Source organism: Phodopus roborovskii, unplaced genomic scaffold (genome assembly GCF_943737965.1).
Source record: "Phodopus roborovskii unplaced genomic scaffold, PHOROB, whole genome shotgun sequence".
Lineage (NCBI taxonomy): Eukaryota > Metazoa > Chordata > Mammalia > Rodentia > Cricetidae > Phodopus > Phodopus roborovskii.
The window spans coordinates 5,455,535-5,508,124 of NW_026126638.1; the positions used below are offsets into that span (position 1 = coordinate 5,455,535).

Sequence of the window (52,590 nt, forward strand, 5' to 3'; positions counted from 1 at the left end):
ACAGGAATACCGAGAGAATTTTCAATCAGATAGAGCGATGCTAGCGGCTACTACAATTTCAGAAACTCACTAGAATTTAGGGTGGGAGACATGAGTGTGGAGGTTACCATGACATTGCAGGTTAGTGTCTTCCAAGAGCTCAAACTCTGCTTGTCAAATCCACAGATAGGAATTGCATGCATGCTTTCTGTAGAAGATGTTAAAAAGACCCTCCAGTTTTATGCAAGACACCAGATGACCAGAAGTAGTTCTTCTTTGGCTCTCAATCCTAGATGCCCTGGACAGGATTCATAAATGGAGAATCTGAAACACAGTTTCAACCCAGTGCCCTTGCCTATGCTAGAGAGTTTTAGGTAAGGGAGAAACAAGTTTGTTGGTGTGTGTGTGTGTGTGTGTGTGTGCGTGCGTGCGTGCGTGCGTGCGTGTGCGTGTGTGTGTGTGTGTGAAAATGCTGTCCTTTTTCCTCCCAATGAATTTGACACACCGCCCTTGAATTTAAGGAGCACAGGAAGCCACTATCAAAATAATTTCGGCACAACTGGCTACACAGGAGTGGTGTGCAGAGCAAACCACTGGCAGCAGGAGTTTGGATCCCACACACTCATGTTAAAAGCTGGACACGCTGGCATTCAACTTTAACCCCAGTGTCTAGCCAATCCAGCCAAAATGGAGAGTGGTAGGTTCACAGATAGACCTTGTATCAAAAAATACAGTTGGAGCAATAGAGAAAGACACCTGGACGTCACTCTCCAGGAAAAGTCTCTCTGTCTCTCTCTCTTTTACACACACACACATTTACACACACACACATACACACACACACACACACACACACACACACCACACCATGCTCATCTCCACACCCCTCCCGCACACTTAAGGAAAACCTAACCAGCTCTTTGGTAAGTCGCAGAGTGGCTTAGGCAGGTCCCTTGCTATGTATCTGCAACTGCTCCACGGCACAGGAACCTTCCGTCAGCCCATGCTATGGCGGGGGATGAAATTTCTTCCCAGACACCTTCAAAGCATCATATCCTTTTTGCTTTAGTAGAAATGTTTTGTTGAACTTCCAAAGAACCAGATAAGGCTTTTAGTCGTGTAGAATAAGCCGGGCTTACTATAACATTGAACTGAGCATGCTCAGAAGCAGCGGTGCCCACCCACTCCTTTTTCTTAATCCGTTCCTTTGTTCTATCACGACTTCCTCCCTTCATTCCTTTCTTCCTTCCTCCTTTCTTTTCTTTTTGAGACAGGGTATCACTATGTATGCCTGAGTAGCCTCAAACTCCATTCTCTCTTCTTAAGCATGAAGACATTCTCCCAAGATATAGAAGTCGGATTCTGAAAGTTTCTGGGAGAAGGTGCCCCAGTGCTCAGCCTTGCTACCATGGCTGTGGCCAAAGAAGCCCCATCAATACCTGCCCATCCCCAGGTAAACCAAACAGACCTAAACCAGAAACAAATACTCCCTCTTAGTCAAAGAGCGCCTCCACACACCTCTGGCCTAGTTTTCTAGGCAAATTACTAAAATGACAGTGGGGGAAATCCCAAATGGGACTTTCTGGAATGATTTCTACCCACTTCCTTCTGAACAGCTATCTTTGAATACTGACCTGGCCAATATCTAGTGTCACAGAACTGCTAACACTGAACAAGGAACCTAAGGCCACTTGGTGTGCATGGTCCAGGGGAGGGCTCAGCTGGTCTGAGGATTCCTGGAGAGACGGATCCACAGCATCCCCAGATGCATGACAGGAAATATTTCTTTCTACACTTGACTTACAGGCAGCAAAGGATTATAGCTTGTGTCCTCTTAGAGCACACACATACTTTATGTGCAGAGAAGACTTACATGTTTTATTCATGAGTTTTTTGAACTGATATTTTGTCTTAAAGACACACAGAATTCCATTCTATAACAAATCCTCTCTTCATACTACAATCTTGGTTCAAAGTCTTTGTATGGAATCAAGTCCAGCTATATAGATGCACCATATTTGTCCTGAGGCTTGCATTCTTTATTAGCTGTCTGTTGACTACACTGGGTGCTGGGGATCCCAGTGTAATCCCAAAGCTTCCTCAGGGTGAGCTTTTAAACACAAAATCCATGTCCTGGGATCATTTCAGTTAACAAATGGTTAACCAGACACAGAAGCCAAAAAGCCAGGTTAGTAGATTTAGAGACTTTCCCAGAGCCCAGGACTTTCAGGAATTAGGTCTTTGTTTTCATTTTGGCAGGTGGTGCTGTCTACATGCTGAGTTTTATGGCAGAGATGGCATTTCCACTATGGAGTTGGTTTGTTAAGGTCTGGGGGCTTGTTACAGAAAGAGCTTAACGTCTGTACACTTCAAATATCTAGGTAAAACAGAAAACAAATCCTAAATAATAAAAGACAAAAATAAGAATCAAAAAAAGGTCCTAAAACTGAAAATGAGAAAATATAAACACAGTACAAAATACAATGAAATTAACAGTTGTTTTTCCAAATAAGTTGACAAATTTTGACAAGACTAAAGAAAGCCAGACAAGAAAAGGGAAACAAAAATTTCCAATTAATGCCACAGAAATAAAAATCATGGGAGATAATTTTGAAGTCTTGTCAACAGATAGGAGAGCAGGAAACATTTTTTTAATTTATTTTTTTAGAAGCATATAAACAGGATTGGAGTTATAACTCGGTAACAAAGGCCCTGGGTAAGAGCAGTCTGGGGCACACAACCAACACAAGCTGTTTCTCACCAAGCTGTGGGAAGAGCCTCTTTCTGACTATCCAGCTATGAGATGCACTTGCCCTGCCTGATAGCCAGTGTGATGGACCTGAAGAAATTCATCATTGTCACAAGCTTTTGTAGCCCTGACCGAATCTGGACCATTATCAAGATGTCAAACCTGCCTGAACTCATGTACAAAGGACTGTAGCAGAAAGTACTTGGATGTGAGATTAAACATCAATTGCAAACAATGCCCGTACATACCTTGTCATTTCCTACATTGTCACACACACCCTGACCATCACTACCCCCATGCCACCATGCACCAAGTTGACTACTAGGTGGCTGTGAGTGCAGATCAGGTCCCATTGTCTAGAGCAGTTGTGATGTGATCTGCAGATAGTGAGGAGTTAAGCCGGGCTCCTCCTCAGACCTTGTTCCACAGGTCACATTCACCCCTGGCTCCACCCCCAATGGGTGTGGTCAGTGCTATAGAAGCAGACAAAGTGAGTATCTCACTACAATTCCCCTTTTAGTCTAAAGAAAAGATTTAGGCTTGATACAAAACTATATACAAAACGATGGATAACAAGTGTGCTCTAAGAAAAGGAAAATCAAGAACAAAATGACCTACATATCTAGTCCTACCGTGAAGGCATAACAGAGGAGCTTCACCAACCAGGTGTAGTAGCATACACCTGTACTCCCAGCCCTGAAAGGCTGAAGCCAGAGGCTTGTGAATTTTAGCTCAACCTGTATGACATAGTGAGACCCTGTTCCAAAACATCCCAAAATAGTGAATCCTGGTGACATTTACCTAACAGGCTGAGAAAGGAAGATCATAAATTCCAGGACATCCTATGTTGCAGCATGAGTTCGAGGCCAGTTTGGGTAACTTAGAAAAACTCTGGGTCAAAATAAGAATAAATAAATAAGTGACTAGGTCTGGGGGAGGCTCAGTGGATAAAATCCTTGCTGTGAAAGCATGAGGACTGGAATTCAGATCCTCAGAACCCACATAGAACAGTGCAGAAGCCACCTGTATTTCCAGCACTCAGGAGACAGAGCTGGGATCTCCAAGGCAGAATGGCTAACAAAACCAGACAGAATTGTTGAGCTGTGGGTTGAGCAAGAGACTGCCACGGTAAATAAACTGGAAAGTGATCAAGAAAAGACACTTGACACATAACTTCAGGCCTGAAAAAATACCTGCACACACATGTGATAAGAAGGAAGAGGAGGAGAAGGAGGAGAGGAGGAGGAGGAAAGGAAGTAAAGAAGGAAGGAAGGAAGAAAGTAAATGCCGAGAATATCTCTGTAGTAGAGCACTTGCTTAGCATGTATTAGTCCCTGAAATCAAACCCAGTTCCAGAGGTGGGGAGAGAGTTATTTTTCCCCTTCAGCCCCTGTCAATGTGCCTTCTGCTGAGAACTGCCAGTGGCAACAGGAGAGGACTGGGTAGGAGGTGCAGCTCATATCATCACCACTTGATCAGTGACTTACTGCTTATCCATTATCCTAGGAGTACCAATGGCTCATGTTAGCATTAACCATGCAGACAACCCAGCCCAAAACTGCCTAAGTTGTCTTCCCTGGTGGGTACCCCAGAGCATTTTCTTTTTCTTCTTTTTCTTTTATTATTTTATTTTATATAACAAAGTCCAATTAAATGAAAACAAACATTTATACACAATATTTGGGAATTTGGGCGTCGTTCTTTCCAAACTACTTCCTGCTGGTAAGGGGCGCTGTCATGGGGGATTCGAAGAAGATTCAGAAATCCTGGCTGTAGTCTGTAGGGCTGCTTTGTCCAGCTGTTTTGAATGTAGGATCACCTTGTACTCTATTTCAGGTGGTCTGGCTTGATCAAACCACATTAGTCTGGAAGGAACCCACATCTTTTCATTTTCTGTGGAAACAAAAATAGAAATCCTTTTCCCCAGTAACTTGTCCTTCAACTTAAATTTTGGAGTCAAAGCATTTTTTTTTTAAATTTAATTTATTATTTTACATGTCGATCCCAGTTCCCTCTCCCTCCCTCCCTCCTTCCCTCCCTTTTACCCTCTCTGCCCTCTCACATGCACTCTAACCACCCTCCCCTCCCATCCCCCCCCAGAGCATTTTCTTAAGTGTTTATCATGAAGCTCTTTTCTTTGAATGCGTTTCCTGAATCAAGATGACCTCTAAGTTCCTTCTCTGATCCGCCTTGTTATTAGACGTCTATGTATTTGTAAACGTTTGCATTTTCCTTCTACTTCATAGATGCACAGAAATCAGTCTTCTCAGATTTGTTAAGACTTGTTTCATGACTTAGCACGTCACTTGTCTCTTTGGGTCGCTATTTGTATGGAATACATCTTTCAATTTCTCACTTTCCAAACTTGGTGTGGACATTAATCTAAACTTGTTTCATCTTATTTTTTGTAGCCATCTTATGTAAGAACATTTTTTTCATTAATGTATTCAGTCGTTCAATACATGTTTCATAGTGAATGTAATATACTCATAGCCAATTTAATTATTAATAAAAATTTCATGTCAGATAAACAAACATAGAAGAGTGAAACTTTAAGAAATAAAATTTGGGAATAGTATGTATTTAATTCTTTTTTTTTATAACTCTGAGGGGTTGTTGACCTGACACAAACACTTGATTTGACATCCAAATGTATTTTGCTTCTTGCTTCTTGCTGCCTTCCATGGGCCCTGCACTTCCCTTTAGCTATATGCTTATGAACTGCCATTTGATTTTATAATCTAAAGTTCAGATGGTTACAGTGTTGCTTGCCTTGAGCATCAGAAAATTGGTATTTTTGTTAAGTTCAAAAACTAGAAACAATTGAAGATTCACAAGTAGATACGAAATACAAGGGAAAATATCCCATTTCTATATGTTCTGTGCTCCAGGAACAATGACCAAAAATCATTAGTCCATGTGAGAAACTCACAAACAAATCAAGATTATAATAGACATTAAGAAGAAACATAAAAAATAAGGATAAACAGACAATGGTACATGGCATAATTAGGGGGTAAGCTCACAAATTTTGCTAAAGTTAAAAGGACCATAAAAGAAGTTGGAGAGATGGCTCGGAAATTATGAACATCTGTTGCTTTTGCAGAGGACCCAGATTCAGTTCCCAGAACCCATATGGCGACCATCTGTAAAACTTCAGTTCCAGGGCTCCAACAGCACTGAAGATCCAGTGGGAAGGTTTGGCCTCCAATGGCACTGCATGAATGTGGTGTATAGACACACATGCAGACAAAATCAATATGCATAAAATAAAAATAAAATAAATAATAAATGGACCCAATAAAATCTCATCTCCCAAACTCAGGCAAATATGATCTACATCTCAATTTACTTACTTAAAACATTAGTGTGATAATGATACCTGCTTTGTAAGTTTTTCAAGTTAGGAAAATAATTGAGTAACTATAAAAACACAATACTTGGTGTGTATAAACCAGGCAGGCTATGAAGAGTTAATCACAAAATATCATCATTCTCAATGTTAGGCATGAGGACTGAAATGAGGCTATAACTTCCAGTCATTCAAAACAATTCTGGGTAAAAGCATAATACTTGGAAGGAAGGTCTGTAATTAAGGAATTATAGTGAAGGACATATCCTCATAATGGAAAATGGAATTAAAGTTTGAGACTTATGAATTATTGGATAATGGAAAGGAGTGTGCCAGTTGTTGACTGGAGAAAGCTTCAGGCTCAAGGTCACTGCTAAAGGCCAAGATCTAAGCTGGAAGAAGCAAAGGATGAAGGAAGAAATTGATGCTGGGAAAATTGTAGCATGGTCTATTGAGTGTGTCAAGTCAGAGTGTGCCTTCATTTTTATTGGCAGTTTTAAAATGTAAGGCATCATCATTATAAAAATTTAAACAATATAGGACAATAAAAAGTTCAATATATAATTTTCCATGAAATAAATACACTCATAACAAGATAATGAAAGAATGAGAGAAGCTAGCTGGACAGACAAACAGAGAAATAGGTGTATGAGTGGACAGATGGAAATAATTTTTTCTTTCTTTTTTTCTTTTTTAGGGATCAATGTCACTCCCTGATCAGATAGTCTATTGAAACTAGCAAGTTTGGTAAGAGATCCTATCTCAGAAAATAAGATGAAGAGTTGGAGAGATAGCTCAGTGATTAAGTGAAGAGTTGGAGATAGCTCAATGATTAAGAACATGTACTGCTCTTGCAGAGGACCCCAGTAAAGTTCCAGTTCCTAGCACCCATGTTGCATTGTTCATAACCACCTGTAAGTCCAGCTTGAGGGAATCAAATGCTTCTGACTTCTGTATGCAACTACATTCTCCCCCTATTGCCTCTCATGTGTATATACACACACTTGAAATCAAAGCATAAATCTTCAGAATATAAGGTAGAGGGTAATTGAAGAAGACACCCACCCAATACCTCCAAACATGCACACACAGACACATTTATGTGCACACACTCACATGTGCACAGACACATATGTGCAAGCACATGTACACACATATATTCAAGCATATGTACACACTCATATGTGCACAAAACACATGTGCACTTGCACACACATGCATACATATGTGCACACTCACACTTTGCACACACATACTCACATGTACACTCATGTTCACATGTGAACACACGCTCACATGTGCACACACACAAGAAACCAAGGTGAAGGGAAGTCCACTCTGAAGTAGCACTTTCAGAATTTTCTCACTATTCTTGAGAGCTTGTTGGGAGGCTCCAGCAGGGAAACACAGCTACTGAATACCCTTGACTAAAGACTTGTCCTCCTCTATTCATGAAAGGAAGGTCATCCTCTGTCCTTTTTGGCCAAGCACACAGCTTTGGGAGAGACACACATGCAGTGGTGATCAAGGAAGGAGACACAGGCTTAGCCAGCCAGATTAGCGGAATCAAACCTAGCAATCAATGGGGTGACAAATATTGCAGCCAGATTGCCTTCACTGGAAAGAATATTTTCATATAGAAGTAAGATAATGGTAGTACTCTTGTCCATCAGTGCTAACTGATCTCTATGCAGCAACCACTTTGAAGCCATAATTCCAGAATTCTGAAATCAGGGCTGATCATTGACTAATGAGGGACTATTAGACTTTTTCCATAAAACTCATGAATCTGCCTCTTGCCTGTCTAACTCAGAAAGGCTAGTGTAGTAGTGTAGTTTCTGTTCCATGGAATAAGAAGTCCATGGCTACCAATCTTATTCTCTCACACAGTCACTAAAGCAGCTGGTATGAAGTTTTACATTACACTCGACAGTCAGCCAACTGCTGAATGATTACTGTAGAAGCGATAGCTGAACTGATTGAAATGACTCCCATCAACAAGGTCAGCATTGGAACAGCAATGAATCAATGAAATGCATGCATTTTGCTACATTTCTAACCACCATCATCTTAACCAATCATTATTGTTTATCAACAAGTTGTCCTACTGTATAGGGCTGGTACAGGAATTAGTTTTGCTATCAGGAAGAGATGGCTCAAAATTTAAGAGTGCTTGCTGCTTTTCCAAAAGACATGAGTTTAGTTTTCATATTAGGCAGCTCACAACAACCAGGTCTGAGAGGCCTTTAATTCCCAGAGACTTTTTACAACTCTCAAGAACAAATTCTGAAGAGTAAATGCAAATGTAAACCAAGTTCTTTTATATGTAAGAGTGAATTTTATATAAACATAATAAATAAATTAAATACTTTAAAACTTTAAAGTTAAATATATAAAGGCCAAATGAATTAGTACCTGCATATAATAAACAGAACAAATCTTGTTGCATGTTAAGTGTATTATTATGTATTATATATATACATATTATGTATTATAATGTATTATAATCCACTTATCTGCTTATCTATGATATCTGTCTATCTATCATCTGTCTCTATCTATTATCTAGTTATACCTATCATCTGTCTACCCACTCATCTCTGTGACATTTATCCCTTATAGATCAGTCTCTTTATTGTTTTATCATCTATTGAATGCTTTATATGGAATATAAGCATGAAAGAAAGAAGAACAGAAGGAAAAATCCACGGTGGAAGTTAAATGAAAGAAAAAATGTGATGTATTCTAAAACGGAAGCAAGTTTAAAACTGTATATTTAAGGGTACATATTATAGATATCATAGAGAGGACATATCATCTTTCTTAGGAGAAAGTGCCAAAGAGAGAGCACATTTTCTTTAGAGGGAAGAAGGGCATAATGGCATGATAAACAATAAAGATACCTATCAGGTGGGTCTATACATGAAACTGTTCCATACATCATTTTAATGGAGAACTCAAATTCATTATTTGAAGTATCATTAATTTTAATACATTTATTTATACTCTTCCAAGATGTTAAAAATATTAAAACATTTAAAAAATGAATTAAAATTGGGTAATATATTTCAATAATTCTATGGAATTATTTTTGTAGAGCCAACAAAATGTCCTCCTTTTGTTAATTGATAGTTGCACCTTTCAGAAGGACTCAAACAAGATTGTTCTTTGTTCTGTATCACTAAGGATGACAGGTGTACTTAATTGTAACCTACTCTTTCCAAACTGAATGCCTTTAGTTTACTCAATGACTCTTACAAGAAATTGTTTTCCAATCCAGTCAGTATTCTGATTATTTTGTGTTAAGATTTGATAATACATCAAATTCATGATCTCAAATCTGAGTAAATATTGTCTTTGAAATCTTTACACATTGGGTTTGCTCTTTTTATTGGCAAATATTCATCATTTTTTCCAAGCCAAGGAAGATAACTTATCCTAGGTTTTCCTGACATATGTTTCTTCTTGTAGTTATGTTTTTGTTTTGCTTTTAGAATCTGTTTTCCTTATGATTTTCTTGGATCATTCTATAGGAAATTATCTTGAAGTCACTGCCATGGTTGAAAGTCAGAGCAGTGGTGGATCCTGTAATAAAACAGAGAAGCACAGTTCTAGGTGTAATATTAAACATGGAAGACAATTAGTAACACTTAGAATTAGTAAATGAGCAGAATAAGCCATTGTTTCAAAGAGCCTGAAGAAATTATTGGTTTCCTTTGAAGAACACTACCGGCTCCTTAATCTAATCCAGACAGTCTGGCCGAGGCTCAGGTAACAAATTAGATATGGGTGGGAAGTGCCCAACCCAAGGTCTTCAAGGTGCCATTGTTTCCTTTGGTCTTATAAAGGCTGTGCTGAAGTTCCCCCAGCTTCAAGGGAAAGAGACACCATGGCTGCCTCCAGGTTGCTTCTGGTTCTGCTCTCTATGGCCCTGCTGGCCCTGACCTCAGCTCAGAGGGCCAATGAAGGTAAGAGGTAAAACAGGGCTGAAATTCATGGAAAAGAGTACAGTTGGGCTGCTTCTTACATTAATTTCTGTACCATTTTCACAGATGGCAAAGATACAGGTCTGAAAATCTGGCTGTATATTCTAAGACAGGATCTTTATAACGTTTACTATTTGAACATACATAGATTTTACACACACTCTCTCTGTGTGAATATCGTGAAGATGTAATTTACCTGGATATTTTGTTTTCTTTCCGACAAACACCTAAACATTTATAAATCTTGAGAATTTTATTAAATCTTCATGTTTAATGAAAGTTTCATTATTTGGGTCCTGCTGCTCCCAAATTCACTTGCTTCCCTTTCAAAGCATTGCAGTCCAGTAAAGTATAGGGCTCTGCCACACCATCTCCGGTGGAGCCTGTGTGACATGGTGAAAACCATGTTTTTGGACCAGAGACAAGTTCCGTGGAACTTAGTCTCCCGGAGGTTCCTGGCATCCTGCCCCTACACTTTGTTGCAGTGCACTGATCAAGTTCTGTGGATTTGGGTTCTGTACCTTCTCTTTCTTGACTTCTATGGCTTTAATTAATACAACCGGTCCTTGCCAAGTCTTGGTGGAGAGTGGATAGTGAAAGGATAAAAGTTCAGAGACTAATAGGGAAAAGACCCAGGGAGTTCACCAGGAGCAAGGAAGAACAGTCAAGGGATTCCTACTACTATGATTTGTGGTAGAAGGCATTACCTACTCAGAGGATGATGGTGGGTGCCTCCAGTAAACAGGGAAACTCCACAAAAATTCAGGACTACAACCCCTCCTATGCTGTATAGAGGAGTATATGATGATCAGGGAAATAGATGGGTAAATATAGATGGAGAGAAAGTGTATTACACACATAACATTATGGAGAGATTAGCTAGAGCAAGGCCTCTTTGGTGCTTATTGACAAAAGGAACCCAATTAGTTTTAACAAGACAATTGCAAAAATATATATGCTCACCTCCCCCAAAAGTTGGATAGAGAGGGCTTCAAAAACAGCCAAATTGGTCTGACTCGCGATAAACATATATTAAGCTTTGCAAACATCTGCATTTTTACATAGAAGTCAACTCAGCAGAATTCTAAGAATAAAATCGACCTCAGGTCTGAGACTATTAACACTGTCTGGAGGCCAGATGGTACTCAGAGGGTACTTCCTGCTCTGTTCTTTTAGTTTCAAGACAAGTTGTCAACAAGTAACCACTCATCAGATGCAACTATATATAACCTGGCATGGGGTCAAATCTTAGTTCCTAAATCATGTGTATATATCTGATGCTCTCACTGAAGTAAACTTGCAGCAGATTCAAACCGCATCTCTTTGTATTGTGTCTGTCACTTGTGGAATCCTTACCAACCTGATCACTGGAGCCCTCATTCTCCCATGGAGGAGACCCCAAACTGAGTCAGTCTGTGGCAGAGCTCCAATTAGAACATTTGTTTACCGAAATCTGAGGAACTCAGAGTGAAAATATATATTAGAAGCTTTAGCAAAATTTGGCTACCTCATGATACCATCACAACAATCTGTTGGTGAACAAAAATGAGTTTCCTGTTAATGTGATGAAAGGAAGTGTCACTTTTCATTAATTCCTAGGTAAAAGCAAGAGGCAAATTTGGAATATTAAAAAAAAGTAAAGCTCTGAGGTCTGCTTGGATGAATGAAGTCTTTGTTAATATTGGGTAAATATATGTAATTTATGATATGATGGAGGATCTATGAGAGAAGTAATGGATAATAAACAATTATGGCTTCAGAGAGTTGGACAGACTTGTGTTTGATAAAAAGGGTTTTGGATGATTTCCTGAAATAAGCAATCCTTGTTTGAAAAGTTTGTCGTGGGTAGTAAAGTCTTGCTAATGTAGAATGAGTCACTTGGCCATAGATGGTTTGATTCTCATGTTGTATCTGTTCAGGAAATCACATCATTAAGCATGTGGTGCACTGTGAAGGGAGGAATTCATTTGGTTGCATGATTTCCTCTTTACTCCTTGTTCAGTCCCTGATGGGGACTAGGGTTCTCCTTTGGGAATGATGGCTTATTGCATTGAAACCACATATACATGTGTTTTATGTATTATCTATCTACCTACCTACCTACCTATCTATCTATCTATCTATCTATCTATCTATCTATCTATCTATCTATCTTTCCCTAGCAATGTCTTAGGCATATTCTTTTTATATCTATATTTTCTTGACTTATAAAAGTGCACAGTTGGAATTCATTAACTCAAATCTAAAATTTATTATATTTTTCTTTTAACATTCTAGATGATGAAGATTCTCTTCAAGAGCAACGTAAGTCTCTAAGACTACACTTCATTTTCTCTTAGAATATGTCATACTTTGATGTTTGCTTACATTTTTGTCATTTAGAAGTTCTAGAACTGTTTTAGGAAGTCTCAAAGAGAGTAGAAACTCCCCAATGTTTTAGTAGTCCTCAGTTACAATGTTAAACATAAGCCAGCATTTCACATCATGTCTCTTGTGTCAGTGAGATCGTGTCTGAATATCAGCAGAACATACACACCATTTATTTGCAAAGGGTTTTCTCTAAGTAGTCTTGTAGACCATGACTACCAGTGAAGAACACAAATCTCTTCCATTTACAAGAGTTTTGACACCATTGATATATGTCCTAGTTTCTACTGCTGTGATAAAATACTTTGACCAAGTCAAAGTATTGAGAGGAAAGGATTTGTTTCCAGGTAACAGTTCATCACAGAGGGAAGTTAGGGCAGGAATTCTAGCAGGGCAAGAACTTAGGAACATGAGGCAATGAGGAGGCCAAAGAGGACCATGGTTTACTGGCTTGCTCCTTAAGGCTTGCTCAGCCTGCTTTCTTATAGCATGTCCAATGGTGTATTTACTCATAATAGCATGGCTCCTCCCCCATTAATCACAATTAGGAAAATACTCTGCAGGCTTGCCTGCCTATAGCTGGATCTTATGGAGGCATATTTTCAATTGTGGTTCTTTCCTCTCAGAGGACTCCAACTTGTATCAAGTTGACATAACACCAGATAGCACAACATATAACTCGTTTGAACAGCGACTATATTAGGTAATTTACTTAAAAATTATGGCTATTCAATCAGTAAATGTCCCAATAAAGAAATGGTAGAATCAGATAAAATGAATTAATGAACAAATTTGTTCTTTAAAAAAGAGTTCTTAGAGCTGGACCTGATCGCACAGGCTTTTATTCCTTACTGAAGAGACTGAAGAGGATGGTTTATAGGTCTAATGTCTAAATGGGCTACACAGTGAATTCAAGTCTAGCCAAGACAATTCAGCAATTTTAATTTGAAAGGTAAAGGAAATTTGGGTCAGTAGTGGAGCACTTGCCTATCATTTGAGTCTCTAGCCTCAATCCCATGACATCAAACAAGATGTCATATAGCCATTTGTCTTAAGAATGCTTCCTGACTTGTTAATAATCTCTCTACTCGCAATTACATTTTAAATTTCATTGTGTGTGTGTGTGTGTGTGTGTGTGTGTGTGTGTGTGTGTGCGTGCGTTTGTGTCCTGTTCTTCCTTCACAGAATCCCATGAAGACTCCCATGGATCAGGTGAGATAGTTCAGCTTCAATTAAGTTAATGAAAATTATTTTGAATTATGTCTAGCAACTTCTGGATTCCTGGTATTATAATTTTTTGTCATAATTATACTTTATTTATTTACCTATTTTTACTTAAATTAAAAACAATCTTATTTTACATATCAATCCCAGTTCCCACCCCCTCCCATTTTCTAATTCCCCCTACCATACCCCCATCCCACCCACATCCACTCCTCAGGAAGGGTAAGGCCTCCCATGGGGGAATCATCAAAGACTGCCACATTATTTGGGGCAAGACATAGACCTAGCCCTCCCCTGTGTATCTAGGCTGAGAGAGTATCCCTCTCTAGGGAATGGGCTCCCAAATTCCACTCATGCACTAGGGATAAATACTGCCAGAGGCCCCATAGACTGCCCAAGCCCTCCGACTGACACCCACATTCAGGGGGCCTGGTTCAGTCTTATGCTGGTTCCCCAGCTCTCAGTCTGGGGTCTGTGAGCTGACTTCCTAGAACCCAGTTATAGAGAGGGAGGAGTGATGAGCAAAGGGGTCAAGACCATGCTGGGGAAACCCACAAAACAACTAGCTCATTTAGTATAAAATTTGTCTAACTTTTTAGGGCAAAAAGGTTATGCTTAACCTTTAAATTTATTATCTCTCCATTTTTCTATTTAGTTTTTAGTTCCACATTGTAAAAGGTTCAAACAACTGAAAAAGGGCAAAATAACAATAATAATATCAACAAAATGAGAAAGACGAGGAAAAAGAGGACGAAAAACAGTGTTTGCTATGGAGCCTCCTTTGTGATATTCAATGTGAGGTTATTGTTTTCCTCTGCCTTTCTTTCCTTGCCTTGGATGCCCTTATGATTGCATAGCTATTTATCATTTCCCGAAATAAACATTTTGATAAGTTATAGTATCTAATCTAATTCACTAACAAACCACATCTACAATCACCATGGCATACCCCTTTTGCCACCTCTGAGGGTGCAATGGCTAAATGGGGCATGGTTGCTCTCCTTGTGGAACCTAGAATCTAATAGATGGGGATGCTTGGGCACAATGAGGATCACTGTCAGGAAAGTGGGCACAGAAAATTATAGTTCTCACAGTACAGGAGGAAAAAAAGACCTCATACAAGCGATGGCAGAACCACAGCTACATCTATGCTTGCGTTATAGCTATACATATATTCACTAGTCCTAGGAGATTAGAAAGCCATATAGTTGAAGTAATATGAGGAGCTGAAAGTGTGAGTTAGCATCAGAGCATGAAATGTATTATGAATAGCACATTGATTTTCTACCCATCCTTTAAGCAACAGACACGTGTAACAACTGCTTTATATCATGATTTCTCCCAGGCACTCAGAAATATGATGGAATGTGGGTGATTTCATGTGTAATATACCAAGTTCAAGTTCTGAATAGATGGCACTATATAATAATGGCAGGGGTATAAATTGGGACAGAGAAGCAGAATGTTCCTGATTAAGTAATTATACACGAGTAGGCAAGATCGCTCTGACCCTTTTCTTCTAGGTACTGGACCTGCTCATTACCTAATACCATCTACCCCAGTCAAACAATTTCTCACTAAATCAAGTCAATGATAGATTCTGCGATTATCTTGTTAAGTTCATGGTGATCCTTTCTCTATTTTTGATCTTTTTTCTGGATATGTGTTCTCTATCCCAAAAAAGTTAGTCATTTCTATGCAGGGCTAAAGGAAATAAAGGACCACATTAAAGAACAAATAAGTGAGCACGGCAAGATGGCTGAGAACTTCATCAAAGGGAACGAGAAGCGCAACAAAGGGAAAGGCAGAGGTGGTAACCGAGGCTCTGATGGTGAAAGCTTGAGAGGTCAGGATCGCCAGAGTGGAAATCAGCAAGGAAGAGGTGGCCAAGGAGGCCGTGGCCGCGGTGGCCAGAAAGGCGAGAAAGGCCAGAATGCAAAAGGTGGCCAGAAAACACAACGTGGGAAAGGTGGCAAGAGAAACCAGAGGGGTCAGTACTACAGCAGTCCTGGTGTCCAGTGCAAAGGGGAACCAGCTAAAGATGGCCTCCTACGGTTCCCTGGGGACTAATTACACGCTCTCACGTATTCATTTCTCTTTGTATTCCCCAATTCTTCTCGTCGTTTTGACATTTTTTCGCAGATAAGTTCTTGCCATGGCTCTCCCTGCCTCACATCTACACCCAGAAAGGCCCTCTCCCTTCTAGCAGCAGGACGTGCCCTTTCTGCCCTGTCAGAACTTCTCTCATCAGATTAGTTTAATGTGTCTCCAAGTTCTTTTTCTCTCTCTCCCATCATCTCTCCCTTTCTCTCTTCTTCCTTCTCTTCCCCCTCTCTTGGTTACTTCCTTTTCCTGCTCTCTCCTCCCTTTCTCTCTCTCTCTCTCTCATTGTGAGATAGGGGCTTCACTTTGTAGCCCAGGCTGGTCTGGAATTCACTATGGAATCCAAGCTGGCCTCACATTCATGGTCTTCACACTTTAGCCTCCTGGGCGCTAGGGTAACAAGCACAGGTCACCATGTCCAGCAGTATAAAGTATTTTAATGAGATATGTTTAGGACTGTTGGACTTCTAAAGTCTTTCTCTTTGTTTCAGAGAACGATGGACAACTTTCAGAAGAGTAAACTACTTGGCCCTCCCTTCCCTCAAATTCAAAGCATCAATAAAATCACCAGCATGGATTCTTTGGCTGCTGTTTTCCTTCTAGAATAATGATTCTCCCTAGAGAATACCTGATTTGTGCTCTGGAGTTTCACAGACACTTAGATGTTAGTAATTTGTTGATGGCTTAACATGTGCTTAAAAGGAAAGGGCAACATTCTTGTAATCAGTGACCAAATTATCAATACACAAACTTTTTCTTAGTTTAAATGGAAACTTACATTGTGAGCTTCTCTGACAATATTTCAATGCCCAATGTCGTTTTGCCACATTTGTGTGTATCTTGGTTTTAAGAGAGTACCCAGGACTACCAGAAGTAAGGGGGAAAACCCACAGAAGAATCTTCCTAAGGCTTTCAGAAAAAATGAGCTCTATTTACATTTTGCAATTTTAGCATCCAGCGCTGTAACAGAAATCATGCAACACATTTGTGTGGTTGGAGCATTCTCTACTTCCCTCCAGCTTGAGGAACTTGGTTATAGCAGCTTAGAAAAAATTACAGGAGGAAATTCACTTTCCAGATGCTTTTCATGAATAAACATAGAAGAAACATCACACACACACACACACACACACACACACACACACACACGCACACACCCCATTCTATCTATCAAACTTCTGAGAGAAGGAAAAGAGAGAGGGAAGGAGGATGACCCAGAGAGGTCTGGGTCGGCCCAATGCTGGTTCCCCAGCTATGAGTCTGGGGTCCGTGAGCTCCCCCTTGTTCAGGTCAGCTGATTCTGTGGGTTCTATAGCCTGGCTTATCACTCCTCCCTCTCTGCAACTAGATTGCAGGAGTTCGGCTCAGTGTTTAGCTGGACCAAGGCAACTTTTATAAGGGAAAGCATTTAATTGAGGCAGCTTACAGTTTCAGATGTATAGTGCATTATGAGCATGGCCTGAAACATACATGTAGGCAGGCATGGTGTGGAAGAAGGAGCTGAGTATTCGACATCTGGGTGTGCAGGAAGAAGAGAACCTCTAGGCCTGGCTTGGGCTTTTTTGTTTGTGTATGTATTTTATGTATATGAGTGCTCTGTCTTCATATATACCCGAATGCCAGAAGAAGGCATTGGATCCCATTATAGGTAGTTATGAGCCACCATGTGGATGCTGGGAACTGAACTCAGGACCTCTGGAAGAGTCTCTTCCAGTGCTCTTAACTGGTAAACCTTCTCTATAGCTCCTGGCTTGGGATTTTTAAAACTCAAAACTCAGTGACACATTTCTCCAACAAGGACACACCTCCTAATCCCTTGAAATAGTGCCACTCCCTAAGTATTTAAATATATGATCCTGTGGGGGCATTCTAATTCACACCATCACACTTTTTTGGTTAATCCTTCTAGGGTTCTACCCTTCTAGCCCCTGTTTTCTACTCTAGGCATCTCTTTCAGTTGATTCCATATCCAATCATATTTGCAATCAAGATTAACCACAAATCCACCCCTTGTCAACTTGATATCCAATTCAATGCCACACTTAATTTCTGCGGGAAGACAGTAACGAGGTCATGATTCTGCCTAACATGACATAACTGTCCAATGTGCAGCCAAGAACACAGTCTTCCTTCCCCAGAATAAATGGCTGAGTCCCTTGAGAAGTGCTTAGTCTCTCACAAATGAAATTTGACAACATAGACTGTTGCAATCACTGGCAAAGAAAGAGAGAAAAAATATCTGCTTACTGATTGCATATACATACATGTACAAATTCACTCAGCAAAGTGTAAATGGATTTTTCTTTGTACCTCCAGCTAGCTCCCGAATCTCCATATGGAGACTTATTATGAAATCTCAGCAGATAGCTTAAGCTTGTTTCTAACTAGTTTTGTATCTTAATTCAATCCATGTCTTTTACTCTACTTTTTGCCTCGTGGCTTTATTACCACATCTTCATAGTGCCCATCCTGCTTGCGCTGCATCTGACTGGAGACTCTGCCTTCTTCTTCTCAGTGTTCACTCTGCTCTCAAAATCCTGCCTAGCTATTGGTTATTTAGATTTTTATCAAACCAATCACAGTGACATATCTTCACACCGTGTAAAGGAATATTCTACCACAACACAAAGTATGACAGAAATATGGCAATTATAATCCTTATTTCTGTAATTAGTTACATGCCTGTTATTTATAACTATCTTCTCCTACTAATTTTGTGTTTCTTCCATCTTCATTGATCACCTTATCAGGTTTTGTTCTTTTGACTGGAGGGGGGACCCATCTGCCCCTGAAGGATCTAGGTCATTTGTCATTCTATCTGGACTGAATATTGTAGTTTCCCATTGACCCAGCCCAATGCCCTGATTTCTCCTCTGAAACACCATGAAACAAACTTCTACTGTCTGTGTTTCTCCCAGCACTTTTTTTTTCTCAGTTTGCCAAGCTGTGACTGTTTATTAACTGACCAGATTACAAAAATACCACAGGCACCTTAGTTCATCCATCTAATAAGCCTGTTTATCTGGTCTTCCTTGTTGCCAGCATCACCACCTTCCACAAAGTGAGTGGTCTTTTTCTTCATCCCGCCCCGTGGAGAAGACAGTTTGAAAGGCCATAGGAAGTTGTTGGCTTCCTTGAAGCATTTCTCATGGATCAGATCCTCCATGCAGATAATGCCCTATTTACCAAGAGATCAAGCAATCAAGGAATTGTCCGTCAAGGCAATTCTCTTCTTATTTATTTTGCCATAGCCACGCTTGTAGATGAGCTCGTTTACTGACTTCAGGTTTGGGTACCCCCCTCTGCAGTGTATGGTTCCACGATCCTCAGCATGTTAATCGAAGCCTTGTTGAGCTTAACAAATGTGCCATTGAAGATCTGACGAAGACGGAGCAGCTGCAACACCTTGCGGACCTTTGGGCTCACACCATTGATACCTCGGATTCGGATGACGAATGCCAGCTTGGGTTCTGCAGGCACGTAGAAGTTTCTGGCTTTCCTTGCCATCCTAGCCATATGAATCTCCGTCCAGTTACATCTGCCTGTAGTCCTTGTGATAATGCTTTGCCTTTTCATAGATGAGCTTCCTCCGTGCCTTCCGGAGCGTCTTCAGTGCAAACTTTTTCCGGAAGCGCTTCACCTTCAGCTTCACCTTCAGCTCGGAGAAATTCCTTCGCTTTTTCTTAAAGGTCTCTAGCACAGAAGGAACCTTTTTTTTCTTCTCAGGCGTGGCCTCCATGTCTCCTTCCAGTGGGGGAGGGGGGAGAGAGGACCAAACCTCCACTAGAACGATCTTTTAAGCACTGTTTACAGTAGTTGAGTGCTTTTTATAGTTCAAAGTCACAATTTTTTCCCACACTTCTTTGGCAAACAAGTTCCAAAGACTTATGAACCACATGGCCAGGTTTATCACAGCAGTGATCCCACTTCTGATACTGCAATGCACGCATAGTACAAACATGGTCTATTAGTTTGGTTTATATGATGGACTAAGTAGTTCAATGACACCTTCTGGCACACTGAGACACAGGACACAGTATCTTCTCAATCTATGAGGATGGGTGCCTCAGGGGTTTCGATCTGGCACTGAAGGGCTGCAGGGTGCATGTGAATTCTCGCTTCTTCAATACGACTGCGGAAGGGCTGAAAGAAATCTAGGTTCCAATGTCAGCAACGGATGTGGTGGAACGGGCGGCAGCGGTTGACTCACTAGCAATCACAGCTCTGTTTTCTCCTGCCGTCACAAAGTGTCGCTCTCTGGGACAGTCCTCCACCCTTAATGAATTCCAGGAAACACCCACCCAGACCTGTCAGACATGCCAGTCGGTTGATTCCAAGCCTAATCAGGTTGATAATCAGCTCCGATTTTACTTTCTTGGTATAGATTTATCCTAATTCAGTACAAAATGATCCCTCATCTTTAGTTACTCTCAGTTGTATAGTTATGGTTTGTAACTATGTATATTTGACTATTATTTGTCTTCCATGGTATTTTCCGCGACTGTACCTCACAGAAGACCGTGGGATTTATCATATCTCATATGCATTTCCAGCACCTACAACTGTGTCTGGTGACTAGACAGTCAAGGTAAGAAAAGCTATTTACTGAGCATGTGAGGAACAGAACCAGAAAGGAACTCAGCTTTGCTCTCTGTGGCCCATTCACTGAGCCCTTATAGAGAAAGCTTGAAAATTCACCATAGTTACCGTAAAAGAAGCTATGCGAATCTACTATTCATCATTTTTGTTTATCTCTACAGGATTTTCAACAATTAACACAATGAACTCAGGTTGCCAGACTTGTTAATCAAGCCCCATACTAGTCAGGCCATTTTCCTGCCCTATTGCTTTAAAAAATTTTTTTTTTAATTGTTTGATATTATACTATAATTGCAGAATTTCCCTTCTCGCTTTCTCCTCTCCAACATCTATGCACCTCCACTTTGAGCTCTCTCATCCTTTGAGATAGGGCCTGGCTATGTAGCCCAGACTGGCCATACAATCCCCTTCCTTCACCTCTCTCAGACTATCAAGAGCTAGAGAGGCAGACTCCTCTCACCACACCCGGCTCTCTGCAGCCCCGCCCCCTCATCCTCAGTCACACTTTTTCCTCTTCCTGTTTCTTTTCGCTTCTCACCGGCCTTCCCTTTTCTCTTAGTTGTTTCCTTTACTTCCTTTCCTGGCCTTGCATTCTCTTTCTTTTCCTCTCATCGGTTATGTTTATTTTTTTTTTATTATACTTTTTTTTAAGTAGGCTTGCAAAATGATGGGTTTCTGTATGATATTGCTACTTGTGTTCATCACAGTACTTTGCTCATATCATTACTATTTGCCATTGTCCTCCCCTGTCATTCTCCTCCTCCTGTTGGTCCTTTTCCTTCTCTTAGTAGTCCATTCCCACTTTCATATCTCCCCACCTCTCTCTCTCTCTCTTTCTCTCTCACGTACTTTTAAATCTTGGTTTCATATATGAGGGGACATGCAATATTTGTCGTTATTTTTTACCACCAGTATGCTCTCCCATATCTCTTCCCTGTTCCTTTAGACTTCTTTAAGATCCTTAAAAGTCCACTTTCTATTTTGATACTTTGTCAATATCCGCCCATCCATCCATTTAAGTCTATATTCTCCATTTCAGCGAACACACCCAGTTTTTGTTTTTCCAGGTCTGACTTATTTCAGTTATCACGATGCTCTACAATTCTATTTATGTTCTTGCTAATGATATAACTCCATTCTTTTTTATGGCTGAATAAAACTCCATTATGTATATGTATATTTTCTGTATTGATCCATCTGTTGATGGATATATAGGTTTGTTCCATATCTTAGTTATTATGAATAGTGTTGCAATAAACACGGTAATACAAGTATCTCTGTAGCATGCTGACATAGTCTTCAGGTATGTACCCGGGTTTGGTATAACTGATTCTGTTTTCAATATTGAAGGCTATATTCTGTCATGATATCTTTATAATCTTTGCCTGATACAGTCTAGATGTTCAGAAGCAAAATTACAGGTGTTCCTTGTGGAAAAAATTGCTTCAATATTCAGCCATAGGCACTTTCTAAAAAGTAAGTTTCTATGTAAAACCTACCTATTTCTAGAATGTTTTTCATCCACTGATGTGTATCTTAAATAAAATTTGAATTTAATATAACAGTTAATCACAATTTATTTGTGAACAGTGTTTATACTCAGAGTTAATTTCCCACATATTACATATTTCCAAAGCATTTTTAAAGAATCATAACCTGAGACAGATCTGGAGCTATACACTTTAATCCTATCACTGGGAGGTAGAAGCAGGCAGACTTCTGTGAGTTCAAAGTCAGTCTAGTCCTTATAGTATGTACCGGGCTAGTCATAATCACATGTCTTCAAAACAAAAATCCTCACTTGGTACTTGATTCTTCTCCAATCATGAATGTAGTTTGATGACCTGAGAAATAAATGCTAAGTAGGGTAATAAGAATGAACTCCTTCTTTTAGTGAGGATGCAAACAACAGTGAGATGCTGTTACAGTCGTTTTGAATTTGTCAGGTGGCTTTGCATTTGGAGAAGTGATCCAGAGCTGACTATGAAAATGGTTATTCATTATAATTTATTCAGAATTTTTTTTTGAAATGCCAACTCTGTAGTGAGGGAGAGAGAAACAGAGATAGATACATGCAAAGTTGTTGTAATTGAGATTTCCCAAGATTCATCTTAAGGCTATTAGAAGGATGTCACTGCATGAAACCAATATTCACATAAGAACAAAAGATAATGAACCTGTCTTCCGTTGCCTTAGAAAGTGAAAGCTTTTCTTCAGATCTATTCATGCTGTTAACAGTTTCTTCCCTTTAGCATAGCCTTTACTTTACATAGCACCCTCGCAGATGCTTGTCTTAGTTTACTGTTGCCCAGGATTAGGATAAACGAATGACCTGATGGGTAGATCAGAGCTATCAACTCACCCCAAATCACAGCTAACTCACTTTCTGGCATAAAGTAGCTGGAGGTGGCTATGAGAAAGGCCAGACAGTAGGCGATGAACAGGACAAGGAAGGAGATTACTGCTTTCATGGCTCTGATGTGAGCTGTTGTGCTGGGATCTTTGTACCCTGTTGCATGGAGCTGCATCTGCCGAGTGTGTCTCCATAAGGAGAGGATCAAGAGGAGAAATGAGAGCAGGGACACAGAAAAGGGGAGCAGCATGACCAGGTTGAGATTTACCTTAACAGAAGCATGTCCAGCTATATTTACTTTGCATCTCAAAGTAGAGTTTATCCTCTCTTTTGTCTTGACGCAACGTCTGAAATCATCATTCAGATTCTCAGTAACTGGAAGGCTAAAACACAAGGAGAGGACACAGCACAACAGGAGAGTCCTGAGAATTAGCTTGTCAATTCTCCGCTTGATCCAGAGGAAGAGAGGGTGGAAGAAGTTTGCTATCTTGAAGAAATAGAAAATGCTGAGGCAGGTGGCAAACCAGACACTTAAATGATTGGTGAGCGTCCAGAAGAAGTCAATGATCCTCATTTCTTTACCTATGTTGTAGGTGTCTGGATACTGCACCATTATAAAACAATCTAATAGGATGATACACTGTAGACCAATTCTGGACATGGCCAGACTTGTGAGGATTGAATCCATAGAGGCAATCTTCTTACTCTTGATCCAGCCCATGAAGTTTACCAATGCAATGAATGTGTTTCCTGAGATCCCTACCAAGGCCTCGCCAATAGCTACAAGCATTAAGGTAGTATGCATCTTATATGACATTTTAAGTAGAGAAATATCCAGTTAGTTTCTGATTGATTTGATGTAGTTTGATCTCTATGCTTGGTGGTTTAGAGTTCGCTGTCCTTGTCTTTACCTCTTTACGTTGTAGCCTGTCTTGTGAGGAAGACTGGAGGTAGTTTAACTAAACCTCAATTAATCTGGTAAACAGTGTGTTTGTCCATCCTTAGCCTAGATAGTGTATGTCTGTTTATCTTCTCAGGAGGTCATTCTATTCTACACACAGTTAATTTAGGCTGAGCTACTGTTTGCCAAAATGCAAATTGACTCAACTCCTTCCTGTGGTCCCATGCTATTTAGCTGAGGCTAAGTTTTACAAATTTGGCATTTAGTAATCATACCAGGAACTTCAACAGAGCCACTATATTGACTAAATAAAAATTCAAATTAAACTTGAATTTCAGATAAACAGTGAACATTTAAAAATAATATTTTAGAACTTAGAATGTAGCAAAAGATCAACACTTTTAAGAAGTACAGAAGCTAAACTTAGTTGGGTGTCCTGTATTATATCAGGTAACCAATCATCAAGAATTTTCTAGCAATTTAAAAATTGGTAGCAGCTGAAATTTATGGAGGACTCCCATCTTGGTGGATAATTATACTGTTTATTATTAAAGAATTTAAAATTTGGATCCACATTGAAAAATGGACAATTTAAGGATGTTTAACAAACTAACTCTCCCTATAACTTAGTCCTCCGATTTTTAAAATTTCACCATTTGTGTGTACACAACACTAGTTGAATGTTGAATGCTTCTTTTCCCTCATCTTTCTTTTCCTTCTTTTGGAAAAAAAAAAAAGGTTCATTGTATTTCATTAAGTTTTAAACTTCTATTTTTTTTTGAAATGCACCATAATGAAAAAGGAAAGATAAGCCATAGGATAAACAAAATCATTCTTACGAGCATATTTATCATAAAAAGCTTACATTTAGAATACTAAGGAATTCTGAAAATGCAGCATATAGGAAGTGTCTACTAATTAGATGAAAGATTTAAACATTTCACTGGTGACTTACTTGTCACAGAGAGACATGAACCTTACAAAAACCATTGAAAATTTATTTGCAACTGTTATTAGTCTTTGGGAAAACAAATTAGCGCTGTGCTAGGATGCCATGGCATATCTATCAGATTGACTTTAATGAATGCGAACAAAGAAGAAAACTCCAGCAAAGCCAAGTGTCAACAAGCAGCTGAAGCTTGTGATCACCTGTGTCACAGTTATGTGATCACTGCAACTTCCTCCTTCCTTCTTCCCTCCCTTCTTTTGCTTTTGTGGAGACACGGTTTCTTTGTAGCTTTGGAACCTCTCCTGGAACTCACTTTGTAGACTAGGCTGGCCTCAAAGTCAAAGGGATCCACCTGCCTCTGCCTCCCAAGTTCTGGGATTATGGGTGTGTGCCACCACTGCCTGGCACTACATGCTTTCTAGGAAACAGTGATGATGTCCAGGAAAGCATTCCCTTAAAAAGTTAGACATGTGACTTAGACATACCAGTCATGGAGTTTATCCACCAAGTGTCAATGTATATGTCTATATGTCCATTGATATTTGGGTAGTTATGGTGCATATCATAATCCTCAATCCTGGAAACAGACCAGACATCATTAATCAGTGCATGAACAAATTGTATCTATAAAGTACTACTTGGCATTGAAAAGGAAGAAATGATTGGCACATTCAACATGGATCTATCTTAAAAGCACTGTCATAGCTGAAAATCAGATGAAGAATTCTAAGTGACAGCCACAGTTAAGTGGGCTACTGAGCTTTAATTATGCCTACTCGTGAAAAATCTAGGAATACTAAAACTATCTTGGGTAAAACTGGTCTCTGGTCACTTAGACCAATAATTCACTATAAATTCCTAGAGTAAAAGGATCTCAGGACCAGACACACATTCTTATAGTATGTTCCTGACCTAGAGGTTATGAGAACAGAATGACCACTGAACTGCTGTCTTTTCTGCATCTGCAAACAATGCTTACTTGCTGCAGATATCCACAGCTGCCTTTCAGTACACATCACAATCGAGGTTTTTGCCTTCAAAAACTCATACAGATTGGAGATAAAGGTTACTTCCCACTGTTCAGCGTGGAGCAACCGTGACTGGATGCATACAAAGACTATATGACTTATTTAGTCTCCTAGGAGTTTTTCTATTCATGTACCATATAAAAGATACCCAGAATAGGTATGCAGCGTGTCACACACTCCTCTTAGCTAGACCTCACTTTCATGATTCTCATCTGAGGAAGACTAAACTAAGAAGGCTAAAGCAGATTCACCATAACATGTTTAGAAATGGACTAAAATTCATGAGGAATCTGTGACTCTCTCAATAATTTGAACTTTGATCCCATTAATAAAGTTAATCACAGTTAATCTCTTGAGAAAAAAATGTTTTAAATGTGAAACAGTACTCCGCAGAGACTTCACAAACTATTTTAATTGTAATTGAATTATGCAAAAAAGATAAAATGAGCTAACTGGAGCATGACTTTAGAATTACTGGCAAGGGAATATATTTAATACTCTTAGAAATGCATGGGTATGAAACAGATTATTGCCTTTGTTTTCCCCTTTCTATTGAAAATAGATTGTTTTTCTTACATAATATACCCTGATTATGACGTCACTCACTCTGCTCCTCCCAGTTTCTCCCCACCTCCCTCCCATCCAGATCCACTCTCTTTTTATCTCTCATTAGAGAAAAAACATCCCCTATGGCTCTTAGACTCTTTCCTCAGCCTCTTTCCCAGAGTGCCCTGAATGGTCAGGAGAGGGATTTGGTAGAGACGCCACATTTAAGAATGAGTGTTTTACAAATGCTCACCCAGAGGGTGGACAGCAAGAATCCAAGAACAGCTAGAGATAGACAGGCACATGCCTGCCTGGAGCAGTTTGCGATGGGTGGGTGAGAAGAAGCCAGGGGCCTTGCTGGCACTGAGTGGTCAGGCACTATTTATTGAGCAAATACATGGTAGTGTATGGGAAGGACAGAGAAGCAGAGAGGTTCATGTCCTATAGAGAAGCACACCAAAAGCTGTGAAGAAAGGCTGATGTAGGAGGCCTGCTTGTCACCCAGGGACCTGGTGTGGTCCTGGACTGCTGCCAAGGGCCGTGTCCAGATCTGAGGCCTTACTGCAGCCTGAGTCTGTGTTGTTGTCCATGGCCTGTGTCACCATCAAGGGCCACACAGATGCCTGGGTTCTGGTCACCACCATGGTCATGCTGAAGACTGAGGGACATGCTGAGACCCGGGCTATGGCAATATGGTTGGCCTGCACTGCCACCAGTGACCAAAGTGTCCACTGTGTCTGAGCTGCTACCAAGGGCCATGTCTGGGTCTGTGGCACTACTGTAGCAGGGGATATCATCAATGTAGATGGCTGCTTTTACTACTGAAGGCTGTACAGATGCCCAGGGCATGGGCTAACACCTGAGGCCAAGTAGATGCCTGAGGGTCACTCTGCCAACAGGGCCACACAGATCAGGATGGACTGCACTGCCACCAGGGGCCATAGAGGTGTCTAGGTTGTAGCCAAAGAGACATGGCTATCAACACAGTACCTGGCTAAAGCAGGACAATGTCAACCTCTAGGTGACATTGTCCTAATTCCTATGGCCATGGTTTCATCCAGGCCCAAACTACTGCAGTCCTGTCTGGGTCGATGGCCCTACTGCGGCCAGGAATTGCATCAATGTCCGAGGCTCTGGTTACCACCAAAGGGAAAGCAGATGCCTGGGGTCTGTGCCAACATTTGAGGCCATCTTGGTGCCTGAGGGTCATGTAGCTACTGATACAATACAGATCAGGGTGGTCTGTACTGACAACAGGTGAATATCAATGCTAGCCAAGAGCTGTGGCTTGTGGACATTTCTAGGCCCATAGCCCTGCTGCAGCCAGAGTTTATGTTGAGGTCCATGGCTCCTGTTGCCATCAGGGCCCAGCAAATGCCAAGGGTTTGAACTGCCACATTGGGATCAGGTTGGAACCCAGCAACCATGCTGTTTCTGGGCCCATTCAGATAGGCCTGTATAGCCACCTGAAGTCAAGGGGACATCTGACCCAAAACTGCCACCAATGACTACATCTGGTTCTTCAGTCCTTCAGCAGCTGGAGTCTTTATGGATGCCCATTGCCAGTGTCATCACTGGAGCTCATGCAAACTGTGTGGTGAATCATGAGGTTCCTGCTGAGTTGGCCCCACTCCTCACTGGCTCAGAGTGACCTCTCTGCCCCACAGGAGAGCTGACTCTAAACCTTTCTGGGCTCTCTGGGGTAGGCTGAAGTGACCTCGAGGTATGTACTTGAATGGTATAGCTGGATGTTGAGGTACATTGCTTTCCATCATTAGTGGACAATCTGTGCCATTAATTGGGTGAAGGCCTAGAGACTTAAATAAAAGACAAGACAGTGGGTCATTCATGCAACAGGAATGCTGGAATGCCAAATGCCATTTATTGAGGGGAACAAGTGGACTTATATACTGACTCACAGCACAGTGGAAAACAATCAAGGATTGATCATGCACGTTCTCGAGCTTAGTTCCTCCGCAGCAGAAGTGTGTTAGCAAATCAAGAAGAGTACCAAGAACTACTCTGGTGCAGGATGTTTCAGCCAATAGCTTCAGGCTTGCTCACGGTGCCTTAGGGGTCCATGCAGGGCCTTACAAACCACCACACTGATTTCCATAGTGGGTGTACAAGTCTGCACTCCTATCAGCAATGGATAATTGTTTCCCTTACTCCACATTCTCACTAGCATGAACTGTCACCTGATTTATTGATTTTGGCCATTCTGATGGGTATAAGATGAAATCTTAAAGTAGCCTAGGCTGGCCTAGAACTCACTAGGTAACACACACACACACACACACACACACACACACACACACACACACACACACACATATATATATATATATATATATATATGTTTGCTTCATCTTCCCAGGTTCTGGGATTAGAGACACAAGCTCCCATAGCTGACTTTACAATGTTTCTTAATGCACCATCTTACTGGTAAAGTGACATTTATTGATCATTCTCTTAGAGTTTCTATTACTGGGACGAGACACTATGTCTACCATTCTTATAAAGGAAATTTTAATTGAGGTTGACTTACAGCTTTAGAGGTTTAGTCCATTACTGTATGGTGAGAAGCATGGTGGTGTGCAGACAGTCATGGTGCTGGAGAAGGAGCTGAGGGTTCTACATCTTGATCCACAGGCAGCAGAAGAGACCTGTGCCTCACACTGGGTGTAACTTGAGTATATGAGACCTCAAAGCCAGCCTCCACAGTGACACACCTCTTCCAACAAGGCTACACCTCCTAATAGTGCCACTCCCCATGAGCCAAACTCAAACACATGAGTCTATGGGGCCATACTTACTCAAACTACCACATCACTTACTTTATGATGTGAAATATAATAAGGTAACAAAGCCATGATTTAAAAAAAGAAAACCACTACTGATTACCCTAGATGTTTTTCTCATGAAACCTTGTAAGGTGTTGGAAGTGCTATTTGTCATGATGATGGTGCTTGATGCTTGATGATCTCCAAATTAATCCAATTACTAACACTACATTCATGCAATTATTTTACATTACAATTATCTCAATAAATCTAGCAAAATAATCAGTCTTTAAGGATAGTTTTATATTCAGGGGTAAGATGCGAAATCCCATATTTCAATGTCAGCTCCACCCCCCACCAAAGTTCTTTTAAATATCTAGATTCTTATTCTTTCTAGCAGCACAAGGAAGATCAAATTCACCATACCAGTTATAGACTCTTAAAAATAAAATGTTTGTCAATATTACACAATGCATTTCGATCACATTCATATCCCTCCTACAATTCTTCCAGACCCTTCCCACTTCCAACTTCACATTCTTTCTTTTTGTAAAAGCCTGTTGAGTTCAATTTGTTTTGCCCCAATACTCTTGAGTGTTAGGTCAGCTCCCAGAGCACGGTTGACCTACCAAGGGTCACATCCTTAAAGAAAACAGATCCTTCCACTTTCAGCAGCTATCGATTGCTAATAGCTCCTCATCTAGGGATGGGAATATGTCCATCTTCATGTCCCTCTCCCCCCATTGCTGAGATTTTTCTGTCTTGAGCTCTTATGAGTCTTATGCATGCTGTCACATTCACTGTGGGTTCATATGTGTGGCTGTCTTATTGTGTCTGGAAAACATTGCTTCATTGTTGTCATGTACTGCTTATGGCTCTTATACTATTTTCACACCTTCTGCAATGTACCCTGAGCCGTTGGTAGAGCAGATTCCTTCTTTTCGGTTGAGTAACCCAGACTCTTATTCTCTACACACTAATTCTTGTTTAGAATTACTGAGAATATTGATATTTTACTAGAATAATCTTGAGCATTCATATCTTCTAATATTCTAACAAAGTCCTCACAATCCCTACAACGAATTGTTATTCTAATTCTATGATATAGTTAAAGATCACCACAAGAGAAGAAACACAAAATATAAACAAAATAAAGAGGGAAATGAGGTTATAATTTTCATGAAACACAGGCTTCTGTGCTGGGGTCAGTGCAAGCTTTTGAATCGAGTTTCATCAATTTAGCTTGTCCCTGTAGGGATAGGATTAAAAAAAAACCCCAGAGGTGCAGTATATGACTTAAACAAAGGTTAATAGCTAGATGTGCTTCACCTCATCCTCCTTTTTTGTACTCAAGGCATAAACATTTTGGTGATTTCTCTCCTTGTAGCTTCAAGGGTATCTGTTGGTAACATAAGGCTGACCATCAGGGAAATTACAAAGCCCCTTCAGAGAGCCAATGAGCCATTTTATTAATTTTCCACTTCAGCCAGAATAAAGGTAGGTGAGAGAAATTGGCTACTGTGAGGAAATAAAAGCCAAGATGACAGGCAAAATATAAACCTAAGTACTTGGGAATATACAGACACTATGAGTGACTGCTGTTACTAGTTGATAAGTTTCTGTGTAAAAGAGTAAAACCACTCAATACCATTACACCAGTAAGGCACACTCTAGGGATAACTGGTAAGGATGCAACCAATGCTTTGCTTCTCATCTCAGTCCATCTAGTTGATTAGTCCAAATTCCCCAACAGCCCTACTATGAGTTCTCCAGTTAATATGATAATGCAAATTTCTTTAGTATTGAACATGTTTGCAGATAGACCACTTAATCTCAGATATCACTGTTAGGGACTCATTTTCAGGGGCCCAGCTAGAGAATGATATACCCTTCTAATCTGTATTATTTTCATCTGTTGCTATTCTTTGAGAGCTCCCTGAAGTGACTAGTTCTCCTTCGAAGGGACACTATTCATACATTCACAAAGACCATGCCAAGTAGTTGTTTCAAATCACCCAAGTTCCTTGCACTGGTGTATTAATTTTTGTCAGATGAATACTATTCAAATATTTTATTCTGATCTGTCAGTCATCTTTCCTCTCTCCCAATTGTGTCCTTTGCTTTACAGAGCTTTTCATTTTGACATCGTCCTACTTGCTTATTTATGCTTCTGTTGCCTATGCTTGCTGGGTCATATTTATTTTTTTCCCCTAGACCAGTTCTGTTGATCTTTTCCCACTTTGTTTTTCTTCCACAAATCTCAGGGCTGTAGCCTTTCATTTGTCTCAGTTCATCTAGCTAACTTTTGTGTGTTGTACAATAAAGCATGTAGGTTCATTCTATTGTGTGAAGATATAATGTTTCCCCAAATTATTTATTGAAGTCTATAATTTCTCCATCTTGTGTTCTTGGCACCTCTATTGGAAATTGATTGATGATAAATGCATGGATTTATTTCTGGATTCCATTGAATTGTTCTGGGAATATTTCTAAGGTGGAAACATATTGCCATGGCTATTAACAAAAATTGTTTTCCACTGGCATCTAGAGATCTGAATTTGTGAAAATTTTAATTCTAGATGCCGCTATCTGGTTTTGTTTTTGTTGAATGGGTGATTTGTTCCTTTGTTTCTGTTGCGTTCTCTGGTTCTTAAAGACTGTGTGCTGGCTCTGTGTTGTGTTGCCTGGTAGGGAAATCTTCTGGGATCCTGATAAGTGTGGTCATGGAGGGTTCCCAGAGAAATGTGTTTCTAGGTATTGGTGTGTGACACTTAAGAATAGTAATGGGCTAGGAAGGGAGAGGTTGAGCAGGTCCACAAGGGGAGGAAAGCATTGTGTTCTATCAGGATTTGCTTAGTCTTTTGGGAATGGGGGCAGGGAGTGAGGAGAGGCCACAAAGGTAGTCTGCTGCAGGGCTGAGGATGAGCCTGGGGCATTGGAGAGGGAGATCTGAAGCTAGCTTACCTGCTTAGCTGTTCTCTGGCAGGCAGCTGGCAGGTTCCTAGGGAATGCCTGCTGGAGTTGGAGACTGGAATATTGCAAAGAGGAAGGGGAAGGGAGTTTGAAGGGGATAATTTGTGTGATCTACTGGGGGTGGGGGCAGAAAGGAATGGACAACACAGCAGGTGGTGTGTTACAGAGGGGGGATGAGATGGGTAGATAGCATTTGGAGGATAAGAGGGAGGAATGAAGGTATCAAGTTAAACTACCTCCTTCCCTGGCCAGAGCATCCTTATTTCCTTAAAAACTTTCATATAACTGTCCAAATTATATCATAATAATAAAAGCAATTCTTATCATAACATGTGCTTCTATGAAAAAATCTAAGTGTAAGCACATTTGGAATCTTATTTATCAATCAAAGAATTATTTTATTTCCATATGCTTCAATATTCCTAGAATACTATGCCTGGTAATGGGCATCAGTTTAGGCTAAGTGTGTAGATTACGACTTTTTTGTATTTTTTCATAATTTTATTTTATTATTTATTTATTTCTTGTTCAATCTGTTATTATGGATTTTATGCCAATTGTCCCTTCCTTTTATATTTACCTTTATTTATATGCTGTGATATTCAGAATTGAATGAGTTGCATGTTTTAGACTAGTTGTTTGCATGTATTCTGCATAGTTTTCATGATAAAAAAGACTCCTTTTAGCTATTTTTTATTTTATTGATTTGGGCATAGTTTGGATTCTCTAAATAGAGATCATGATTTGTATAACCTAGCCTTCTCCATTACTCATAACCAAATAAGATATATTAGAGTTATGCTAATCTCTTCTATATATCTTAATTCTTACAGTCAGTGTTGCAAATAAGGGGTCTAGTGTCTGCATTTTAGTATATTTCATACACTCAAGGAAAGTGAGTGATTGTATGATATATATATATATATATATATGTATGTGTGTGTGTGTGTGTGTGTTGTCACAGGGTCTTGTTATACTTCTGATTGTTATTTTTAATTTTCTTTAGTTTTTTTTCTGGTTTCTAGGTAAGATAAAGGACTGCTTTAAAGTGTTAGTGTAAATTGTACAAGTATCCACTTTGCCTAAGAAACAAATAGAGGCAAAAATTGATATGATATCCCAGCACCTGGACAAAGAGAGATTAAAATACATTGAGAAAGTACATGTAAATAAAGTTCAGTACTAGCAACAAAATATTTTCATTTAAATGTTTATAAAAAGAAAAGGAGAGATTTAAAAGGAAACAGAGAAGAGTAAATGAATGAGCTGTGGGAACTCTTGGTGAGGTTGAGTCAGGGAGCTCTGGTTGAGAAACAGGGTTTTCTCTAGTGATTTTTGCTTTGTAATTAAGGATGGTCTCAGCACAAGAAGGAAAAGTATCAGTATCAGCCTTGTTCAGTCCTCAAGGTTGTTACCACCTACTTTGTGTTATAACTCTTCCAAATCCAGTCTATCAAGCCAGCTGTTCCAGAGTAGAGGGAGACATGGTAAAATCAGTAAATTATATGACCATGAGAATGTAGAGCAGATCCACTTTTTTTCTTATTCACTATGAATTAAATTTCAAAGACAAAAGCAATACTGAATAGAATACTATGATGGTGGACCCAGTGTAGTTAATCTGAAAACAGGTCATTGATTGATATCCCTGGAGAATGATGTCATATTGGGGCTCAGAGTTGGCTTTTGCTGTTGACAAATTTGGTACTCAATAGAAACTGCAGCCAGGTCGTCCTCCATGAGAGAAAATTCATGCTTTTGAGTCCATCCATGTCTCCCATCCCTGCTGTCCTGGTCACTTCATTAATGGGCTCATAGGGCAATGGCAGGGGAGTGTAGCTCTCATCTTACATCAAAGAAGCTCCTTTTTGCAGCAAATGGAGACCATTACAGAAAACCACAAATGGTCACAATGTAGAAATCAATTCTCTGTGGGTGGCTTGCCCAATCCATACACAAACAGCATGTAAAACTCAGGGAACATAGCAGCACAAGGACCTCATATCCTGTACATACCTATAAGTCTGTTATTTGTCTGTCTCCTGTGTGTCAGTTAATGTTTCTTTGTTGCAAAAAGCAAGTTGGGGAGGAAGGGTTTTTTTACCCACAGTTCTATATAACATCTCACTATCCAAAGCAGTGAGGGCAGGAACCTGGATGAAAGAGCTGATGCAGAGGCCATGGACAGGTGCTGCTTACTGACTTGCTCCTCATGGCTTGTTCAACCTGCTTTCTTATAGAACCCAGATCCACCAGCCCAGAGAAGGCACCACCCACAATGGGCTGGGTCCTCTCTCATTAGTACTTAAGAAAATGCCCTACAGACTTGCCTAGAATAGAATCTTAATAGAGGTATTTTCTTAGTTGTGGTTACCTCTTCTCAGGTGACTTTAGTCTGTATCAAATTATCATAAAACTATCCGGCACACTATCTATCTGTGTATCTATCTACCTTTCATCTACCTATTATCTGTCTATCGTCTATCTATCTATCTATCTATCATCTGTGTATCTATCATGTATCATCTTCCTTCCTTCTTTCCGTCCATTCCTTCTTTCTTTCTGTATTCCTATTTAAATTATTTTCCTCATGACTACAAAGATATTCTACCAAAGAAGCCTAGGGAAGAAAAGGTTTATTTTGGAGCAAAGTTTGAAATACAGTCCATCATGGTGTGGAAGTAATGGCACCAGAAGTTTGAGGCAACTAGTCCCATTACATCCAGAGTCAGGCGGGAGTGAGAAATGAATGCTCATATTTAGCTTTTTCCTTTTTATGCAGCCTGGAGTTATAGTTCATGGCATGATGCTGCCCACATTGGGATGGATTTTCCTGCTTCAACTTCTGCTGTTTAATCCCTCATGAATATTTCCAGATGCTCATCTATTTGTGTCTATTTTCTTTGAGATAGGAATTCTCTGGGTAACTGTGTCTATCCTGGAACTTGCTCTGTAGATACTGCTTGTCTCAAATTCAGAGGTTAGCCTGCCTCAGCCTCTCTTATGCTGGAAGTAAATGTGTGGTGATTTTAGATCCTGTAAAGTTGACAGTCAAGTATTAACTACCGATGAATATATGTATGTACCTATTTATCATCTACCTATTTCCATCCATATATCATCTAACTATGTATATATCTATGTATCTGTGTGTGTATATATATATATATCCATACATATATATATATTCACATGCCAGATAATCAATTATTATTACATTTTAATATATCTGCTACTATTCATTTTTCTTTTGAAGACTTTCCTCATCTCTGCCTTCCTTCATCTTCCATGATCTCCCATGTTTCTCTCTTCCTGGTCCCATTCTTAGTATCACAAAATCATTTTTTTTTTTGGCTTTCAATTCACATTCTCTCTCTTCTTCCTTCTCTCCCTCTCTTTCTCTCTCCTTCCATTTTCCTACCTCTACACTCCCTCTCCAAGTCCAAGTCCCTTTTCTACACACACACACACACACACACACACACACACACACACACACACTAACTCTACACAACATGTGAGAGAAATCTTCTCACGCTGGTGTGCTTCATTTAATGTAGTGATCTCCTGCTGCATTCATTTTTCCAGACCATGTCGTGATCTCATTATTCTTCAGTGGCGAATAAAATTCCATTGTGTATGTGTGCTATATCTTCTTTATGCATTGAGATCTCAATGGATGCTTATGTTGGATCCATTACTTAGCTGTTGTGAATGGCACAAAATTAAATATAGAAGTGAAATTATCTCTGTGTCTCCTGACTTAGAGCCCCCCCCGAGTCTACACCCAATAATGGTCCAACTGTGATGTTTGATTGTTCTGCTCCCAGTCTTAGAAGGCTCTCGCTGGATTTCATAGGGGATGCACTGGTTTAGTTCTCACTGTGATGTATATGACCCTTTTCCTACGTCCTTGCAGCATATTGCTATTTTTTTGATAGCAATTTCAGTTCTTGACATGGTATCCCAGAGCAGTTATAATTTGTATTTTGAAAATAATGATACTGAATGCATTTAAAAATGTTTACTCATCACTTGCCTTTCTGTATCTTTTTTATTTTGGATCATGTCTTAGGCATTCTAGGCTCTCCTGAATCTTGCTAGGTAGTCATGAATGAGCTTGAATTTTGGATTTTCTAGCATCCATTTCCCAGGCGTGGGAATTATAGACACGTGCCACTACATTTGGCTTATGAGGTGCTAGTAACTGAACCCAGATTTTCACTTATGACTTCTGTCCTGTATTTTTTATAAAAAAGAGTTGGCCACTTAATTCATTTATGAATTTACTGGTTGATTTAATTTTGTGTTTTTAAATTTAAATTAGAAACAATCCTATTTTATATATCAATCCCAGTTTCCTCTCCCTCCCATCCTCCCATGTCTCCACAACAACACCCTCATCCCTCTTATGCTCCATAGAAGGGGTGAGGCCTTCCATGAGGATTATCAAAGTCTGTCACATCATTTGGGGCAGGGCCTAGGCCCTCCCTCTGTGTCTAGGTTGAGCGAGTATCCCTCTATGAAGAATGGGATCCCAATGTCCACTCATACAATAGTGATAAAACTGTTCCACTACCAGAGGCCCTATAGACTGCTCAGGCCTTCTAACTAACACCCATGTTCAGGGTGCCTGATTATGTCCTTGTTTTATGAGCTGTCAGTCTGGGGTCCATGAACTCCCCCTTGTTCATGTCAGCTGTTTCTGTGGGTTTCCCCATACTAGTCTTGACCCCTTTGTTCATCACTTCTCCCTCTCTACAACTGGATTCCAGGAAGTCAGCACAGTGCTTAGTGTGGATCTCTGCTTCTGCTTCCATCAGTGACTGGATAAAGGCTCCAGGATGGCATTTAAGGTAGTCATCAATTTCATTACTGGGGAAGGGCATTGAAGATACCCTCTTCACTATTGCTTAGATTCTTAGTTGGGGTCATCCTTGTGGATCTCTGGACATCTCTCTAGTGCCATATTTCTCTTTAAATCTATAATGGCTCCCTCTATTAAGGTATCTCTTTTCATACTCTCTTTTATTCTTCTCCTAACTCAATCCTCCTGGTCGCTCATGAATTTCTCCTTCCTTCTCTTCTCACCTTCTCTTTCTCCTAACTCCCTTCCCCCCATGATCCCAATTTGCTCAGGAGATCTTGTCCCTTTCCCCCTTTCCAGAGGAATACATATGTCTCTCTTACGGTCCTCCTCATTTCCTAGCTTCTCTGGAAGTGTGGGTTGTGGGCTGGTAATCCTTTGCTCTATGTCTAAAATCCATATATGAGTGAGTTCATACCATGTTTGTCTTTTTGTGACTGGGTTACCTCACTCAGGATGGTTTCTTCTACTTCCATCCATTTGCCTGCGAATTTCAAGATTCCTTTGTTTTTTCCTACTGAGTAATACTTCATTGTGTAAATGTACCACATTTTCTTTATCCATTCTTCAGTTGAGGGGCATCTAGGTTGCTTTCAGGTTCTGGTTATTACAAATGATACTGCTATGAACATAGTTGGACATATGTTCTTATTGTATGAATGTACATCCTTTGGGTATATGCCTAATAGTGGAATTGTTGGATTTTGAGGTAGACTAATTCCCAATTTCCTAGGAACTGCGATACTGATTTTCAAAGTGACTATACAAGTTTGCACTCTCACCAGCATTGGGGGAATATTATCCTTTCTCCACATCCTTTCCAGCATAAACTGTCCTTGGTGTTTGTGATTTTAGCCATTCTGACAAGTTTAAGATGGTATCTCAGAGTTGTTTTGATTTGCATTTCCCTGAAGGCTACTAAGGATGTTGAACATTTTCTTAAGTGTCTTTCAGCCAGTTTAGATTCCTCTATTGAGAATTCTCTATTTAGTTCTGTACCCCATTTTTAAATTGGATTGTTTGATGTTTTAGTGACTAGCTTCTTGGGTTCTTTGTATATTTTGGAAATCAGCCCTCTGTCACATATGGGGTTGGTAAAGATCTTTTCCCATTCTGTGGGTTGCTGTTTTGTCTTGTTGACTGTGTCCCTTGCCTTACAGAAGCTTTTCAGTTTCAGGAGGTTCCATTTATTAATTGTTGATTTCAGTGTTTGTGCTACTGGTGTTATATTCAGGAAGCAGTCTCCTGTACCAATTTGTTAAAGGATACCTCCCATTTTCTCTTCTGAGAAGTTCAGTTTGGCTGGATTCATGTTGAGGTCTTTGATCCATTTGAACTTAGGTTTTGTGCATGGCAATAGATATGGATCTATCTGCAGTCTTCTACATGCCAGCATCCAGTTATGCCAGCACCATTGGTTGAAGATGCTTTCCTCTTTCCATTGTATAATTTTAGCTTCTTTGTCAAAATCAGATGTTTGTAGGTTTGGGGGTTAATATTAGGGTTTTCTGATCAATTCCATTGGTCTACCTGTCTATTATTTTGCCAATGCCAAGCTATTTTCATTACTATAGCTCTATAATAGAGCTTAAAGTCAGGGATGGTGATGCCTCCCGAAGTTCCTTTATTTTACAGGGTTGTTGTGGCCATCCTGGGTTTTTGTTTTCCATATAAAGTTGAGTATTGTTCTTTCGAGGTCCGTGAACAATTATGCTGGAATTTTGATGGGGATTGCAGTGCATTTGTAGATTGCTTTTGGCAAATTGCCATTTTTACCATGTTGATCTTACCTATTCAAGAGCCCACTTATCACCTTTATATTGTATGGCTATTGATTTTTTTTTTTTTGAGTTAATCTTGTATCCTGACACTTTGCTGAAGTGCAGGAGTTCCCTGGTAGAGTTTTTCTGGTCACTTATATAAACAATCATATCATCTACAAATAGTGCAAGTTTGACTTCTTCCTTTCCAATTTGTATCCCCTTGATCTCCTTTTGTAGTCTTATTGCTCTAGCTAGAACTTTGAGTACAATACTGAAGAGATATGGAGAGTGGACAACCTTGTCTTGTTCTTGATTTTAGAGGAATCACATTGAGTTTCTCTCCATTCATTTAGCTTGGTGTTGGCTGTTGGTTTTCTTATATTGCTTTTATTATGTTTGGGTATGTTCCTTTTATCCCTGATCTCTCCAAGACCTTTATCATAAAGGGTTGTTGGATTTTGTCAAAGGCTTTTTAAGCATCTAGTGAGATCATCATGTGGTTTTTCTTTTTCAGTTTGCTTATATGGTGGATAACATTAATGGCATTTTGTATGTTGAACCATCCCTGCATCCCTGGGATGAAGCCTACTTGGTCATGGTGGATGATTTCTCTAATGTGTTTTTGGATTTGATTTGCCAGTATTTTATTGAGTATTTTTGCATCAATGTTCATGAGGGATATCGGTCTGTAGTTCTCTTTCTTAGTTGTGTCTTTCTGTGGCTTGGGTAACAAGGTTATTGTAGCCTCAAAAAAGAGTTTGGCAATGACCCTTCTGTTTCTATTTGTAGAACACTTTGAGGAGTGTTGGTATTAGCTGTTCCTTGAATTTTTGGTAGAATTTTGCACTGAAACCATCTGGCCTTGAGTTGTTTTGGTTAGGAGACTTTTGAGGACAGCTTCTATTTCATTAGGGATTATAGATCTATTTCAATTGCTTATCTGTTCTTGATTTAATTTTGGTAAATAATACCTATTCATAAAATTGTCCATTTTCAATGAATTTTTGAATTTGATTTAAAATAATATCCAAAATTAGGTATAGTTTTAAAAAAAAGGTGAGTGGCCTCTGGTAGTAGATCAGTATTTATCCCTACTATGCGAATGGACTTTGGGAGTCCATTCCATTTAGAGGTAGATTCTGTCAGCCTAGACACATGGGGGAGGGCCTAAGCCCTGCTACAAATGATATGACAGACTTTGAAGACTTCTCATGGAAGGCCTCACCCTCTCTGGGGAGCAGATATAAGATGGATGGGTTTGGTTGGAGGACAGGGGAGGAAAGAAAAGTATGGGAACTGGGATTGACATGTAAAACAAGCTTGTTTCAAATTTAAATGAAAAAATTATCAAAATAAATAAATAAAACTCCCAAAACAAACAAAACAAAACAAAATCAAATCAACATTTCTTAAAGACTGACGAGTTAGTGGTAGAAGATCTGTCTCCCTTATGCCCCAGATTATATAGAGCAGAAATTCCAGACTTTACACAGATACTACCCCAGAATGGCATTTTTATTTCTTGTTCTCTGACCATATCAACTCTTTTTGGTACATGATTCTAGCATAATATTCACCCAACTCTCAATGGTCTCTAGCATTGTTTCACCTCAGGTGAATTTGCTGGATTTATAGACTCCATCACTGTCCTCTCTTGGATGGACTCCATTTCCCTAGCTGCTTTTGACAGAATTATATTCAGTACTATTGCTATTTTTATTATATAAAATCTATACCATTAACAAAGCACATTAGGACTTGCATAACAATGACAACAGTATCTTTTTAAAGAAGAAAAGCCCCCCACACAGGAAGCACCAACTTCTGGTCCCCAGGTCTTTCTAGACATGAAGACTGACCATAACCCTCTGTCTGTTTTCCTTTTATTTGACTCAGCCTGGGAATTTCAGTGAATAACAATGAAACCAGTTGCCATTTAGGTTCATTCTCACAGTAAGATGTCTCCATAAGGACTTGTCTCTAGGGCAATTGCTATCTGGTTAGTTTGCAGGAAGAATTTGCACAGTCAAGTAGCAAAGTGAATTAAGGCTTCGTGTGAACTTAAAACGTTACTGGAAGGGTAGATTCTTTAAGATGTCATTGACCATTGCAGACCATTGCAGGAGGGTTTAATAACATTCAATACCAGTTAAAAACTGATGGAAGAACATGGTGTCTATTTATCTGAAAGCCCATTTGTATGGCTGGGATTTCTTCCCTTCCTTCAGCATTTCAGGTGCTGCAGCACCTTCAAAGAGGCTTGCTTCAGCTGGTTGTTTCCTAGAATTAAGACGATTGAGTGGCCACAGGGATAGAGGCATGTGGCTGTCAATCCACCTATAAAGAGTAGTTGATTTCGTGGCAGAGTAAAGCATAATACTTCTATGGCAATGCCTACAATATGCAAGATAAAGAGGGCCATAAAAGATATTAGAACTTTCATGGCTTTCAAATGAACTTCTGTGTTGAGTTCTCTGAATCCTGAGACATCTAACTGCATCCGCCTGTTGTGTCTCCAGAGGAAAATAATTAACAGGAAACAGGTAATCAGGGCTACCATAGAGAAGAAAAGGATTCCCAGATTGGTTAAGCCTTGGTCAATTAGGAAGTTATTTTTCCAATGGTGGATCCAAGATGTGTTTCCTTGAAACATTTTTCTATTGTGAACTATCTTTATCATTTGTGGAAAAGACAGTAGCCACGAGGTAAGCAAGCATCCCAACAGAAAGATAAAAACTGAACGGATCCTCCTTCTCAGGCAGAGAAATAGAGAGTGGGAAAAATTAGGTATCTTTAGAAAGTAGAGGATGTTGAGGTTGGTGGCAAACCAGACACTCAAGTGATTGATAAGTACCCATAGGTAAGTAATATTTTCAGTTAGGCTGCCAGAAGTAAGCATATGTGGGACAAACAATTGTACATACCCCTGTAAAATTATTATCCATATGAGACCAATTCTGGAAGTCGCTAAGCCAGTGAGAATGAAGCCAATCTTAGAGAGCTTCTTGTTCCTGGCACAGTCCATGCAGTTCACAAGGGCAATGAATGCATTCACCAAAACTCCCAGCACTGCCTCACTAGTGGCAACAAAAAGGAGGATGCCTTCTGCTGCACTCAGCATCTCTGCAGAGCCCTTAGGTTGCATCTATTGTAGAATATATATGTGCCGTTTGATGGAGGAGTTACGCCATGTTCATTATCTACCTAGAAACAAGTTTTTCAGGCCTGTTGTCTTGTGATAGAATCAGAACTATCTCTGTGGTGCTCCCTTCTATTTGTTCTTGAAGACTTAGCTTGCCTATGGAATGTGTGCAGACTAATGTCTGCTTTCAATTTGTTAATAAGCAAATGAAAGTTTCTGTTTCAAGAAATTTGCTTGTTCTTTTGAGACTATTTGCATTTAACAATCAAATGTGGAGTGCCAGACGCTCTGGTAGGATAACAGAAACCGGTACTACCCTGCCTCCTCTTCATAATGAAATCACTATTATCAAGTTGGCTTGCTGCCACAAACCTGCAGTTCCAGCTCCTTGGGAGGCTGAGATCACTTGAATGCAGGGATTTGAGACCTGGTTTATATAGTGAAAGAGCTTCAGAAACTGGGAAGAATCCACAATTCAGGCAGAAAGAAAAGACAAAACAGTATCTGAAATTTACACTGCTTGCAATTACAGTGAAAATATATAAAATGTGTAAGAAGAACAAATGAAGGTAACCAGTGACTATGAAATTGAATTAAAGAATTAAAGAATTTTGTTTTATTTTTTGATCAGGGGTGACACCTCAGACTAGCAACCCAAGCAGTTTGGAGATTGCAGCAGGATAACTGAGTTTGATACAAACTTGGGCTAAAGAACCAGATCTTTCTATAAAAAAACTATATATATATATGTATACACACACATACACACACATATATACACACACACACATATATATATATATATTGCATGGTGTTCATACTTTATAATATCATTTTATATTTATTTGAAACGTAGGAAAACAAGCCAAACAAAATATAAGCAACACAGTATATGTGAAAATGTTCATAAATACCTTTAAAAATAGGAAAATGAATCAATTATATGCTAATGTAATTAAGATTTCCAGTCAATATTATACATTTTAACTGATTTGGTAAATTTTGTTAAATATGTATAGTGGAATTCAAGATTTAAAAATGTTATTATAGGGCTGAACAGCTAGTTCTGTGCTTGAGAGCACTTTCTGCTCTTACCAAGGCCTGGGTTCATTTCCAGCACCCACACCGTGGCTCACAACCGTCTATAACTTCAGTGACAGAGCATGTGTACCAGGGACATATGTGGTACTCAGACATGCATGCAAGGAAATCACTCATTTACATAAAAATTAAAAAGACATACTCTAATATTTGTCCATTCTGAAATTTTAGGCAAGATATAAAAACATTGATGTCGAAACTTCAGACAGAAAACAGTCTTCCTATCTTGCAGTGTTCAGCCATCATTCTGTAAATGTAAGGTTCACACACGTTTTTAAATGAACTAATAAGGCACTGATGTGTTGCTGAGTTGGACATAAAAACTCACTTAAAAACCTGCATTTGAAATGTAGCTGTGACTGTGTGTGTGTGTGTGTGCGTGCGTGTGTGTGCGTGTGTGTGCGTGTGCACGTGTGTGCGCGTGTGTGATCATAAGGTGGAAAATTTCATGCTATTCTTACTCACCTTGTACCCTGAGTTCAGTCATTTGTCTATGGTTAATGACAACAATGAGTTCTCAACATCTGCTCCAGCAGCAGCTTTCCTTAAAACACAATTCATTCATTCTCTTCATTTTCTGGAATCACGGCCTCTGCAGAGTGTGTGCTCTCTCTCTCTGGTGCTCTGCTCTCGTCTCTTTCAAACAGTTATACTCCCCTGGCTGTTTTCAACAGAGTTCCATCTATCTGCCACTAAGGTCTTTGAGACAATATCAAATTTTCCCCAAGTAGGAAGGATTTTGGAGATTTTAACCGTGAAAGTAAAAGTAACTTTGTGAGAAGTAAAATTGTATTCACACAATAAAAGCATCCACTGCTTTCCCCATTTTCACGTTCTACACATCAAGATTGAGCATAATTGCCCAGCTTTGCTTGTTCCTTGGGTCTTCCTGGGGAAAGGGTGTTCAGGGAAAGTAAGATTAATCCTAATGCAATTTGCTATTTCGGGTGTTTAACCTCACGCTGAAGGACTTTACATGGAATAACTTCCAGTCAGATACTTTTCCTTTGGGAAATGTGGAGGAAGGAGAGGCAGGGTCAGGAGACTCAGTTAACAAATTTGCATGGGGAATTAAAAGTCCCCCCCATGTTTTGAGATATGTTACAAACAATTGAGCGGCCATGTGTCAAACCAAACCAAACCAAACATGTGACAACCAAACCAAACCAAACCAAACCAAACCAAACCAAACCAAAATGACAACAAAAAAGAGAGCCCTATGAGCTCTTAAATGCGGAGCCATCTCTCCAGTCCCAAGGGGTGGGGGGATTTTCATGAGATCCCATAACAGTTTTGTTTGTTTGTTTGTTTGTTTGGTCTCTGTTTTTGAATCAGTGCAAGAACAAGGTGGGAGTGAAGATCGTCTTCAGAGCTCTGCACACCAGGCTATTTGCTGGGACCATTCATTTCTCTGTAAGTCTGCCGTGTCGAACTTAAGGCCTTTCTCACAGAGCTTCAGTTGCTTCAGCGTTCAAAGATGCTTGCTTCAGCTGGCTGTTTGCTAGGGTCAGGGTAAATGCATGCAATTGTCAAACCGAAAATTAACAGCAGCTTATTTTCTGATCTGAAAAAGCTCAGTGTTTGTATGAAAATACCCATGAAATGCAAGCGAAATAGGATAATAAAAGAAATCAAAACTTTCACACGAACTTCTGTATTAAGGTTATTGGATCCTGAGACACTCAACTTCATCTTCCTGTTGTGTCTCCAAAGTGAAATAATTAATAGGAAGCATATAACGACAACCATCAAAAAGAAGAAAAAGACTCCTAGGTTGAGAAGAATATGGTTTGTGAGGAATTCACTTTTCAGGAGGTGTTGCAATTTGTTTGTTACTTGTAGAAAACAAACAGACCATGATAGAAACAAGATATCCCAGAAGAAGAGCAAACATTGTATTGATTCTTCTCTTCAAGCAGAGAAAGAGGTAGTGAGAAAAATTCGCCATCTTCAGCAGATAGAAGAGGTTGAGGCTGGTGGCAAACCATGTGCTCATGTGACCGGTAATCATCCACAGACACAAAACACTTGGAACATGGGTGTCAGGGGCAACCACATGTGAAGAAAATCATTTTAAACATCCATCAGAGACGATTATACTGACGACACAGATTCTGGAAATAGCCAAACCTGTGAGGAAAAAAAAAAAAAAAAGCCAGTCTGTGAGAATTTCTTCTGCCTGTCACAATCAATGCGGGTCTCATGCAGGATAGGCCCATTCCGTAGAACTCCCAGCACTGACCCACTGGATGCAAAACAAAGGAGGATGATATTTGCTACAGTCAGCATCTCCATAGAACCCCAGGGTTGCTCCTGTTGCAACTCTTTCAGATTTTTTTTTATCCACTGCAGAATGTGGCTTATAATGGCAGCTTGACAGACCAGTGATGATTTTTTTCCATATTTAAATACTTCGGAGTGGCCCAAGAATGCCTTATAGTAGAAACATCTTTATGAAGTTTCCTCCTGTTCTTTAGGACTCAGCCTGCCTGAACTTTTGTTTGTAATGTGCAAATAAGCAAATTAAAGTTCCTGTTTCATGATTTTTTCTTGTTCCTCAGATGCTGCTTTGCATTTGATAAAGTGAATGCTGGTATGGGAATGTCAGATAAACATAGGGAGGATCCAAACTGCCAAAACCAGCATTTCCTCCCTTTCCATAGCAACTCATCGTTAGCTGAGCACTGTGGCACCTGCCTATGTCTCTAACTTCTCGGGAGACTGACGCATGGGAATTACTTGAGTCTCAGCATCCAGACCAGTCTGGCTAATACACTGAGAGTTGACAAACAAAAATGAAGCCAACAAACCCTGAAACCCCTGAAAACTCCAGAGCTACACAGAAAAGTATAAACAAGAAAGCAAAGAATAATCATTATAATTTCTTATTAAATAGTAAATGGAAGTAACTTTTGAATGCAACCACTTATTCTTTTAAATGGATTATTTTTTTCATTGAAATCTAAGTTTAATTACATATAGAGTAAGTTTCACGAGCTTAAAACTGTTTTACAAGTTTTCATTGGCATGTACTCATTTGGTATAGTAGTGGTTTCACAAAGACAATTTCATCCAAGTATCACACTTGTAATGTTTTGAACATTCCATACTGCCTCACCCCTACTTCTTTCTTTTTCTCTGATGATAGCCATTCCAACAAGGGCGAGTTAGAGACTGTCCTAATGAGAGGAGGAAGACATTTACAATTAGATTTCAAGCCACTGGAAAAGGAAATCAAAGAAGATATTAGATTATGGAAAGATATTCCTGGATTGGCAGAATTAATACTATGAAAGTGGCTATTCCCTATTCTACAAAAATTAATCTGTGGTTTTAATGCAATGCCTGTTAAAATGCAGAGACCGAACTTCATAGATACAGAAAAAAAATTCAAAATTTCTATGGAATCACAAAGACCACAAGTAGCTAAAGTGATCCCAAAGAGTAAGAACACATCTGGAGGTATCAGAATAGTTGACTTTAAATTGTAGTATAGAGCTATAGTGATAAAAACAGCTTGGCATTACTATCACACCAGGCAGGTAAGGCAATGGAACAGAATAGAGGGCCCAGAAATAAGCACACAAAGGTGTGTCTGCCTCATTTTTGACAAAGGCTACAAAATATACACGGGACATAAGATTACCCATGCACCAAAACACTGGCAAAACCCGAATCCACCTGCAGAAAAATGAAATGAGATTTATATTTTCCACATTGTACCCACTAAAGACCTCCATTTAAAACTGGAAACATAGAAACTTCTAGACAAAACATACTCTTCAGACAACGGGCAATAATTTCTGACTAGAACATTAATAGCACAGGAGCTAGTGCCAAATATCAATAGATAGGACTACATTAAATCAATGCAAAATTTAATTTGCGTTTACCCAACAGCTAAATGTGCTAAACAAACTTCCAAATGTTAATTCAACATTTGAATTCCATCTTTTGAGAACTGTTTATTTCATTAGCTTCTTTCTTCATTGGATTGCTTGATTTTTCACATTTACTTTTTGTTTTAATGTTATAGATATTAATCCCTTCCCTCTACCCATCTTTATTTCTCACACTTACATGATCTCTCTCTGTCTCTCTCTGTCTCTCTCTCTCAAACACACACACACACACACACACACACACACACACACACACACACACAGCTAGCAATGGTTTTCTCCCATTGTCTTGGCCATCTCTTCACTCAATTAACTGTCCCCATTTGCTGTGTGGAGGCATTTTAATTTCATGCAATCTTACTTGTCATATTTTGGAGCAGCAGGGGGTTATTTTCTGTGCTAGTACAGATCTGTTCAGAAAGTTTCTGCCTGAACCTATCTCTTGAAATGGTTTTCCTTTTTTTTTTTTTTTTGCCTCTACCAGATTTGAAGTTGCACATTTTACATTAATGCCTTTGATCAATTTTGAATTGATTTTTTGTGAACAGTGAGAGGCATGGCTCTATTTTCATTCTTTCACGTGGATATATTTTCCTAATGCTATTTATCAGAGAGGCTGTCCAACCAAATATATGTGTGGCTTCATTTCTGCATTATTTATTCTATTCAGTTGGTCTGCAAGTTTGCTTTTGTCCAAGTATCATGTTGTTTTTGTTACAGTGGCTTTGTAGTAGAATTTGAGACTAGGCATTATGACCCCTAAAGCATTGCTATTTATATTTAGGATTGCTTTGGATATTGAGATCTTTTGTACTTCCATATAATTTTAGTACTTTTCCTATGAAGAAAGTCATTGTAATTTTGATTGAACCTACTGTGAGCATAAGTCTTTTCACGTTCTAGTATCTTCTTTTATTTCTTTGGTATTTGAAATCTTCATCATAGAGGTTTTTGTACATCTTTGGTCATGACTACTCCTAGGTATTATGAATGAGATTTTTTTCTCCTATTTCTTGTTATGCTTGTTATTGGTATGAAGAAAGCAACTGGATTTGTATGTTGATTTTGCATTCTGTTATTTACCTAGAAGTGTTTCTTAGTTATAATGGTTTTATTTGTTTTGTGGAATCGTTAGGGTCTTTGAACTATCGGATGATGTCATCTATAAGTTAATATTTTAACTTTCCTCTTTTTTATTTGTTGCCTTTTATTTCTATTATGTTTTTAGCTAGGACTTCACACATTGCATTGAGTGAATACAGTGAAAACCTTTGTCTCATTCCTGAAAGGAGAAATGCTTTTAGTTTTTAACTCACTCAGTATAATATTGGCATCTATTTCTCATATATAGCCTTTGTTATGTTAAGTTATATTTCTTCTATTCTCATTTTTTCATGGATTTATCTTGAAGGAATGTTGTACTTTGTCAAAGGTCATTTGTATATCTACTGCTATGGTTATATGATTTCTCTGCTTCTCTGCTCTATTGCTTACTTTGTTCTTGAGGTGATAAGATACCATGACCAAAGAAAGTTCATTTGGGCTTTCAGTTGTACAGGGTAAGAGTCCATCATGGCAGGTAGGCAAGGCAGCAGTGCCAGGCATAGTGGCAGGAGCTGCAAGCTGAGCAATCACATCTCAATGCAAGTGTAAAGCAGAGAGAGCAGAACTGGGAATAGGCTAAGTCTATATAATCTCCCCATGATGGACTTATGCCAGCAATGCAGTACCACCTACTCTCTGCCCCCAAAAGCAGGGCCACTAAGCAGGGCACATGTTCAAATTCCTAAGCCTATAGGGAACATTTCGCATTCTAACTACCCTGTGTGCTTTACTCCAGGTTCTGTCTGTGTTGATTCATAGTTGTATCCTTGATTGAAGTCAGCTTCACCATGGAAAATGACATTTTAAGATATGCTATTGCATTCAAATTGCAAATACACTTTTAAAAAGATTTATTTATTTTATTTATTATGCATAGTGTTCTGCCTGTACATAGGCCTGCAGGCCAGAAGAGGGCACCAGCCACCATGTGGTTGTTGGGAATTGAACTCGGGAAGAACAGCCAGTGCTCTTAACCACTGATCCATCTTTCCAGCCTCAAAATGCAATCCAAAGTACTTGTACTTTTGTAAGTTGTCAAAATAATACATTCCTAGATTATTAGGTTGGAGATAAAATTCTCTTTGAAAACATTAGATATATATATGTCTGTGAGTAAAGTCTATTCACATGACTGTGTGTGTGTGTGTGTGTGTGTGTGTGTGTGTGAGTGTGTGTGTGTGATGGAACCCTAAGGCAAGAGTGTTATACTGCATAGATTCTATTCCTGGTGCGTTCTTTGATTCTTTGGTCAGAAGCAGACTGCATCCTTTGGATCTGCTCTAGCAGAATCATTTCCTCAGATCTTTTCCCTCAGGAAAAACAAATAGGCTGATAGATATTTATTCATGGAGAAATCACTTACAACAGAGACAGATGACGGCCAGCAGGTTCCAGTCCAAGGATGCCTTCGAAATGCTGTCTCTGAACAGGAAGAAAGAGAGAGCGCTGGGGTCCCAGACCCCAGACCTGGGTCTCTCAGCTCACGCCTGCACCAGTCCCACCTCCCAATGGGCGTGGTCAGTGCAACAGGTGCAGACGGGGTGGATATGTCACTACACACAACTTAACTTCATCTGAAATGGACTGCTTTTTACACACAGGCAAACCAGTGTCACCAGTGTTCTGGCTTCTTCTTCCTCAGGCAGCCTTCTTTCCTCAGCTAGGTCTACTCTCATGGCCGATACTACTGCACCAACCACCTACTGTAACTAGAACGTCCATACTTAAACTGGGGTAGTAAAGGCAGCTGTGTAAGAATTAAAACCGCGTACACACCGGAGCACCCCTTTGGCTCCTCAGGTTCATATTCTAAATGTCAAGCTTCGTCATACATTTCTGCCGGTTCCCTGCCCTGCCAACCCACCCTCTTTCGTTCTTCCTGGAGAATGGCTGTCAGTGCTTCAGGAAGTCAAAAGAATCACCCTGGGAAGTTTTGTCTCAGATGTTTGTTCTCACTACGAAAGTCACAACAGTTGTCAAAGGTTTCAAAGACGTTTAATAATTCAGTTAAAAGGCAGTTGTGAGAGCATAGTTAAGACAGAAAAGGGCGTCAGGGATGCCTTTGCAGGATTGTGCCAGGACGTCCATTTTTCTGTCAAGTCTCACAGCACTTTAACCCCTTCAGTACCCTTACTGAGGTTTGCTTCAGCTGACTGCTTGTTAGAATTAGGATAAATGAATGACAGCAGGGATACAAGGATGACATTATGAAACCAAATAAAAATATAATTTTCTTTTCTTTGAGAAACAAGCATAAAGTTTCTGTGAAAATACCTGCAAAATATAAAATAAAGAGGATGATAAATGAAATCAAAACTTTCATGGCTTTCACATGAGCTTCTGTGTTGAGGTCTCTGAATCTTGAGACGTGTGATTGCATCTGCTTGTTGTGTCTCCAAAGGGAAATGATTAGCAGGAAGCATGCAGTTAGCGCCATCACAAAGAGAAAAATAACTCCTGTATTGGGAAAAAAGTAGCTTATAAGTAAGTCACTTTTATCCAGGTGGTGGATCAGACAGGATGTGTTGCTATGATGCATTTTAACATGTTTAATCACCTTTGCAGTTGGTGGAAGAGAAGCTAGCCATGTTATAATTAAGCACCCTATTAGAAAGGTAAAAACTTTATCAGATCTCTTCTTCAACCAGAGGAAAATGTAGTGGGAAAAATTTGCTATCTTCAGGAAATAGAAGACACTGAGGCTGGTGCCAAACCAGACACTCAGGTGGTTAATAATCACCCATAGGTAACTGATGCATTCACTTAGATCGCTAGACATAAGCATATCCCCAAAGAAAACATTTGCAAATGCATCTAAAGTTATTATCCATATGGTAAAGATCCTGGAAATAGCCAAGCCTGTGAGAATGAAGCCAATCTTAGAGAGCTTCTTGTTTCTGACCCAGTCTGTACAGTTCACAAGTAAAATAAATGCATTCCCTAAAAGTCCCAGCACAGCCTCAGTAGTGGCAACAAAAAGGAGTATGACTTCTGCTGCACTTAGCATCTCTGCTAACTTCTAAGACTTCTCTTGTATCTGAAGTGGGTCAGCTGCTGCAGAATTGTTACAAGTAGAATTTACTTGATGTAGAAGTGATTTTTATCTCCTCTCCTTAAATAAAGACTCCAGAGTTCTTCAGGAATGTGTGATGGGAAAATGAGAGATATCTTTATTGTGTTCACTCCCGTGGCTTGTGTAAGATTTTGCTAGTCTACAGAAATGTGTGCAGACTAAATATCTTCTTGCAATTTGTTAATATGCAAATTGAAGTTTCTGTTTCATGGATTTTACTTGTCCCTCTGAGACAATTTTGCATTGAATAAGATGAATCATAAACTAAGAGTGTCATATATGTGTATATATAAATACGTAAAATAGATAAATAACAATAAAAAATCAACATTGCATCACATCTTTAAAATGTGAAAATGGGACAGGAAATAGCCCTCTGTGTGATGTAAGGGGGGGTCTACTGTAAATTAGGAGACGGTATTTTAAAGTGTGAACCAGAAAAGGCATTTAGTAGCCTACTACTGAGCAGCACATTTTGGGCAAGAGACTGAACAGAAGTGACCACATCCTTGAATGGAAGAGCGATGCATGATCACCTCTCCACTTTGACCGAGGCAACTCCTCCCACTCAAGAATAACTGTAATAAATATGCTTTGTTCTGTTAAATCTGTGACTATATGTTCTTATTCCTGATATGAGACAAAGAATCTGGAAGTCAATGGTTCAGGACTAGGATCATCCAGCAACCTTAGCTCTCCGGGTTAAGCTCACCAGGGTCAAGGGAGGCTCCTCCACACTGAAAGAACACATATAACTTGGAGGTACCGCAGAGATTTCAAGGGCACTAAAGTGGACCAGGAGGAATAACTTAGCTGTCCTCTCTCTCTCTTTCTGCTGTGCTCCTTCCCTTTGGACAGTTCAGTAGCAGACATTTAAAACTGCACATTTTATACTCTTTATCAATATAATTATTAAAAGTACTCCACCCATCCACTAAAGACACAAGTTGAAAATGCCATCCTATATAGTACTCTCTTTGAAACTAAAATCACCTTAAGCAACAATAATTTTCCCTCCTCAATGCAATCCTATCAATCTGCTTTACAGTTTCTTCAGGGTTGAATCACATTTCCTCACAGGAGACTCAAATCTGCAGTCTTTGATCCCAGATACTTGCTAGATAATATTTTGAGACGGTCTTCCATACTTTCAAAGCTCCAAATAAGTGAATGGACAGTTCATGTGTCTCAATATTAGGAGAGGTTAGAAATCCAGTTCCAGTATCTATGTATGTACTCAAACCGTACTGCACACACACACACACACACACACACACACACACGTATGTATGTATATATATACATATATGTGTGTGTATGTATATGTATATATATTCTACTGCCTATTCTCTCTATCAGAAACACAGCTGGACCTGTGCAAGCTTTCAGTTGAAAATTCCTCTTCCCTGCAGCTGATGCATTTGTGCTACCATTGAAGATTAGGAAAGATGATTTAGTCAGGGGTCTCTTTTATTTTGATGAGCCTCCAGACTGTGGGCATGTCTATGGGAAAATTAGTTTGGTTGTTTCTTGATGTAGGAAGAACTAGCCATTGTAGTTTCCACTGTTTTATGGGGTGGACCTTGTTAAAGCTAGCTTACTAAAAGGAAATAGACATCATGGGCTCATTTATTCTCTTTCTGCTCTTCAGTTAGATATACTGTGGCTAGCTGATTCACTTCCTGCCTCTGTATTTTCCTCTATCACATACTATATAACTGGAATTGTAACCCCTTTCCTTCTCTA

At 39.6% G+C, this 52,590-nt stretch overlaps 4 protein-coding genes and 2 pseudogenes across 4 annotated transcripts; 1 reads left to right on the forward strand and 5 right to left on the reverse strand.

Annotated features, from left to right (window-relative positions):
- The first annotated feature begins 9,944 nt into the window (after nt 1-9,944).
- Nucleotides 9,945-15,727, forward strand: LOC127212894 (anti-sigma-I factor RsgI). The gene is made up of 3 exons (XM_051173086.1): nt 9,945-10,048; nt 12,344-12,370; nt 15,360-15,727. Exons 1-3 carry the CDS (start codon nt 9,970-9,972, stop codon nt 15,725-15,727), a joined length of 474 nt encoding a protein of 157 aa, XP_051029043.1. The 5' UTR covers nt 9,945-9,969.
- Nucleotides 15,728-18,737: 3,010 nt separating this feature from the next.
- On the reverse strand, nt 18,738-19,499 carry LOC127239141 (60S ribosomal protein L7-like; annotated as a pseudogene).
- Nucleotides 19,500-22,578: 3,079 nt separating this feature from the next.
- Nucleotides 22,579-23,529, reverse strand: LOC127212895 (taste receptor type 2 member 7-like). Its single transcript, XM_051173087.1, is given in 1 exon segment — nt 22,579-23,529. A coding segment is annotated over 1 exon segment (951 nt).
- A 17,217-nt stretch (nt 23,530-40,746) lies between these two features.
- Nucleotides 40,747-41,643, reverse strand: LOC127213015 (taste receptor type 2 member 107). The gene has a single exon (XM_051173245.1). It carries the CDS (start codon nt 41,641-41,643, stop codon nt 40,747-40,749), a length of 897 nt encoding a protein of 298 aa, XP_051029202.1.
- Nucleotides 41,644-44,210: 2,567 nt separating this feature from the next.
- Nucleotides 44,211-45,054, reverse strand: LOC127212896 (taste receptor type 2 member 106-like; annotated as a pseudogene).
- A 4,812-nt stretch (nt 45,055-49,866) lies between these two features.
- On the reverse strand, nt 49,867-50,778 carry LOC127213020 (taste receptor type 2 member 104). The gene has a single exon (XM_051173249.1). The coding sequence runs from the start codon at nt 50,776-50,778 to the stop codon at nt 49,867-49,869; it is 912 nt and encodes a 303-aa protein (XP_051029206.1).
- Between the last annotated feature and the right edge of the window lie 1,812 nt (nt 50,779-52,590).

Excerpts from the sequence above, each read along its gene's own strand:
- LOC127212894 (XM_051173086.1), top strand. The coding sequence starts at position 9,970 with ATGGCTGCCTCCAGGTTGCTTCTGGTTCTGCTCTCTATGGCCCTGCTG. Across the intron at positions 10,049-12,343 it reads AGCTCAGAGGGCCAATGAAG|ATGATGAAGATTCTCTTCAA; the intron begins GTAAGAGGTAAA and ends TTAACATTCTAG. Across the intron at positions 12,371-15,359 it reads AGATTCTCTTCAAGAGCAAC|GGCTAAAGGAAATAAAGGAC; the intron begins GTAAGTCTCTAA and ends ATTTCTATGCAG.
- LOC127213015 (XM_051173245.1), bottom strand. The coding sequence starts at position 41,643 with ATGCTGAGTGCAGCAGAAGGCATCCTCCTTTTTGTTGCCACTAGTGAG.
- LOC127213020 (XM_051173249.1), bottom strand. The coding sequence starts at position 50,778 with ATGCTAAGTGCAGCAGAAGTCATACTCCTTTTTGTTGCCACTACTGAG.